Source organism: Anoplopoma fimbria, chromosome 13 (assembly GCF_027596085.1).
Source record: "Anoplopoma fimbria isolate UVic2021 breed Golden Eagle Sablefish chromosome 13, Afim_UVic_2022, whole genome shotgun sequence".
Taxonomy (NCBI): domain Eukaryota; kingdom Metazoa; phylum Chordata; class Actinopteri; order Perciformes; family Anoplopomatidae; genus Anoplopoma; species Anoplopoma fimbria.
In genome coordinates this window covers 5,796,458-5,859,948 of record NC_072461.1, presented here as the reverse complement: position 1 = coordinate 5,859,948, position 63,491 = coordinate 5,796,458, and the positions used below count along the sequence as shown (strand labels likewise).

Below are 63,491 nucleotides of genomic sequence, written 5' to 3'. Positions count from 1 at the left end.
TAATGATTCTAACCCGTGATTTTCTCTTTTCAAATTTGGCTCATGTTGCTCTTATATAACATATAAGATTCCTTGGAGGTGAGCAAGGGGGAAGTTTGTTTTCCTGTGTGGTAAACTCTGCCCCGGAGCCCAAGTCTGCAACTGTTACTGAATGTCTAGACCTGTTCTGTCTCTTCCACTGCCTTTACTCTCTTTCTTTTTTCCTCAGAGTTCAGTCCAAGTTGTTCTTATCCTTGCGTTTTGCACGACGAGCCACCGGGAAAACGTCCAGCGCGGCCTCATTCAGATCAGTGAGAAACGGTGTGTGAACAGCCTCGTCTCCCATCGTGCCCATTGAACAACAGCTACGAGTGCGCTGAGACCCCTGGGTTTGAAGTCTGTAACATTTGATCCATGGGAAACCCTTGTGCACAATGATGCCTGTGAACAATGTGGCCCCAGTTCTATGTGTCCCAAGAGGGCCACTGTAGACCATGGATCTTATAACCTGTCCTGGATAGATCACTCTCCTGGGAGTGGACCACTCCCACTTGAAACAACTGGCCTAATAGAGCAGCCTGGGCCAGCTAGGGTTGCACACACTCAGTGGTGCTGAAATTTAGGTTATGGCATTTGTTTATTTTTGTATAAAATGTCCATGTGTGTGTATGAGAGAGAGAACGTTTGTGCCTTTAAAAGTAAGCCTATAGTAGAATGCTGATCATATAATTTCCTGTAGTGATGGCACAAAAGCAGTTGATGAGGTGATGGAATTGTCAAACCATGAGCTTCATTTTTCTTCATTTTCTAGCAAAGGATAAGTGCCTTAACATCTGTATCCAAATGTTTATGTAATTTGATGATTTATCTGCTTTGATCCCTTTACAGTCAACCCCATTAGAACATGTGACACCGCAAAAGACACATGGCTCCTGTGGCCAACAATGAACAAACAGATTGTAGCATCAGGATGGAAAAACAGAAACCAATTTTGTTCCACATTCCTCCTGTAATCTATTTAACAGAACTGAGACCAGGTTTCTTACTGAAGTCATCTAAACGCTGCGCTCTTGCTAACTCAGATTCTTATGCAAGAGCAGTTAAGTTGTTTGATCCGTGGTATAGGTGGTGGGTGGTGGGTGAGAGAAGGAAGATGAAGCAGTCACATTTGTGAGAAATCTAATAAAAAAAAACTCTCACGTGTATAATCTCTGTGACCGACAACAAAGGCATCAATGAATAGAAAGATTAGGAAGATTGATTTACATTCTTTCCTTGGAGATTTACCTTAACTTTGACCTTAACCGCTACATGCCTAACCCCAACCCTATCTCTTCCTTAAGTCTTTATTAAAAATCCCTGCCAGACACATTTTGCTTTAAATGATAAATTGTATCCAACATTTTTTTTCAACATAACTTAAATTATCCAGTTTAAAATGATTAAAATGATTAAAAGTAGACATATTTTGTTGCCTTTGGACAGAGCCAGGCTAGCTATTTTTGCCTGTTTCCAGTCTTTGTGCTCAGCTAAGTTAGCCGGCTGCTTGCTGTAACTTTATAATCACGCTCAAGAGTGGTAGCAATTTCCTCATCTAACTCTTAGAATAAGAGAAACTCACCCTAAGCAGATGAATGTAAAAACAGTCTTCCAATGTCACACAATAAGCTAAATACATCATTGATTGCATGGGGACTTAAACCTTGTGGGGACTCACTGCCTTTTGTCCACAAATGGGTGGTGGGTCCCCATGATGAACCAATCTTTGTCCCCACAAAGTGACTAAAAGAAGTTTACATGCAAACACAGTCTATAGGCGACACATTTTCTACCCAGCATCCATGGCAATCCGTAACATTCACCTGTTTCTCTGTTGTTTCTGAAGAGGCCGGATTCACTCTTCTTTTCTTCAGTTTACAAGTTCTGCTCTTCAGCTGACCCCATCAGCCGATCCCTTGCTTTGCATGGGGACAGCAAGACAAAGGAGGCTGTTGTTGGTCGTGTTGGGATAGCTGTGCGGCGGATGCCATGTGGGTCGCTGCAGTGAGGAATGACGGGGTGCTTATTTAAAGCTTTCCAGATGAGCTGATGTTCAATCACGGGAGAGCCAGGAATTTGGCCTGTCAGTATTGGTGTCACACACGCAATGTTCAGGGATGCTTTTGCATGATGATGCAGCAGTTGGAAATTATTATAATGGTGTACTCACATATGATTTTGATTGTTTTTTACAGCACCATACAAAGATACGGAAGAGAGACAAAACTTCTTTACTTTTTACTAGAAAGAATAACTGATACTGGTGCAGAGCAAAGAGCTGCAATATCCTCTACAGGTGCTCACCTGTTCACATTTTTCCCAATTTTTTCCCCAAATCTTGGTTAAATCAATGATGTGTCTGCTACCTGTGTTTTGACCCGCTGCCTATTTATAATCTGTCTGCCTGCCTTGCCCCTCTGATTTGTTTGCTTGTCTGGACTGCCTTTGCATTGCCGGACTGTCAGCCTGTTATTTTCAACGCTGGTCCTTTGTTTTCTGACCAGTTCTTCCCTCGTGTCTACATTTGGGTCCTCAATGTCAGTACAAACTGGCCCAAAGTGGTCCCAGCAGGTCTAACATGATTGATGGCATATAGTGCCTTCAAATCTGCTGTCAGAAAACTTCCAGTATAGAGCAGGCGAACGCAGCTCTGTCACTGCCTTGTTGTGCTGAAGATGCACCTTGAACTGGCAGAGAACTTAACCTTAACTTAAACATAAGTGAATGATTTTCCAGATTTAACAGGAGCAACAATAACAGCAGTGAAGCCACTGACAATGATAGCCGGTCTGTGCACTAATAGGCCAGTGACTCAGTCTAGACTCCTCTGAATGACTTGTTGAGTGAAGCTGTTCGGTGTCTCTGAGACCCAAGGGATGACAGAGGAAGATCCAAGCACAGTACATATTATCTCACACTACAATTCAGACAGTAATTGCTTGTTCATTCAAAGCCGATGATGATTATTCATGCATCTCAGAGAAACAGTGATTTCATCAACAACTCTGTGCTTTTCTTTGTTGCTCAACTGTGTTATGAATATCATTACAGACTGATGGTATTTGCTCTCTGATTGCAAACCTCTTTATCTGATTAGTGTGTGCACGCGCTTGCTTTCAGACTCAAAGTGCTAGTTTAAATTTAACATCATTTAACATTTAGACCAAAACTACTTTAAGATCTTTTTCTTTTTTTCTTTGACATTGTCCCTAAATCAAGTTTGTTTCAGGGTAATTTGCTAAAATTTGGCTCAATCAGTGGCAGGTTGCATGTGGACCGAACCTTTTGAACTCTTTAATTGAGAACTTCATTATCTCAAAGTACTGCTACCAACTGTTTATATCTAAAAGGAAAGAAGCAGCCCAAAAAAATGTCTGTGGATTATCCTGAGTAACTGTGTTATTATATGAATTGAAATATTTGGCACTTTGAATAACTCGACTCAAATGTCAAAGTTCCACTGTCTTGAAATGATCTGCAGCAAATCCTGGATGCATACTTACAATTCTGGATTAGAGAAAAAATGCTTCATTGACATTTTCAGTGAACTTATCCTTACAGTCATGCAAGTGCAGCTCTGTTAATATATTCTAAACTATTTTTTGCAGTATAATCTTTGGAAATGATTCTCCTTTTTTGTAAAGTATAAAAGATGCATGCCGAAGTCAGAGGTTATATTATTTTACTGAGGTAATATGGAGCAGGAATTTCAGTGTGTGTGTGTGTGTGTGTGTGTGTGTGTGTGTGTGTGTGTGTGTGTGTGTGTGTGTGTGTGTGTGTGTGTCAGCCAAACATGGATTCCCTTGGTATGAGTCAGAAAGGATGCCTCCAGCTCTCTCATTTACACCCACATTTTTTTCCCAGACACATTCACCAACGTTCCCACATGCATGCACACACACACACACACACACACACACACACACACACACACACACACACACACACACACACACACACACACACACACACACACACACACACACACACACACACATATATTTCAGTAGTCAGTTTGCTGAGAACATCCAGATTTAAAACATGCGTTACTGTTTGCACAGATTGTTTGTTTCAAAGTCAAAAGTTGTGTAGCACCAGTTGCACCACTGGCACTCGGTAAACATTTATCCGCTCTGTTTAGCTTACCGAACTAAACACTCCACTGGTTTACATGAAAAAAGATGACCTTTGCCTAGTGTCGATGTTTAATGAGCTAAAATGCAGAAAAAATAAGTCAGATTGATTGATGAGTGTGTCAGTTGGAGATGTGCCAAAATAAATGTATGAATGGCTAATCCAATTCCATTTTTTTGATGGATGGAGGACTTTTATTTCTCAGTAGACTCACTCGCCACAGGAATCTCCAATCAGGCTGAACTGATCAAGTGTGAAAAAAGATTTGAAAGGACGGCTGAGAGGGACAGAAGAAAACAAGAAGGTCCTTTCTCTTTTTCCTGCTTAGAAAGCTCATTATTCCTCAAGCTCCCCTCTGTTTGAAAAGCACCCCCACCCTTTCGTCTAAATTACTTCACTTTTTTAGTTCCCGCCTCAACTCCCCACAAGCCTACTCTGTGTGGGTGACTAACTCCAGTTTTTCTTCTACTATAGCACCGCCTCCAATTTCTCACTGGCTCTTTATATTTCCTCATCCCCTCCTTTCCTTTCTCCTCCCCTCTCCTCGTTTTCTCCTCTTTCTCTTCATAGCTGGTTACTCACACCAACCAGCTCACAGCCAAAGAGCTCCTCTGTCCCTGCCACGTTGATCGGGCTTTAAACCAGAACTTTTCCCCTGAAAGAACTGAGATTACCAGAGGAAGTCATAGCGCAAGTTTAAAGGTACAGAAACAACTTCTATCTTAGTATTTTACCATTTGATAAGTCTGCAAATTCATATTTACCATTTGACCAGTAGATGTGTCTGTGTGTGTGTGTGTGTTTGCATGTTTGTGAGGCTGTGAATCAGCGATATAACCACACGTGTGTTGTAGTTACTACAGTTTATGTAAGAGGAAGTATGCATGCCCTAACAATTGTGCATTCAACACATGTGTCCTTCATTCATGTTCACAGCAGTTCATTGAGTAACATTATATTACATTTTGTAATGAATTTTCAGGGTGTCGCGTGATAATTATTTTATCCACTTTATATGTGCTGTATAGAGTTTTTGAGTGACAGTTCCTATATATTTCAGCAAAGCCATGATACACTGCACAACCATTTCTAAAATGGTAACGTTACAAACCTTTATCATCTGACTGAACTAAGAGTGTGACAGAGTGGTGACTTCCTTTTCGGCACTTATTTTTGTGCTCCAATATCAAATGTTAACTCTCAAAATATGTTATTCCCTTTCAATCAGGACTCTCATAAGCTTCGAGCCAAAGAAGGGGTGTGAAGGTGAGGAAGAGGAGCAACAGCTTTCATTCAGCAGCATCTTATAGGTGTTTACATCAAAGTTGATTGGCGAATTCAAATTCCTGCAGGTTTATAACAGATCTGGAGATTCCTGAGGCAGCTATGACTCAGAGCAATGCTGAGAACCCACAAAGGAACCGGAATGGTCTCCACCAGATCCGGACAGGGATCCAGTCTCGATCACTTATGGCCAAGAAAAGAATGGAGAACATCACAAAGGATGATGTGAAAGGATTCTTCATGAGAAATGCCTTTGTGATCTTTACCGTCGCTGCTGTAATTATTGGTAAGTGTGAACCTTTTCTCTGTCCCCATAGACACTGTTCAGACACTGCACTCTATTTGTTATTTAGTGGATATTTTGGAGACTTTGTTTGCTCCTCTCCATCACCACTCCTCTATTCAAACTTGTTAAGAAGAGGCAGCAGATTTTCTGCCTCACCCAACCAATCCATCAATTTGGCGTGACCAACACAAGTGTAGCAGTACGGAAGAAGGAAAAGAATAGAAACAAACCCACCGGATGAGAGAATAGAGGGTCCTCAGATGAACTTAGCAGACAGGCCTTTATCTGACCCTGCAGCTGACCCTTGACCTGTTGCCATTAACCTTTGAATGTGACTCAGTAGGAAGTGATCCACCCCCACCCACCGCATGCACATCTGCAGCCTGGCTGGATTTGTATCATGCCATGACAAACACATGTGACTTGTTGAATGTTTGTTGAATTCAGGATATTTTTCACTTCAGGCTGCTGGGTCAGCCACCTGGGCCCTGTTGGTGGGGATAAACTGCCTGTTGAGAGAATAGACTTCACTGAGACTGATTAAAAGAACTTCTGCACCAATTTTCACTAGAAAATCAAGTTTAAAAATGACCACAGCAGAAATAAAGTTTAATGCCTCTCCCCCTCAATATAGCAGCATATTCTACTGCTAATTGAAATTCTTCCCGGCAACACTGATCACGTACACGTGCTTTTACCTTGAACATTATACCCAACCTCTCTTGCATCATTATCGAAACCAAATTCTATCCGAAACCTACTTGGCAATAAACCAGATTTTGATTGTGAAATGTTGCAGCTTCCAGGCGTTGTTTTTGGACTCTGAAACATTTTTTTATGCTATTGATATCCATTCATAAATATGCTACATTTTGCCGTAGTGTGTTTACATCCAACTAAAAGCGTCAAATAGGGGACTTTCTTCAGGGCCTAATCATGTCAACACAGAAATACTTGCAAATTGCTGATAAAGTTTTGACTCTTCCTCCACATCTGATCCACTGTGTAGGCATCATACTTGGATTTGCCCTGCGACCTTATAAAATGTCTTACCGGGAGGTGAAGTTCTTCTCGTTCCCTGGAGAGCTGCTAATGAGAATGCTTCAGATGCTAGTGCTGCCCCTGCTGGTTTCCAGCCTCATCACAGGTATGAACATCGAGTCATTTTATTGCCACCAAGACATCTCCAACCAGAATTGTATTCATTGAATTATTTAATGTAACCGCTTACCCTTCTATTCATTTGAAAAGAAAAGATCTTGAAATAACAGTATTCTTGCTTTTGAAAGACCTAAACCGTTTCTTTTCAGACATTGAAAATCAACGTTAAATATTTCTCATCTGAATTTACTAATTGCATCAATAATGTTAACAAAATAAATGTGACAATGTTGAACACACCCAAGGCTTATACGCAGCACTTCCATGTGGTTGTAACATTTTTAAATAAAAAGCAATGGCTATTTTTAGTTCAAATGTACCTCAGATATCTAAAATAAGCACACATTACTAAGTGCAAACCAGAGTGACACTCTTTTGTTCTAGATTGATATAAAACAACTAAGACACCACACGCAGCCCTCTACTTTATCGCATTATACCACACAAACCAAACATTTTCTTTTATCTGAATCATATCTGTAAGCCTGTGAACTCAGCATGTCTCCACAGCCTTCTGACAGACAGTGTAGAAACAGCCCACTACGAGACAAAACCCAATCCACCTTTGACTACTGTGTCCCCTAATACTGTCTTCTAGTCTGAAGTGAAGGTAGAGCACAGCATCAATTTGCTCATATGTAAAAAGAAGGACCATGCTCTGAATCTGGTTGGTTAAAGATTTTAGTTACAAAGTTCATACAAGTGATAGTAATTTTTGTTGTTGCGTGGCTACATGGACCAACATGTAGCCATGAGTGGCAGAGTAAGCCAACTGTTTGTTCAGTGTACGCTGTTTGTTGGTTTTAGGCCCAGAGCTGGACAGGGTTAAGATAACCTCATGAGAGACAGACATTAAGAGATATGCTTTGAACTTACACTACTAGTCTTCATGGCCTGCCAATGAGACAATGGGCCCCTGGGTACAGACATGCAAAAGGCTCCACCACCACTCCTAATGGAGCAAGACACAATTATTTTTTGTTTGTGGTTGTTATGCCTTTTGTAGTTGTTTTGTGTCCCTTTGTGGTCATCTTGAGTCTCTTTGTAGTTGTTCTGTGTCTCTTTGTAGTCATCTTGAGTCTCCTTGTAGTTGTTTTGTGTCTCTTGGAAGTCTTTTTATGTATCTTTGTAGTTCTTTTTTTCAGTAGTTGTTTTGCCCCTTTTTGTTGTTGCTGTTTTGTGTTTCTTTGTAGTAGGCTGACCCTTTGGCCGCCTAAGCCTGTGCCCCGTAGGCCCATTCAGTGATAAATCCATCAGTCACACGCTTGACCCATGTTGTAATGGTCTTGATCTTGATACAGCATGACGAAAGCCATCCCAATATTGTGTTTTCATTGAATAAGCAATTCAGGATTTGTGGGCTGGATTACTTTGTGGTTTTAGTACATCTTGTACCTGCAGCTCACATGTATTTGAGCATATGTTAGAGAAAAACACAAACATATGACACTGAGGTTTCCAGTCCTAATCCTTGGATATATTGAGTTCAGTCGTCACTGTTGACATGGTTCACACACCCAGTCAGACATGCACGAATGTTTTCTTCTAGAGGCAAAGGCCGGTAGGTTTGTGACTGAGCTGAGCCTCCACTTGTTATGGAAGTAAAAGAATAGACTTTCCAAAAACAAGAGTCAGCAGCACTGACTGACAAAGATAGGCGTGACATACCGAGATTAGATGTCCAATCCTTGAGCAGTGATAGACATGGCAAGAGGTCCATTTCATGAAAGGATGACAGAGACATGTCCGATAATAACCTGCTTTGTGCTGCAAGCGCGGCATAACATCAGCATCCTCTGACATCATGTCACATGACAGCAGCTACAACATGTGGAGACCAACAAAGAGAGCTGTTCTGTTGCCAAGTCATTCAGCACACGGCTCCTTTCTTACGTGCGTGCGTGTGCCCCATCCAACTTATCAGATACAGTGTTATCTGCTATAAAGTCAAAATAACACACTTTACAGAACGTTTTGTTTTTTCTTTGTATCTTTGCACACTTTTATTTGATTATTTTCTCTTATCATTGAATATATCTTGTGATTTACCACCAGCTCGGAATGACACTATCCTGGTAAAGAAATGATAATAATGATAATGAAATATATGATAACACAGTATCTGACTTTGTTTTGTTTGACAAACGAAGCCACTCAATCAAACTATGCAGATCCAAAATAAAGTCAAAACGATTTTTTTCTAAAGAAATTGACTTATGTTGGTTTGGCACAACAAAATCGACGTGTCACAGTTTTTGCATTTGGGTTGAAAGGATCTGGCTCCAGCTTGCAAGAATGTAAGCAGCTCCTACATGATATTCATTTTTTAATTCTTATTATTGCAGCACTAAAATGTACAAATAATAATAATGACAAATCATTTTACAGCTCCAATGGAGATATCATCGGCTAGCTGTCGGGAATTTCGTAGAGTTGAGGTCAGAGGTTTTTGGACACACTTCAGCTGTATTTTTATATGTGTTTCTAACCCCATTGGCTGGAATTACCAACTTTCCTTTAAATACCAATGTCCTTCAACATAAATGTAATTAAGCTCTGTTTCTAGAGCATCCATATAAGAAACAATGTATTGAGGATTATGAGAGACTTCAAACAAACCAATAAACATTTATTTTCCACAAAATTCAAGTTGTCTACCGGCTTTTCATTATGAGAGCTAAAAGTAGTATTAATAAAACCAAAGTGGGCTGGACAGGGAGAGGGGATGCGGGCAGTAAAAAGTGGAAAGGAGGTTGATTACGGAGGAGGTCACAGGAAGGGGAGCTTAAATGTTGGAGGGGGAGGGGGACAAGGGGAATCCCAGGACAAGGAGTAAATACAGGACAAGAATGGAATGGAGGATCAATGCAGGTGTTAAATGACTGAACAGATTCGATGGGACTTTTCTAAATAAAGGCAGCAACCTAATGAAATAATGAAAACGTTATAGGAAAAAAATATCAACTCATGGATTTAAACTATTTTGTCAGAATTTGTAACAGTATGTAAGAAGCTGATAGTAAATTGTAAAGAACAAGTTCTCCTTCTGAATGATCCTTTGTTAAATAACTACGTGGTCCAGGTGTAACTTTATACTTTCAATAACAAAAACCCAATGATATTCTATTATTTTACCATATGTTTTCCATATAAAACATTATTTAAATATGTTTGTGTCTATTATCAAGCATAACCTTTGGAGAGAAATCTTAGCATTAAAGGTGAGGTAAATTCTCATTATTTCCTGAAATGTGTTGGTATAGAAGTATAAAATCTCTTGAAAATGCTGCTTTATTTATTTTTATATATTTTTTCCACCTCTGCACGTTACAAAAAACGGCACAGATATTTTCTGACTGCAAGCCTTCAGGTAAAGTCCTGTTAGAGCTGTGGAGTCAATCTTAGCCCAGTGGCAGTGGATGTTAATTGCCCTCTGGTTAGACCTCTTGCTGTCCCCTACTCCCCCCAACCCTACTTTTGTGTTCGAAGAACATTCCCCATATGAGAAAGAAAGTCATTCGGCTCTCCTTCAATCTTGATTCTTTCGTTCTTTTGAAAGGATGGAATTGGTGAGGCTGCGTCCGTTGTTTCCCGGACAACGGGCCGGGGATCATTGTGTGCGTGCGGGGCTGACTAAGTCAACAAGTTTTCCCAGGGCTGTCAGAAAAGAAAGAGGAGGAGAGCAGGAGAATTGGGGTGGTGGGGGGGTTAATGAAAGGATTGCAGCAATAAGGTCAGCGGGCAAGAAAGAAAAAGAGAGGAGGGAGGCAACGATGTGAGGGTGGGAGAGGAGGAAGAGCAGGGGAGGCCTACTACGGGTGCACCCTGAAACAAGAGGTGGGGTGATTAGGAGGAGGTGAAGAATTTGGGAGAAGGGAATGAGGGAGGGGACGATGAGGAGGGGAGGATGAGGAGGGGAGGAAGAGGATCCAAAGGAGTTGGATAAAAGCCTTAGCCCTGGGCATGTTGAGACAAGAGACACAGAGAGGGCTAAAGCAGGGGCAAAGCAGGGGCAGTACACACACACACACACACACATGCACACACACACACACACACACACACACACACACACACACACACACACACACACACACACACACACACACACACACACACACACACACACACACACACACACACACACACACACTCCCAAACAGTGTCAAAGTGCAACATATGAAAGGAACACATACATCTCCTGTCACACAAAGCCTGCTTTGCCTTGTAAAGCTCTGAATGAAGATAAAGCCATAATAGGACCTGACAACTTGAAAATCCAACACACGGTCGTGCCCATTGAGGCCGCTTGCCTGTTTCCAAATCCAGTTCTCTGGATGGCTGTATTTCTTTTTAGCACCATTATCCTGACAAAGTCTGTTTAATGCTGTTAGTGCTGTGGAAGACGGTTTAGCCTCCAGGCTCCATTCACCGTCAAACTTCTCTGTGGCTTGTATAAAACTTAACTACATTTTTCTACAGCAGTGATTTGTCGAACCAGCTTTGTCAAAACTATTTTCTCATTTGAGCAGGCCCGTAAAATAAAACCCACAACATATTAGAGGTTACATATAACTAGCATCCTGCCTTCCTTACAGGAATGATCACCAGACTTAGCAGGGAGCAAAGTTTTTATTTGTAACTCGACCATCAGCTGTTTCTTCTGAATCATGCTGCAACACATTTTTTTTTTCTTCATAAAACGCAAATATTAAATTTAGGTCAGACTGTTAGTCCCTTTCTAATCTCTGTGTTAACAATAAACTAACGTTACACTTTGGGACCGTACAGCGCTGTTGTATGATCAAATAGAACAGAATAGTTTTATTGACGCTAACTCTACTGTTGGGTGAAACCTTTTGCCCAATGAGCAAAAGCACAAAATCACAATATGAGAACATGATCTCTGGCAAGATTTCACAAGTTTTTGCCTGCAGCTATTTCCTTAAATATATATTATCTGTATATATCGGATGTACAGTATGTAAACAGATTTTGTGATCTGGGTCTGGGTGCTGTACAGTAGGTGTTGTTTTCCCATCGGTAAAGGTCAGAGTCAGATTGTGTTTCCTGCCGCTCTTTGTTATCATAGATAGCAGGGCAGATTACCCAGATAGCTGAATTTCACCTGTAATTACAGCATCTTTTCCCAGGCTGACTGTATGCTCATAGAGATAGTTAGTGACATGTCTATGCAAATTTAAGGTCACAGATCAGCACGACTAAAAGTGAAAGGGATCTTTTTCTATGTACAGTAACATCAGTTGAACTTGATTCTGGGATTGTAACTATACAGTATGGGCAAAAATTCTATTTTTATTCTGTTTAAGCTCATGTGACTGCTATTTGTGTGTAATTGTAAATGAATGACAAGAGAAACTCTTTGGACGATAAACCCTATTGCACTGAATAGATTCATTTAGATGATATGTCTTTTTCAGGTATGGCCGCTCTGGACGGCCGTGCTTCTGGGAAAATGGGGATGAGGGCGGTGATCTACTACACCACCACTACTATCATTGCTGTGTTCATCGGTATCGTCTTGGTTCTCATTATTCACCCTGGAAAAGGCTCAAAGGATGAGTTCAAAAACAGCAGCAGATAGAGCAGATCAACCCAGCTGATGCCTTTCTGGACCTCATCAGGTACCTACACACGCATTTATGCACGTTTGTTATCTGTAAGTAATTTGTCTACCCAAACAAAAATGTACCTCTTTTGTTGTGTTTTTCTAGAAACATGTTTCCACCAAACCTTGTGGAGGCTTGCACCAAACAGGTGAGTCTCCCAACACATCCTCTCTCTGTCTTTGTCCTGCAGTTACATGAAATATTGTATTCCCTCATAGTCCCACTTAAGCATAGAGTGCACATTTCACATTGTTTAAAGCCTCTCCAGAATTTTCTTTTGTATGTTCTTAATGCCATTTCTTAAATTCCTCAGCAATCAAATGTAAATTAGCTTTCCATGCTAACATCTGACTCAGCTGAGTTAACTGAGGCCCTCGTCCCAGTGCCACTTTCATTTCCTTGTTCCAACACATTTTAAGCAGACGGGGGTACTCTGTTGGGATTGTGACATTTTGTTTACCAGATGGCAATATAGGAAGTTGTCAGCACAAACAAATAACTACATCCTCTTCAATTTGTTTAAGAATTGAAATCTAACACGTTAGCCTGGAAGTCTTATAATGGTGAAGACACATTTTCTTTTTATTCGTACAAGCTAGATTTACTTGGTATATCTTCAATGACCCTGACTCAAATATTATTCTTGACTAAAAGTATTCATAAAAATATAATTGCTCCAGGAATGATCGCTATTCAACTCTTATTCTTTACAGTTCAAGACGCAGTATGCCAAGAGAGTAGTCCACGTGACGATGACAGTGAATGACACCATATTCACACTCAATGGGAGCCAGGAGATCACCCGAGAGGAGATGATCCCAGTGCCAGGGTCGGTTAATGGAGTCAATGCTCTCGGCCTTGTGATGTTCTCCATCTGCTTCGGTCTGATCATCGGGAGCATGAAGGAGCAGGGAAAGCCCCTCAAAGACTTCTTCGACTGTCTCAATGAGGCCATCATGAGGCTGGTCGCCATAATCATGTGGTAAGTACCGGCAGGGATGATTTGATGAATGGATGGAGAGAGATAACTTGGAAAGTCGTGGATGATCAGAATTAACAGTAACACTCATCGATCCTCAGGTATGCCCCTATCGGTATCCTGTTCCTGATTGCTGGTAAAATCGTGGAGATGGACGACATCAGCGACATGGGTGGCCAGCTGGGAATGTACACAGTGACAGTCATTTGTGGCCTGCTCATCCACGCCGTGATCGTCCTGCCAACGCTCTACTTCCTCATCACCAGGAAGAACCCCTTCGTTTTCATTGGCGGGCTGTTGCAGGCACTCATCACCGCCCTGGGAACATCATCAAGGTATGTGATTGAATTTTATTTATCCGAAAAAATTATAAAATTGAAATCCAACTCAAAATCTCAGACTGATTAGAAAGGTCAAGGTAGAATGTACTGTCATTCTCTCATATACAATACTCAGTGCACTTCTGTGCACTTTGAAAAAAACACTTTGAGAATGACAAAGTGGTTTTACACTTTGGTAAAGAGTCAGCCTCCCTGATGCAACAGATGATGAGCATTGATGAGCATGATTCAGCATCTTACGGTCATTTCTAGGTGACTGCATTGGTTGATTTTTCCTTATGTTTCTGTTTTTTTTACTCTCCCCCTCCCTCTCTCCTCTGTCAGTTCTGCCACACTGCCCATCACCTTTAAATGCCTGGAGGAAAACAACAAGGTGGACAAGCGTGTGACCCGTTTCGTGCTCCCTGTCGGTGCCACCATAAACATGGATGGCACAGCTTTATATGAAGCCCTGGCTGCCATCTTTATTGCTCAGGTCAATGATTATGACCTTAACTTTGGACAGATTCTCACCATCAGGTATGGGATATACAGTACTTTAAACATACATTAATGTTGTTCAGTCAATGATTTGAAAAAAATATAATTTTTTTGCCTGCTCAAAGAATCGAATCAGTTTTGTATGTACTGGAGAATATTTGTATTACATTTGTTTTTCATTATGGTAATAAATACAGCCTAACCCAAGTGAAGCATCTCCAAGCCTCAAAACTACAGGTTGCTGCTTTGTAAATTACTTTCCCCCAGTTATGCTTTTTGACAAGCAGTAGATGGGAGATAGTATTTCAGCCAAGGGAATTAATTCTAAATGACCCTCTTCAATGCTAGGAATGATCGAGAGGTCAATCGAGGACATGTTTGTCTCAGTTGTACTGCAATGAGTGATATAAGGCAAATAACATATATCTGCATCTGCCTATTTTCTGCACTTTTCCCATCAGTATCACAGCCACAGCAGCCAGTATTGGAGCAGCTGGAATCCCTCAGGCAGGACTGGTCACCATGGTGATAGTGCTAACGTCTGTAGGCCTGCCCACTGATGACATCACACTCATCATTGCAGTTGATTGGTTCCTGTAAGTATTTGATATATGATATCACAGAAAGCTATTCACTGAAAATGTGAAAGTCAACAAAAAAAACACGATATAGTCAACGTGTTTCTGGAAAATGGGGGATGGTAGGATGAAGAAGGTTAAGTCACAAGGAAACATAGTTATAATATAGTAGTATGAATTCAATTACGCTCTTCTCAGGGTGGATTTTAAGGTGTTAAAGGGATCAACCTGGTGTGTACCCTTGAGTGGATTATAGCACAGCTTCCAGAGACACTCCTTTCACATTCCTTGTCCATCCATCTGTTTTTTATTCAGTCGGTCTCTGAAGCCGTGTTTCATGTGGTTTGAAAATTTGTGCAACAATTTAGTAATGATAGTCTTTTATGCAAACACATTTACAGACACTCCATGTGGATTTCCTTTTCAGTGACTTCAACTAAATTGTTTAATATTCATTGTCTTCTTTAGTCTTTATTGTTTTTTCTCGTTTTAATTGTCTTATCTTTTCTTCTCTTTTCTGGTTTTATGCTGTCTTGTCTTGTTTTATCTCACCGGGTCTTGTCTTCCCCATGCCTTCCGTCCTCACCTGTTCTCTGTCTTTCCTCAGGGACCGATTGCGCACCACCACCAATGTCCTTGGAGACTCCATCGGTGCAGGTATAGTGGAGCACCTGTCTCGACACGAGTTGCAGAAGAAGGACCCCGAGGTGGGCAACTCAGTGGTGGAGGAGGCGGACAAGAAGCCGTACCAGCTCATCTGCCAGGAGAATGAGTATGACAGCGAGAGGCCTGCCAACAGCGAGACCAAGATGTAGATTTTTGTCCGAGGTTTCTTACAATCCTAGGAAACCATTGCACTGCATTGAACCATGCTCTCAAACCAAGCTTTTCTTTATTTGAAAACCTTCCTCTCACAAGACCAGAGGGTTCTATATAAATTGATTTACAGCTAGAATATTTTTCAGCCAAGATGTGATATGTAGTGTGGTCTTTCCTGGCACACTGTTGACTTGAATTGGTTCGCTGTTGCATTGTCTCTCTAGGGTTTGTAGTATGATGCTGAGTACTATACCTGCCATAGGGTGGCAGCTGTTTACTATTAAGACTATTAAGACAACTTTAGAGCCTGATAGTTTGTGGCCTGCATGCAACCTCTCTCAGAACTGTGATGACTAATCCCACCCACTAGAGGTCAGTATTGCTGTGAGTCTTAACGCTGCAGCAGATTACAGCCCATATTTGCACAGACCTGACTTTAAAGTTGTTGCTTTTGTTTTGTTTGAACGGTGTTGTATGTGGTGAATGTGAAAAGTGAAATGGTTGTAAAATTCTGTCTGGAAACTGTTATGAAAAGTGTTGGATATCATTCACATACAATAAGGTGACCAGGCCAAGTTCTTTTGGGAAAAAGGGCTACTTATTTTACCAACTTCTGTCCGGACAATAATGGCTTTATTTTCTATGATTTGGAGTATATTCAACTGACTAAGTGAGAGTTGAATTTACGGCACACGTCGCCTTTGTCCCCTAATTGTCCAAACCAGGAAGTGCTGTCAGAATATCTTGGCATACTATCCAGTTTTTTGTATCACACATATTCCTCAAACCAATCATTACAATCACGAAGACTGACAAACCAAAATCACTCAGCCATGTTTTTATCCGTAAATTTGCTCAGCTGAGAAAAACGTAAACGTAATCAAATCAGAATTTTAAGCCATTATATTTCAACCAAAAAAGAACCAAAAATACTTTCCAAATTTCTGTATAGTTTAATTAAATCATACCTGTCCATGCCTAAACATATTGCTAACCCTCTGACATGGTCATGGATTAAACAAAAAATGATTCAGTTGAAACATTCACATGGCAGTATGAAATATTTCTTTTATATTAAATTAGTAAAATGGTAGTCAGTAGGTTTGATATTTAGCTTCAAATTTTCTATTTTCAATTCAGCTTTCTTTAGATAATACAATCTAATGTTTATTTCATTTGATTCAATATGGATGCATGTTGTAAAGTAACACATTTCAGTTAATTCCCCATTTCTTTGGTTTTAGCTAGCTTGTACTTGAGCTAATTCAGTATACATAACAATGTATAAGTTGCTTTGTATAGAAGGTTCTTCTGAATATACTGTACTTGTATGGATAAATGTAGATAAATGTGTACATTAATTGTAGATTCAACATTGTTAAAGGTTATTGAGGATTGCATATGTAAAGATGTTGTAACCATGCGCTAACAAACCTTATGACCAAACTAACAATCTCTCTAGTTTCTTTTATAAATGCAAAACTGGCTGATTTAAAGGACCAAATCGTTTTGTCCTTTACACACTTGAGGAAATGGAATAGTTCCTTTGTTTACAGTTGCGGGTGTCTCTCTTGATATGATTGTTTCTCTCTTGAATTCACATGTGACTGCACACACAGACACACGACTGGACAATATTTGTAGTTTTATCTTGCATGGATTTTTATGAATAAAAAGAATAAACTCAGTGGTTGTGTATTTTATCATTTTACCATGGACATCTGAAAGATCTCAAATGTAATCTGTAAACTCTACGCAAAGCTTCTACGATAGATATGTGTAATAAGTAGATATATCTTAATGTTTTAAATCCTTGTTTAATCCTAATTTGAAATCCTTCTGGATCCATATTCTTCATAAATGTTTAGCTTCAACCTATAACTTTGTCATCCTGATTGTCTATATTTAAGTTTTTATTTATTGGCTAATTCTGTACACCGATCTGTTACCCTGTAAAAGTCACCCTTTAGAGACTTTTTCCTTTTCGGAATCAAGGGTTGGCTGCACGGCGGTGTGGTCTGTAGCCAGTGTCGCCTCACAGCAAGAGGGGCCCGAGTTCAATTCCCGGGCTAGAAGGGCCTTCTGTGTTGAGTTTGCATGTTTTCCCCGCATGGGTTCCCTCAGGGTTCTCCGGCTTCCTCTGACCTCCAAAGCCATGCAACTTAGGTTGATTAATGACTCTTAATAGACCGTAGGTGTGGATGTGAGCGTGAATGTTTATCTGTCTATATGTCAGCCCTGCAATAGTCTGTAGCACGTCTTCACCAAAGTCAGCTGGGATCAGATCCAGCCACCTGTGACCCATATCAGGATAAGCGGTTAAAGATAATGGATGGATGAAACGAGGGTCTAACAGGCAGAGGGTGTCACATGCTGTAAGGATTGTAAATCCTCCTCAGGCAAATTTGTGTTGTTGGGCTCTACGAGCTGCCAAGAGGGCAGAGGAATGTAATGTACAGATACAGAACAGATGAGGGAGTGTTTGGGTGGCAGCATCTGGTGGTTGCTGGGACTGGAGTGGAGAGCTGTTGTGATTTTCCTCCACCAACCCTGATTGTCTTTGCTGGAATTGGTGTCCCAGACCAAGATGCGTTATACAGCATTCTAGCTTCCTTCAGGCCATTGCATCTCTAACAAATACAGCATTGTATTTACAAATATTTTACATTTTTGTACATATATATTTATCATATTTTACAAATGCCAGACACATTGAGGTCAAACAGTGATTTAATCCCCCTCAAAAAATGTATTTAAAATGTATATAATATACATATGTGCTTTATCTGCAAAGGTTTGCACATATGTATGTATATATACATATGTGCTTTATCTGCAAAAGTTTGGTACATTTGAAATACACACACACATATATATATATATATATATATATATGTGTGCTTTATCTGCAAAAGTTTATTTGAAATACTGTGCTTTATCTGCAAAAATTTGGTATATTTGGTACATTTTAAATACATTTTTTGAGGGGGATCAAATCACTGTTTGGCCTCAAGGTGTCAGCACTGGCATTTGTAAAATTTGATAAATATATATATATATATATATATATATATATATATATATATATATGTGTGTGTGTGTGTGTGTGTAAAAATATATATTTAAAATGTACCAAATGTAAGTGTGCCACCTAGCGTATATACTATATATATATAGTGGGTTTTTTTCTTCTTCATTTTATTAAATTTTTCAGTTTATAATATTAGTACGTTCGTGTAGGCAAGAAGAAACGTTGTTGTTGTTGTTCCATGGCCTGTCTCATCTCTAGAACATCTTGATTTGTTTATATATGTAGGATTTATAATATATTTATTGAGCGTCTGTTTAGTGAAAGTCAACGTAGTGTGACAGCGCCCTCTAGCGGCCCAGACGAGCTGCTGCATGGCGTTTTGTTTGGCGCCGATGGAGGGAGTCACTCTTGAGATCTTTGGTCAGTCAGACGGCAGAACTTCCGGTCGGCATTTTGTTCTACGAGAGGAGAGCCTCTCGATGATCGCAACAATCGTCATATTTCTCGTTTACTGTCGAAATTGGCTTCACTCACTGTTTATGTCGGCGCAGACCGACTAAAACTCCGACGAACGAATGTTTCCCCGTGAATGTACGTTGAAACATTCACCCTCGAGTGACGGAAAAAGAGCGAATCAGTCCGACCCGGATTATTGTTGATAGCTAGCAAGCTAGCTAACCAGCTAGCTGGCAAGCCAATCGAGTTCCTCCTGGAGGAGCTGCGAGAGAAGAAAGGGGGAGCTAGAGATACGGACACGGACAGAAACCAAGCTAAAGCCTTCCCCTCCCTTTGAACGCAACACCCCGAGGTAAATATGACCGCCCGTCTATCTTTATGCAACAAAGTTTTTTAAAAAATGCGATTATGAACAATAACGCCAATAAATGTTCTTCTGCACGGCCACCTACGGCGCCGTTGACCGGGAGCTAGCGAGCTAGCAGCGCAGCTAGCTAGGTGTGTTTGTGCTCCGCCGAGGCGCTCGGCCTCGACTGGATGTCACCGTCGAGCCCGGGGATCGGCCCGCCGCCACACAAATACAGCCCGCCCCTCTGCTCGTACAAGTCCTCACCTACTCACACCAGCTCCAGCTAGGCCAGGGGGGCGGTGGACTCGCATGTTTCTGCCCCTACAAGCACGCTTCCTCGGGGTTAATTGAATAGCGAGGAGCAGCGTTGCAGGCTAGCCCACAACAGTTAGAGCTAGTTAGCACAACTAGCTAGCCATTAAAACTAGACTATTGTTGTTAGCGAGTGTTAAGCAGCTAGCGGCAGTGGTCCTGTCTGCTGTCGTACACGGTGACACTGGCCGTGTGGTTGGCTCTCAAGACCCGGACAGTAAACTTCTTGGCGGTGGTGTTGCGTTAGCGCGGAGGGGTTTGTAGCGGGCTAACTGAGATAAACAGTTCAATGAATGCTAACGTCAACTGTACTTTATACTAGTGGCTCATGGTTGGGTTGTCACTATATTGTGTCTTTTCACTTGTTAGCGTTGTGCTTTGGTTTCCCCGTAGCCTTTGACAGGGCTTATGCTGGCTTTGGTTACTATCCTGTTTTGAAGTGTTATGAGTGACTAAGTTGCACTCTACGTTGCCTCAACTAAAGTTAACGTCACTTGGAGTTTGGTGGACACGTGCATGTCTGTGGGGATCCTGCATATTGAGGGTTTTTCTCTCGGCTACAACCAATAGAGTTTGATTGCTTTCTGCAGGTAGACAGTGTGCAGAATGCGCTCGGTGGCTGTCGGCTGCTGGAGGATGCAGCCCCCCCCACTACTGCCGCCACCATCACAGTGCATCTGTTCCTTTGTGCTGCCTCCTGCCTGTCAGTCTCACAGCTGTCAGCCAAGCCCCTGCGTACTGGGGAACAGCACATAGACAGAGCATGCTATCGTTACAGCTAGCCAATGCAATGTTTACAATATCCATCTGTTGATCCTTCCACAGTTATGTCGTGCAGGAGCTGTTGCACGTATTTACTACAGTAGGACCTCAACGATGGGCTTGCACTGAAGTCTTGTTGCAACGTTGTGTTTACAGACTCACCTGGCATCACTATTCAGCAGGAGTTGTTGTCAAAGTGTTGCATTTCCTTAGCAGTCATGGAAAAAGATTTCTCATAACAGTGCTGCTTACTGTTGCATATTAGGTTTGAAGATTGTGTAGTAGTAACTACATGGTTGTTGCAAATATGGTATGCGTGTGTGAGTCAATATTATGATGCTGTATCTGGCATTATTTTTGCTGTTTTGGGTTAGTTTATCAGTTTAACTGCTGTAGATGCAACTTTATGTAAAATTGTCCCCATAGCCTTGTATGTCCCAAAGCCTGATGCAGGTCCATGTTCTCTTTCAGATTGAAGGAGTGGGACTTTTATCTGAAATGTCAGTGAGTCCAACCGAGACTGCACAGAATTCTTCAAAAAGGTATTATTACAATGGTTTGAGCCATTTATAATTTTATTGACTTATCATTATCAACAATAGTAATGCCTGCTTACTCTTAATTGATAAGACAACTGAGAATGTTCAAATGTTTAGGCAGGGTTTGGGGCTTATGTGTCTTTTAGTTTGATGTCCGACACATTCATCATAATTGTGTCATGGGAAGTAAACACAGAAAGCAAGAGAGTTTTGCGGTGGCCTTCTACCCGCTAGTTGTAGCACCCAGGTTTATCCATGAAGCCTGGGTTCATATTCTTAAAATTGCAGCTTGCTTTTCCTTCTGCTTTCTATGACCTCCAGTGCAGTCTTACTTGAGAGGTCAAGGACACCTTGCAAGCAAAGGTATAAGACAAATTAAGTACAACATAGGGTTCTAATTTGTGCACAGCCATCCTTATAAAGTGAGGGTGAAGTGCTCCGTGGTTTGGCATGTGTTAAGGGGAATAGACTGGTATGGTAGTAAAACAAAGATTGACATCAGTTGACTACTAATTCAGTTTCAGTTTTGTACAAGTGATATAAAGTGCAGAAAATAGAGGAACCTTGGTATATACCCACTCATGGTATAGTATCTACTGTATTTCAGGGGAAATTAAATGTCGAGGCTTATTCACTGGAGTACATTATCACTGGGGCTGTATATTATTCAAAAAGTATCTTTACTGGTAGCAGTACGATGCACGACTATGGTCATGCCCCCCCAACAAAGCCCCTTTCTTTCGTTTAACCTAATGAGACAAACAGTTATGTTAATATTGTGCAGTTGTGTTTACAACTTTTTTTTAAATGTATTTTCCCTGCAGAGAATGCATTGGTCTCCACTTCTCTAGAAGTCACCAAGATGTTTGTATAATGCATATTTGCTATTAAGGGAAAGTAAAGTAATCTGACATGACATTTCAATGACTCATAATGAGCATCAGTCAGTAAACTGTGGCTAAACTATGTCTTACTTTACAGATTGTAACAAAAATAGCAAGGATTTTAATATTATATTCATCGGTTGATTGGACTGGGATAATTCAGCGTAGATTTTTTGCTGCGTGTGGAATATGTCTGTATAACAACATAACATGATCGAGCAGCGATGTCTAATATTCATTGGCGTCTGAGACCTGGATTAAATCCTCTGTTCGTTTTTATCTGTTTAACATAGTTGTGTAAGACACCTAACCTGCACTGATGTTAGTGGTATGTCATTTCTGATCCTGTGTCCCTGCTTTAACCCAAGCAGAGATAACTCCCCCCCCCCCCTTAATTAGCATATATAAATAATACTAGATGAACGAGTCAAAAGGGTGAGATCAATCGCAGTTTATCTTGATTGACAAGATCTAATGAGACACGTTTATTTGTGGCTTACAGATGATGCAGCCATTACCATTTATCCCTCCCAAAACATAATCTCAGCATCAGGGCAGACATAGTATTATTTTTGCAGCACATTATTGTTCAATAACTGCATCTGAGTCCATGTTTTTGTTGTATCTGAATAATATGAATTGACTGTTTTATTGTTTACAACTACTTTCTGTCTCTTTTACTCATTTCGTAAATCTTTGCCTTTTTCCCTCCAATTACTCTTGCTCTCTTTCTTCTTCCTTCTCCTGTCTTCACTCACGCTGTTTTTTTAATCTTTCTCTCCCCCTGACCAACCTTCCTCTCTCCTAGGAGTCAGGAGATGTGAGGACGGGTGTCGTTCATCGACCCCCTGATCTACCTGTGTATCAACACACTCCCCCACCCTCACCTTCAGCATGAATGGGGATATGCCTCATGTTCCCATCACCACTCTTGCTGGGATCGCTAGCCTCACAGACTGTGAGTGACACACAGCCATTCTCCAAACTCACTATCCCTGATATTGTTGTGTCTCCTCTTCCTTGTAAATTGCCAATCTGAAATATTAACAGATGTAAGTTTGCAATTGTGATAGCATATTCTGTCTCTTGCCATGTTTTGTTTTCCTACTCTCTACTTTTCTGCAACCATGTGTCCTCTATTGCGGATGACTCACCCTGTCCGTCTCTTTTTCACATCTTTATTTCTTTACCTCCCCGTCTCTATACTTTCCATCATCTATCTCTTCTTGTTTCAGTGTTGAACCAGCTCCCCCTCCCTTCCCCTCTCCCGGCCACCACCACTAAGAGTCTCCTATACAATGGGAGGATCGCAGAGGAAGTTACCTGCCTACTGGGCTGTCGGGATGAGAATCTGGCCTCCCAGCTGGCCCATGGCCTCAACCAGGTCTCCACAGAGCACATGTGAGTTTATTAGTGAAACTGTGTATATGATAACATTGTGGCCTATACAGAGAGTCAGGCCCTACCTGATTTGAGGCAATGCATTTGCCTGAAAATGATTGGTCTTTGAGTGTCAGAGCTGAGGATGTCCCATAACTTGACTTTACAAATGATCAGTAAGAACAGATAACAACAGAAGAGATGCCACTGTTGACCTTAAAATTAAGTGATTTTGCTGCAGGCATATTTTTTAAATGATAAAGTCAAGAACTTTGTATTAATTTGATTATTTTTGAACGGTGCCACATTGGTTTCGTGGAACAAAATTACACAAAATCCAATTTAGTGCCTATTACTTAAGGGTCGAATTTCACCGTTTTCATGATAGTGTGGATGACTGAAAACGTCCGAAAACGATGATGTAGGCACGACGTTCGCTATTTGATTGGTTCTTAGCAGTTATGACGTGTCATTCCCTCATTCGTCACCCCCTTACCACGTGACCCTTTTCCAGAAGAGAACAACAACAACAGCCTTGATACCGATCGACTACCAGGTTAATTCAACATGGAGAATGTGGTATTTGTTACAAATGTTTGTACATAGATGTTCAAACATGTAGGGACTTAGGACCCAGGGGGGCACAGGTCACCCATGGCAACCCGGAGGGGGTTAGTGGTCTTCCTCTTCAGCTGGAATCAGCTGTTTTTGGAGAGATTAGAGCGGTGTCCCGCGGCCTTATCAGCCCTACAGAACAGACTTCTGACGGACTTGTGTTGACCAGATGTATGGACCCATAATCTAGTAAACTTCGTTTAATGACTGTTCATTTATGTGCTGTCTGTGTGGGAGAGATAGAGTTAGACCTGCAGTGTTGTAACTAAGCTTGAAAAATAAAACTTCTAAAAACTTCCACAAAATGTGTCTGTTTGAGTTCATGGAGGAAGATTTTAGAGGAAGTTCTTAAGTATCAAGCACGACGAGTATCAAGAGTAGTGTAATCGTATTACCTGTAACCAAGCAACCAATGTACTTCCTGTTTACACCGGCATGCGCATGCCCAGTGTACGTGAATAGTCACGTGATATTCGTTTTCAGGGGAGCAAGTCTGGACGCACATAATTTCGAAAACGATGCTGAAACGCACGTGTGGACGGAGATCTTAAAACCCCGTTTTCATTTGAAAACGAGTGAAAACGGGTTAATGTGGACATGGCCTTACTCTCACCATTTTATAATGTGACTAAACCTAATTTATTGTGTGTATTTTCAGAGAGCTGAAGGACAACCTGGGAAGCGATGAGCCAGAGGGAGATGCACCACTGCTGCTGCAGACCATGCTGGCCAGGAACCCTGGCATCTTCAGGGAGAAAAGTATGGAGTTAACTACGAAATCATACAATAAGGACCAGCTTCATTTAGATATTTATAAACGATTATACTGTTTTTCTTTTCCGAACAGATGTTATGCAGCAGCCAATGGTACCAACGTACAAGATCCCCCAAAATTCCTTGCATAGCCCCGCCCAGCCTGCAAACTTCCAGCCAGCTGCAATGTCTCCTAATCCACCGAGGTGGGTCAGGCTGCAACCTTTAGCAAACCCTAATGTACCATTACTAAAAACTGTAACCATGTAACTGTTGTGAAAATATATTCTCCTGCTTTTATCTGTAAGTCCCAGTTGCGACACAAAATTTTGTGCTATTTAGTTTCATTGATGATTTTCTGTATGTACGAGTAGTTTCATTGATTAATTAATAGATAATACAATTATATTTTCTTTTAAGTTATGTATTGTTAGTTATTTCGCTGTTCCTTCTATATTCTTGCTCACTTTCTTTCCACCTGCTCTCTCCTCCACTCTGTCCAGTCGGTTTGTGGCTCCCCAGACTGGTTCGAGTAGTCGGTACATGGGCCAGAACAGTCCAGTTCCCAGCCCCTACACTCCCCAAAGCCCTGCTCCTGGTTACATACAGCCGTATCCCCATCAACAACCACCCAGCTATAACCAACACCAACAGATACAACAAGGTGAGAGTGTGTATATATATATATATATATGTGTGTGTGTGTGTGTTGTGTGTTCATGTGCATGAATCAGGGGGCCTTTGTTGAAAAATGTATCAGTGCTTCTTTGCTTATGTGTGTGGCAGCTTGGATCAAGTACATGATCTGTATAATTCATTGAAGGGCATTAGCACAATTCCAGACATGCATGTGAGGTTAACATGGAAGCAGCATGGCATTAGACAATTACAAGTATACTTCAAAAGGTAGAGGTTTTATATCGTCTCCTGAAATGTGTAAATATATAGCCAAAGATCACCGTTCAGCTTGACATGAATTGTAATGGAAAGCACATTTAAATCTGTTGGGTGGTGAAATTACAAGACTCAATTCTTGACTTTTGTCTTTGTACTCGGCGTGCAAATGTTTTGTTGGTTGGCTGTGATTAGCAGCTGAGGATTTTGTGGACAAAATTTCGTTCCTTCCGTCCCAACACTTCCTTTAGTTGCTTCACAGGGGTTGCCTCATTGCTTTTTTTTTTTTTTTTTTTTTGATTTCCAACTGTATTTTGTCTTGAATGATTCAAATGTTTAACCAGGGATTTCCCAAATGTTTTATGAAAGTAACACTATTTAATTTTTTTTCTCTAAATTAAAACATATGACAGAGCAGTGTTCAATACTTTAAAAAAGGATCCTTCTGACAATGAAAAGTCAGAATTTGATAAAACACAAAAAAAATGGTAAAGTTGATATTGAATAATTAGATTTAAATGTCAGTGTGGCAATTTCGTGACCCATGTTTTCGGTATGGCTGGTACTATTAGTCAATTTTGGCTTATCTACATATCGTCATTGTTGTATATGTTGGCATATGTTTTGTAGCAAATGCTTTAAAATGTATACAGTATATATTTTTTTATAGTCATTTTTTCCCATTAAATTTACTGTTGTATAAACAGTAAATAAAGATCATATGTTGTGGATTTACGTAATGGGCGGGGTTTTGGCTAGAAAATTCATGCCCTCCAAACATGAATAGAATTTCATTACTGCTGTGACAGTTGTCGTTCCCTAAAGTGCCTATCAATTCCAAGTCTAACTGGTTGAAATGTTTTCATTTCGAATGCCTCCTCCTCTGATTAAATACTTCTAGTTCACTGGGGAAATATCTGACCAATAACAGGAGGAACAGGGTTGTTTCAACCATGTAGTGATTGACAGGTGTCTGCTTCCCAAATAAGTTTGCTGCTATGAGCCAAAATAAGTTTGTAGTTTACACAGCTGTAAATTCATTACAATTTTCTATCTAAAGTGATTGAAATTTTAGGGATTCGGCTACTACTTTCTGAAACTTTTCTCTGACTCCTGGAAGAACTGAAGCCACATTTATGCATTTAAACCCAAAACATTTCAAATAATATCCATGGTCCACTAAATGCTTATTTACTGTATTTTATCTACAGTTTTTGACACTTGATGTTTTTCTGTCATGATCAACAATGTTATAGTTGTCTTACTCATGGATCATTAAAAACTGACCTCTTTTCTTTTATTTGGCAGTGTCTGTGGCCAGTCCCATGGTTCCAGGTGGCATACGAAATATCCATGAGGGCAAAGTATCGGGGCAGATGGCCAACGCTGCCAACCACCACTCAGACAGACATGGCACTGAGGACTACATGAACATTGTACACCGATTGAGTAGTGAGGTACAACTGACAAAGTCTATAATTAATACATTATCAGTTAACTACCCAAGGCGTACCTTTATGAACAAACAACAAAGTTGGGTTTGGAAAATTGCTATTTTTAGACCATTTCCTTAAGGTTTGGAAAATGTGTAATTTTAGCCAAAAATACATTTTCTCCAATCATCATATTGTGGGCATGCATGAAATGTCACTACTTGAAAGTTTCGTCTGATGCTGCTCAAATATTAAACCGGTAACAGTGAGCGTTCAGATGGAAAACACTGCACAGGCTGATTTATAAGGAATTCAGGCCCAAGATTTTTGCCTAATGCTAAAGAGAAGCCAATTAATTCTAAAATGTTAAAGATTGGCTATGCTAACCAACCAAGCACAATTGTGTCTGAATGAAACCTGTTGAGCCACATATATGTGGTTGTATTTGTGTCTATTTTTAGTTCTGTTGAGGTTTTAACAACTGTTAAAACTAGAAAAGCCATGCCCTCCATCTTGAAGGAGTTCATAGATTTATTTTATTTTGGTATTTTCAATTATCAATTTTTCTAAATCGATATATTTTTTTTTCCTCCGCATTATTATTATTAATATATCTATTACATTAAGTCACATTATGGTTCTGAATTGCCAGAAGAATCTGTGCTGTGTTTTGGTCATCCCAATAGTTTTGAAAATATAATGGACCTGCACACTGGAGTCAGCGCTTCTTCATTAGAGAAGCTTTATTTGCGACATTTCACATAAGTTGGACTTATTTTTGGTTGAATGTTGGGTGTAAAGCTGATACCTGGTAGATTAAATCTGTCTTTTCTGTGTGTTGTCTAGGAGGGTGACTCCGCCATGAGGAATCCTTCTTTCTCTCTGAGGTCTCCACAGTCCGGCTGCTCCCCAGCAGAGAGTGAAGGAACACCCAAACGTAAGAACACTGGGAGAGAAAAGGAGACGCTGGAGTGCCTACTGGTTTTCATTTAGGAAACGGCCTCCCCTGGCTCTCTAAAACTCGTGATACCAATTTCACAGCAACAGAATGGTTAAAGGCCCGTTTTTCTCAAAGTGAAAGACCGGCTATAGTTATAATTTCATTCATTCCAGTCTTTGTTTTTACTTGCCTTCGAAGGGTTAAATTAACTCTTCTTTGGTGTTGCTTCTTTACAGCAGGTTCTCGCCCCCCGCTGATTCTGCAGTCACCACCTCCCTATGCGCCCTCACCGAGGGAAGGAGGACCTGACCAGAAACAGCAGCTCCAGCAAAGGAAGAAGGGACCCGCGGTGAAAGAGGAGAAAGATCTGTACGACATTGTGAGCTCTCCAAACAAGGACTCTACAAAACTCACCCTCAAGTTGTCCAGGGTCAAGTCAAATGAGTCCGATACTCCAGGTGAGGAAGGTTTTGGATCAGCACCATCTTAGCTGGATCCCAATGTTTTTGTTTTGTGGCTTCCTACATCTCCATTTTCAAGCTTTCACAGCATTTGGAAAAAATAGCTGTATCTAAAAGGAGGTATGCTGCACTCACTTGTTGGAGTGGAAACCATTTAAAGCTCTTTTGAATACAACCCTGTAAAGGTGTTTTTGTTAATATCTCAGGTGATTCTCTGCCGGGAATGGACGAGGGCTCTGACAATATGGACACAGAACTGGGCTTTCAGCAGGTGCCTGTTCTCCAGCAAAATCTAGCTCGGCTACAACAACAACAGCAGCAAGCTGGTGGTGCCAGTGGTCTCCAGCCTCCCAGTTCCCCGTACGACGAGGCAGAGCTGGATGCACTCGCTGAAATTGAAAGGATAGAACGAGAGGCGGCTAGTGAGAAGTGCTCCAAGGAGGTTCAAGATAAAGGTATTTGGAATATCTCTAAACATGACTATATGGATAAAAGCTGACCAAATAGTGGTGAAAAACTTTTTTTTCGTTCTTCTTTTATCTTATCTCTCTTTCTCTGTTTAAAGACAAGCCACTGAAGAAGAGGAAACAGGACTCCTTTCCCCTGGAGCCAGGCGCAGGGGGACCAGGTGGCCCAACAGGTGCCCCAGGCAGCGGATCAACAGGAGGGGGCAATGCTGGCAAATTGACCCCGCAAGAGGCCACCGCAGCTGGGAACGGTGCCAGCCGCCCTCCCCTCATGGTGAGCATCGACCTCCAGCAGGCAGGCCGAGTTGATGGCCAGCTCGACCCCTGTCTGGCTGCTCCTATTCCAGCACTTGAGGCCCAACGCTGGCCTGAAGAACCAGCTAGTGGGCCGGCTGCAGTCGAAGGTTCTGACACGGCTTTGCGGTTGAAACCAGACGGACGGCCGGAAGTCATCAAGAACAGGGTCGATAAACATGACAGCAGGAGAGATGGTCGAGAGTCATCGAAGCACCGGCATGATGATAAGTCCTCCGACAGACGGGGAGACATGCCAAAGTCATCAAACCGAGGGGAGCACGGACGAGACAGGGACCGAGATTCTGACAGAGATAGGAGGCATCGGAGCGAGACAGGTGGTCGAGACCGACGCTCACCTGACTCGCGCTGTCGAAGTGACAGGGATAGGTACCGGGCTTCTTCTACTGGGGAGCCTGGTCGGAGTGGCCATAGGCAGGATGGTTCAAAACCGGCATCATCTGCCTCTGGTGCTAAGCTTCCAGATTCTTTCCCTGCTCAGCTCCTTGGAGGGCATAGTGGCGCACTGAAGAACTTCCAGATCCCTAAGGTGATCTGGGCTGACCCAAACCAAATGTCTACCCACCTACCAATCATTCAACTTTCACTGCCTGCAATCTCACAAAAACAAATCACACCACTGTTCACCGTTTTTTTACGTCTTTGTTTTCCCATTTGTTAGCCTTTTGTTTATTCCTGGGTTAAAATTATGTAAATACATTGACCCACACGTAACCATCTGCCCAAAGTAGAAGAGTTCATTAATTAGTTAGTCCTGTATGTAAACAAAAGCAAGAACCTTTAAAAAAATGCTCCAATCCTGTTTCTCAGATGTTTCATGTGGGTAAATGTCTGCTTAAAGCATTCACTGTCGGTATCATGCAGGCATAAAAATCTGGACGGAGAAAACGCAAATTTTCTCTTTAAGCTTCTATCTGTTTCATCCTTTCTTACATCTATTGTCAATGCAGTGTTGAGAGATGTAACCCCCAGCCAAATGCCAATATTTAAATATGGTAGTTTTTGGGTGTTTGTTTACAAAAACACAAGCACAGTGTTGCATTCAATGGCTTCTTTTGTGCTCCTAGAAAGGATCAGTTGAATCAAGGAACAAACGACCTTAGTTGCTCTAGCGTCCACCGTATGGTAGCCATGTTCAGAACCCAAGCAAACAAGATGACGCTGCCAGTAATTTACTGTTGCAATCAAGGTCGGTTGGTAATCACCCACACAGCATACCAGCAATGACTCTCATGTCTACTGAGAATGTGGCTGTTTACTGGGTTTTGTCATTGAAATGGTTAAGAGTCGTCCTGGCAGGACTAAACCAGCTATACAGCTGCTGAAGGCCAGAAACGTAGTTCAGACTGATGTGTAACGAGGCCACTGGCATAGGTCAGAAAGAATGAAATGGGATCATTGGATCAATCTTTATCGTCTTGTTAGAGCTGCACTCTATTCTTCTCAATAGGGCTAAGCAATGCTTTGATTTAGTTGTCATTTATGATGTATGTCAGTCACTGGTAGCGTTTGCAATCTGAAGCAGTGTTTCGCATTGGTTTATGAGTTATGAGTCCCCTGTGATGGGATTGGTTGGATTAAATCAGTCTGAGAGATATATCCACAACTGTAAGATTTTTTTTTTATTTATGATGGTAAATCGCTTTGGCTGATGTTCGCCATTTACAAATTAATATCCTTCAACCAGGTAGGAATGATTGGATATTGTACATCACTGTTTTTATTAGTCAGAATCTCAATTTGAAAAATGTTGACGATTGGAAACATTCACAAACAAAGTCTGTGCTGGGGGGAGCTGCTGCCTTGGCACTGCATTGTTGACAATGTACCATGTATTGATTGACCATTGCTCATACAATTTAAGACATGGAGATAATGATGGGAAAACGTTGGATTGCTCCTTGGTATCAAACATATACTGGAAACTAACATCAAAATCCCTTATCTCATGTCAGTCACTTTGATGTATTTTTACATTTTATTGTCTGTTTATTTATTTTTTCTTTAAACAAAGCTCATGGTTTCTGTCCAAATCTTTTAAGTGTGATGTTTCTTTTTTTTTTAACCTCAAACTTTACAAATGCAGAGGGCTTTTCTCACTCCTTTCTGTCTTTTGTTTCTTTTCTTTACAGATCAAACGTGATAAGGATGGCAGTGGGTCAAATGAAAGTCAAATGTGGGGACAGCCCAAGGTTAAACTGGAGAGGCTCGGTTTGGTGCAGGACTTTGAGAAGAGGCCCAAGCCTGTTGTGGTTCTGAAAAAGCTCTCTGTTGACCAGATCCAGAGGATCATCCGACACAGCAAATCTGGAAAGAACAGGATTTCTTCAGGAAGGTCCAGCAAAAGTAAGAACAAGTTAATTAACTGCAAGTCGTTTTGCTCTAACTTGACAGCATTTTTTTTCGCTCTCTATGCACATATTTATTTTTCCATTCACTTAAATAAGAAAACAGAATTTCTTATTTGTTAATAACTTGAAAATGCGATGTGTCAAATTTTCAGGTGGTATGGACCCGGCAGTTCTGAAGGAGCTGCCACCGGAGCTGCTGGCAGAGATCGAGTCAACCATGCCCCTGTGTGAAAGAGTAAAGGTGAACAAGAGGAAACGAAGCACTGTAAATGAGAAGCCCAAATATGCTGAGGTCAGCTCAGATGACGAATACGACGCAAATGGAGAGTGTGAGTACATTTTTTTGATTCTCTTCAGTTCTCGCTGCTAGTGTTTACTCAGTGTTTGGTCGTTTGCTTTGAGAAAAAATCTTAAATAAAAAAAAAAATCAACATTTTGTACATATAAATAATTTTATATATTTTATACCGATAAATTGTAAAGGGTTAGTGTACTTTGGTATACCTTTTTTGGATTTTAGAGCCTAATTTCTTTATGCCTAATCTCTACAGCTGCAAGGAAGCGCCAGCGCAGAGACAAAGACCGGTCCTGGGATGTGGAAGAAAGAGATGAACCCCGCCGGGGTTCAGGGGAAAATCGGAAAAGTGGGAACCGAGAAGGCAGACGAGGCTCAGGGAGCCGCTACCGAGACTCCTCCGAAGAACATTCGCCGCCACCAAGCATCAGTGAAAGTCTGTATTCAAGTCATCTGTCACCCCATTTCCAATTATGGTCTTTTTACTTGTGTGTGACATTGATTTAAAATAATGAACTTGTGGAGATAGTGTTTGGTATCAGTCACATACAATAAAAACAAAACAAGAAGCAAAAAAATTGAGACGAAATTTCTCTCGCTCAGTTGCCAGAAAAATGAAGATCAAGGAGAAGCAGAAGAAACGGAAAGCATATGAACCCAAGCTCACCCATGAAGAGTTGATGGACTCGTCCACATTCAAGAGGTTCTTAAACAGCATTGACAACATACTGGAGAATCTGGAGGATGTGGATTTCACTGCCATCGGTAAATATCAGTGCTGACTATCTTTTTGAAAATCCAAATGCAGCAACCTCACAGTATTTTATTTTGCTTTTGTTTTGTATTTTCCAGCAGCGGCAGACGATGATGAGATACCTCAAGAATTTCTGCTTGGTAAACACCAGTTGGGTGAACTGGGCAGCGAGTCTGCCAAGATAAAGGCCATGGGCATCTCCAGCAGGGTACTCTACGTAGTATTTTGCAGTATAAGACAGTTGGACTGTTGATGATGTGTGGTGCTGTTTCAGTTGTAGGTCTAAATAATATCTTTGTTGTCGTAGATCCCATCAGACAAGCTGGTGAAACTGCTGAACATACTGGAAAAGAATATCCTGGATGGGTCCAGGCTCTCCACCATGATGAGCCATGTGAGCTCCCTTCCTCCCTCTCTCTGTGTTGAATTTACTTTGTATATAATATTGTGATATTCTATACTAAAGTAATCCATACACTATTTATGTTGAAAAACACCCACTGACTGCAAACATTTAAAATGAATTGTTAAAATGCTGCAAAATATTTATTTGCTAGAATATACAAAGACCTTCCTTTCCTTTCTAACCTCAGGACCACGATGCTGAAGATGAGGAGAAACTTTGGAGAGACCTGATAATGGAGAGGGTCACAAAGTCAGCAGACGCCTGTCTGACAGCTCTTAACATCATGACCTCAGTGCACATGCCGAAGGCTGTCTACATAGAAGACGTCATAGAACGGGTGCTACAATACACCAAGTTCCATCTTCAGAACTCACTGTATCCACAATACGACCCAGTCTACAGGGTGGACCCTCATGGAGGTGAGGATAAGGGAAAAAGTGCTTTGTTTCATTTGATTTTCATATCTGCCCGTGCCTTTGGGATCTGAGTGAAACAAAATTGAGGAGTTTTGGGATGTGGCTGATTAATATGTTTGAACCTTCCATCAGTTTTGTTCATAAAACTATCAAAGAACTGCTACTAAACTCAAGTATATACCTTAAGCACAAGGGGTATGACCTGTAGCAGAAATGACAGATGTCTCAATCTCTAGCATCTCATCTCAAGCAACCAGAGTGACCTAAATAACTCCCTGAATTGCATTTAGCTAATGTCATTCAAGGACAGTTTTATTCAGTGACAAAGTATTACATAACATTTATTTTTTCATTAGTTTAGCCTGTAAAATCATGCTTCATGGTCATAAACACTGTAAAAATGATTTACAAGGGTTTATCCTGTCCGTCTAGGTGGCCTGTTAAGCTCCAAGGCAAAGCGTGCAAAATGCTCCACACACAAGCAACGTGTGATTGTCATGTTGTACAACAAAGTGTGCGACATTGTCAGCAACATCTCTGAGCTCCTAGAGATCCAGCTTCTTACAGACACCACCATCCTGCAGGTAAAAGGCACTTGAAAAAACAATGTCAGACTGCAGTCAGCTGTTTATGAAGTCAAACATTTTTATTGCAAACCAGATGATTCATGTCATTCTCTTTTTTTTTTTTTTCTTTTCCCCCAGGTTTCTTCTATGGGAATCACTCCGTTCTTTGTGGAGAATGTCAGTGAGCTGCAGCTGTGTGCCATTAAACTAGTTACAGCAGTAAGTTTGTTTTTCTACATACTCCGTAGAACTACGTTGTAGTTTAAAAACCATCTGACTTTGAAATGCATGTTTTCACTGATCTACAAAACTCTTAAGGTAGAGACTAACCACCTTTTTATTATTTTCTGTCTCCAGGTGTTCTCACGTTATGAGAAGCATCGACAGCTGATCTTGGAGGAGATTTTTACCTCTCTGGCCAGACTGCCCACCAGCAAACGCTCCCTCAGGAATTTCAGGTAATCTGTTTTATATGAATTTACATTGATTTATGCCCACAAGGTTTTTCAGGGATAAGACATTTAATAATAAGCTTTATTATTGTCCGGCCATTAATGTAGCAAAATAATCATTGAGGAAGAAGCGAAGTTTCCCAATGTAAAAGTGTGTTTCCTACACCAGAATAATCCTTGAATAATATACAGGATAGTAACTTACCATGTATCTTTGCCTCTTTGTGTCCTTAGGCTGAACAGCTCAGACCAGGATGGAGAGCCGTTGTACATCCAAATGGTGACGGCTCTGGTGCTGCAGCTGATCCAGTGCGTGGTCCACCTCCCCAACGACAAAGACATGTTCGACGAGTACGAGAGCAAGGTAGGACAGCAAGCAGACACACAAAACTACCACCAAAGCAAATGTACCATTTAAAAAAAAACAGGCACATATTCAGACATATAATTTGCTCAGAAGTCCTATTTGTGTCCTTTTTTTTTAGGTGGATCAAGATGTGTTGATAACCAACTCGTACGAGACGGCAATGAGAACAGCACAAAATTTCCTCTCAGTCTTCCTCAAAAAGTAATTACCTCTCAAGTCTGTACTGCCTTATAAATTATTGTTTATTAACATGTGCAGAGTAATGCAGGATGAAGGCTGAAGAATCGCTACCTTTTCCTTTTTCGAGCATCACTCTGTATCATATGCATTACCGCCACAGTTTGTTATGCCCTCTGTAGACACTAGAAATATGTATCAAACCACCACCACTCCCATGGTGTGAATGTTTCCCTCTGTGCATGCTGGGTAGTGCACGGGATGCAAACAATTCAGGGAGCTACTTGCTCTAAGCCTGTCAAGTACTCTAACACTTCACTATGTTTGGTGGATTTAGTCTGCAGGCTAGTTTGGCCTAACATATCATTGTACAGTTTTAATTTTGTGCTGGCTTTATATTCTGACCTTCAGCCCCTAATAATTGTTTTGCTACTATTAATTATTTCTTATTTTGCCTTCTTCTGCCTGTTTTCCCCCTTTTCCTCTTGTCTTTACTCGTCCTCAAGATGTGGCAGCAAGCAGGGAGAAGAAGATTACCGGCCATTGTTTGAGAACTTTGTCCAGGACCTGCTCTCGACAGTAAACAAACCAGAGTGGCCTGCTGCAGAGCTGCTGCTCAGTCTGCTTGGTCGACTACTGGTTAGTATGACGGAGCTCTTTCTTTAAACTGGAAATGCAACTATTTGTACTTAAGTACAAGTCTTGATTGATAGCAGGGGATAGCTTTACCTTCCTTTTGACAAAAAGGGAAACCCTTTTAACACTGAGACAAAGACTTAAGAGGTTGCAACTCCTTATTTGGAAAATACATCCTCTTGTTGTATGTATTTTATCATTTTAATAACCATTTTGTAGTTTTTTATAACATTAGTTTTAGATGTCAGCCATAAATAGAATAACCTTTTGATTTGTGGCCGTCAAGTATTTAAATACTTAAGGATGCACTAAAGTAGGAAGTTATTAAATCTGAAATCCAATGATAAAAGGGATTCCTTATTTGTTTCTTTTAGCGTTCAAGCTAAAGTAAATCTTGGTCTGAAGTGTAAAATGCTTTCTTTCCCGCTCTGTCTTTCCCCCCCATCAGGTCCACCAGTTCAGTAATAAGCAGACAGAGATGGCTCTGAGAGTAGCGTCTCTGGACTACCTGGGCACAGTGGCTGCCCGCTTGAGGAAGGACGCTGTCACCAGCAAGATGGACCAGAGATCAATTGATCGAATCCTGAAAGAGGTAGAAGAACAACTTCACATTTTATAACCTCACTAACTCTTCAATGTAGATATTATATTTAGTGACAAAAATAAGTTAAACGGAACAAGCAGAAAATGTTTTATGTGATCTCTCGCTCTCTTATTATATAGTCTCAAGGTACTGATGAGACCCAGCAGCTGCAGAAGGCTCTACTGGACTACTTGGAGAACAATTCTGAGACAGATGCCTCACTGGTGGTGAGTTTACATTAGAACGGCTGTACTAGTGGGGACTCAAAACACTGTTTGAGCTTTAGATTAATGACCTCTTAGTGTTGTGTTGACTGTTAATATATTACATTAACTGGGCTATTTTGCCACATAAAAAAATCACTTTATCTAACCACAACACTGATGAACTATACATTTAAAATGTTGCCATAAATTCATCTGCTTAAATATGTTCTTCAGAAATAAATGTCTACATTAAAGACTTGCATACCAAAACTGGCTTATAATAACACTTACATGTGTTAATGGGATTTTTTTTTTACTGATTAATTACACTAAATAAGTGATATTTTTTTAATCTGCTAAATCTGATACTGAGACCTTCTTTGTCCTCCAGTTTGCCAGAAAGTTCTACGTTGCCCAGTGGTTTCGTGACGCCACCACAGAAGCTGAGAAGTCCATGAGGAACCAGAACTCAAAGGATGAGGACTCATCGGACGGACCTCAACATGCCAAGGAGATGGAGACCACTGGTGATATCATGCAGCGTGCTGAGAAGCGCAAGAAGTTCCTGCGCAACATCATCAAGGCAACGCCGGCTCACTTCGCCACACTGAAGTAAAGATTTATGAAGATCTTAATGAAGCACTCCAGATCACTCAAACTTTTTGACCCTTTTTAACCTATTTCTCAGTTTCTTTAATGTTGTGCTACCTGCATTTCGGTTACAGTTTTTCCATCAGTTGACTGTATGATGACTGTATAATCCTCTAACATTTCTCCTCTTTTCTGTTCTCCCCAGAATGAACTCTGACACTGTGGATTATGAGGACTCCTGTCTGATTGTGCGTTATTTGGCCTCCATGAGGCCGTTCGCCCAGAGCTTTGATATTTATTTAACACAGGTAAGATTTGAGTATTACTTTAAGTATCTTTGTCTTTTTAATGAATCACAGCAGCTACGTAAAATAGTCTATAAATCGTTCACACAGGTGTTATTTGGGTTCACTGGTTTGTCTGTTTTGTCAACTGTTAAACTGAAAAAGATCAGTTTGTGTAATCAGGCTGGTGCATTGTTTATTCATTTTATAGATCTTGAGAGTCCTTGGGGAAAGTGCCATCGCTGTAAGAACTAAAGCCATGAAATGTCTGTCTGAGGTTGTGGCTGTGGACCCCAGCATACTGGCAAGGGTATGTTAGGATCTGTGTTCACAAAATACTATTTCTTTTAATGCCCGAATTGCACATATATTGTGTGCTGTCTTAACCAATTTTCTAATCACATTTTTTCTTTCGAGCTGTACTCTCTTACCTATATTATTTTGATGTTATCTTGTAGTCTCTCACTATACACTGACACACTCTTCTCCACCTCTGCAGTCCGACATGCAGCGTGGAGTCCATGGTCGTTTGATGGACAACTCTACCAGTGTGAGAGAGGCAGCTGTGGAGCTGCTCGGCAAATTTGTGCTCAGCAGACCCCAACTCACTGAGCAGTACTATGACATGCTCATAGAGAGGATACTGGTGAGTTGCCTATTCAGCAATATTGTGTTGTGAGGTCTTATAATCCCTGTATGAACTGAACACATGATAGTTGTCTTTTTTTTCTGATAACTGCTTCAATTGATGAGCCTTGTTTACAATAACGTCATGGTATGCCATGCCATCAAAACATTGATCTACAGGTAGAGGTACAGGTCAATGCAACGCTTCAATGATCCCCCAATCAACCTGCACGGTTGTTTGCATGTGCAAATACATTTTGGGCACACATCCTGATTCTGACATTTTGCAGTTGAAACCATGATTTATCAGAACAGACCATCCTCAGGGCGTTCCAGTCCATCGATATGGGCGTATCCGGCTGACAATAACGTGACATACTGCATTGACATTGTCTTTGCACTCCGGAATTGTATTGTGATCTTAAACATCATCCTTTTTTTGTTATGGCCCAATCCACCCAGCTTCTGTTACTTTACTATATGAAAAATATTGATTTATTAATTATATTATACACATTTTAATCATGTGCATTACTCTGTAGTCTTAGTTGTGCGTGTTTTTGCTTAAAGTTATTGGTGTTGGGCTCAGGCTGAAAAATGGCAGACTTTGTTGTTCCAGGTTCAGGGCTGGGGGTTTGTCCCATTTAGGGCTCTTAAAGAGCGGGGCAACTTCTTCTACAGTTGCAGGAAGGCTATTTTTTCCCATCAATGAGTTAACATGAAAGCACTTGTAGGATTGAGTTTGAGGAAATCTTTGCTTAAAAAGGCTCATTTAGTTTCAAGTTTGTGTTGATATTGAAATGAAATACAACACACAAACTTTGGGTTTTTTTGTACTCAGCATCTGAGAAGTGAACGCATTGAAATTGTTTCGGGTGTTGTCATGGAAATGCTCAAGAGGGTTCATGAGAAGTTCACTCTTCATTACGGTCTTATACTGCCACCTATTGTCAGAAAAGTGCGATCACACCCCATGCAGATGTTTCTTTCACATGTAATGAAAACAAAGGCCTTGTTCATTCTTGCAAATCAAAATCTAAGCACTTATGAATTCATTTTTTTTGGTCCACAGGACACTGGTATCAGTGTAAGAAAACGGGTGATCAAGATCCTCAGAGACATCTGTCTGGAGCAGCCAACCTTCAGTAAGGTTACTGAGATGTGTGTGAGGATGATCCGCAGGGTCAATGATGAGGAAGGTATCAAGGTAAGGATCACATGCACCTTCGTATCTCCACAACTTTCATTGTTTTGAGATATGACTTCCATTCTTTTATCATTAGTATTCTCTTTATTTATCATGCCTCTTTTTAGTTAAATGTCTCTGGTGCAATAAATTCATCACAAACCCCTTGAACGTTTTGTACGAAGTATATGTATATCAAAACTAATGACATGTAAACTTGCGCTGTTTATAGAAACTGGTGAATGAGACATTCCAGAAGTTGTGGTTTACTCCGACTCCAAATCATGACAAGGAGACCATGACCAGAAAGATCTTGAACATCACTGATGTGGTAAGTGCAACTGTGAATTTGTTGTATCCAATAATAACAAAAAATGAAAAAGGTAACCTCTTTCCGTTATTCTGTATTAATGTGATGCCTCCGCAACAGCAGTGGCCGGAGGCATTATGTTTTTTGGTTTATGTTTCCGTTAGTCCCCTCTGTATGTCTGTCCCAGTTTCAGGAAGGCCTGAGAAAATGTTGTCAAATTTGTCAGGAAAGAACACTATGGCTCAAGGTTGAATTGGTCAGAATTTGTTGGTCAAAGGTCAATGTTCCCTCAAAAAACATACCTTTGGTCATATCTCAGGAATTCATATGCTAATTATGACAATTTTGCACAAGTGTCTAATAAGATAAAATGATGAAGTGATAACATAAAATGAAGACATGGTTCTAAACTGAAACTTGACTGGTTAGCGGAGGCAAACAACCACAACGCGGTTATTCTAGTTGCCTGATGGTAAAGTTTGGCCAGAGTCATTTTAATTCTCTTGTCTCTTCTTCAGGTTGCAGCGTGTCGAGACACCGGCTATGACTGGTTTGAGCAGCTTCTTCAGAATGTAAGTATTTGATTTTGTGTCGGGGCTTCGCCGGGTGGGGGAATATGTCAATGTTTAAACCTTTTTTAAAACGATTATCTCTCCTGCTTTAGCTTCTCAAGTCTGAAGAGGACGCAGCGTATAAGCCAGCCAAGAAGGCCTGTGTTCAACTGGTCGACAATCTGGTAGAACACATACTCAAATACGAGGAGTCTCTTTCAGGTTTGCAATTTTATCATTTGACACAAACTTTCTGTTAAACCACTGTCTATACTTCTAGTTGAGTTAATCCATGTTCTATAATAAGTTTGATTTTATTTTTAAATATAATTAATGAATGTCCTCTTTCCTCTGTAGATAGCAAAGGTGTAAACTCAACGCGGCTAGTGGCGTGTATCACCACCTTGTACTTATTCAGCAAGATCAGGGCCCAGCTCATGGTCAAACATGCCATGACCATGCAACCCTACCTGACCACAAAGTGTAACGTAAGTTGTCTATACCTAATCCATTGAGTTATTGCTTAATTATTTAGAAAATACTCTTCTGTAATTAAGGATCCTTTATATCTGATGGTTAAATTAACATGAAGCATTCACTCCTTAAACACAGATTGGATTAAGCAGTGTAAACACTATTTTGCAATGATTTTTTTGGGGGTGAATTTAAGGACCCCCGATATAGTCATTATTGCTGCCTCATTTATCAGAGCTTCCCAAGTACTAACTGTTACGCAATTTCCCTTTCAGACTGCCAATGACTTCATGGTCATCTGTAACGTGGCAAAGATCTTGGAGCTTGTGGTTCCTCTGATGGAGCACCCTAGTGAAACTTTCCTTGCCACCATCGAAGAAGACCTCATGAAGCTCATCATCAAATACGGCATGACGGTGCGTGGCAGTAACTTTTTAGAAAAATACTTGTTGGGTCCAACGTGGTAGAACCAGGTTTGCTCTGTGAAATGTAATCAGTGGTGTAATAGTATGATGTCCCCCTTTCTTTACTCTAGGTGGTCCAGCACTGTGTGAGCTGTCTTGGAGCTGTTGTCAACAAAGTCACGCGCAACTATAAGTTTGTGTGGGCCTGCTTCAACAGATTCTATGGTGAGATATACAGTCAGCAACTCTGATCTCATGTGCCTCGTTTTGAAGTGTGCAGTGTTGAGCTTTAACGTGTCCCTTTTACCACATTCCAAGATAAGAAAATATAGATTGCATTTCAACTATCTGTCAATTTAAAAAAGAGGAGACAATAGTTTGACCGAGCCACCAGTGTTGGAGAAAAAACATACATACGGAAAATAGGACACACCGATAATCTAGGTCTTCTTAAAAGTAACATTAAAGGTATAATCTCTTTCTTTAGGTGCACTTAACAAGCTGAAGGTTCAGCATCATGAGGATCCCAACAGCACGACGTTGGTAGCAAACAAGCCTTTCCTGCTGCGATCGCTCTTCACTGTGGGTGCCCTGGCCCGGCACTTTGATTTTGATCTGGAGGAGTTCAAGGGCACGAACAAGGTAGGATTGCAGCCGATGTTTCATACAATATCAAATCTAATATCAAAAGCTGGGGAAAGCTATGGATTGCAGCTGTAAATTCAATTATTAGTTTTGGGCTTTGCTGCTAGAGAAAATGTTAGAAGTAAAGTTAAGTTGAGGACATTTTCTTAGATGTGAAACCAGAGCCATTGCTCTTCCACCTTTTTATAAGAAATAATTAAGTGTACACTATCTCACAACTATGTGTTTTGGGTGTTTACAGGTTGTTATCAAGGAGAAAGTTCTCGAGCTGCTGATATACTTCACCAAACATGAAGACGAGGAGGTCAAGACCAAAGCCATCATCGGCTTAGGCAAGAACACCATTTTTTTTACATTATTGTATTTGACAAATGTAAAGGTGCAATATATCCAGTGTGCAAATATTAGTGTTTAGAAAGACTGACAGCACAGGATGTTGCGTGTCTGAGTCTCTGACCTACACTGTCAATATTGCAGGATGTCAATAGTGAGGCCAAATTTCTTTGCTCTGGCAGGTGGAGATGAGGTAGACGGAGATGCGTTGTTTACTCATTCTCACATGTCTTTTCCGTTTGTTGTTTCTCCCCTCAGGCTTCCTTGTGATCATGCATCCCAGCCAGATGTTTATGCCTGAGGTGAAGACCTTGTACAACGGCATCCTGGCTGACAGTGCCTCCTCCATCAACCTCAAAATCCAGATCCTAAAAAACCTCCAGACATACCTGCAGGAGGAAGACTCGCGGATGCAGGAAGCCGACAGAGAATGTAAATGAAACTGTTGTTGTTGCTGTACTTTAACAGCTTTTTGAACCAGCACTCCAGTGTTACCTCCTTGAGGTCATACAGATTTGTAGTGTACATAGTGATTAGTAAGTTGTTGTTTTTCCTTTAACGTTTTGCCTTTAAAAGTTTGTGCAACTCATCCTATTTTGTGTCCTTGCAGGGAAGAAACTGTCCAAACAGGAGGATCTGAAGGAGATGGGTGACATCTCTTCAGGGATGAGCAGCTCCATCATGCAGCTTTATCTGAAGCAGGTGTTGGAGGCGTTCTTCCACACCCAGTCCAGTGTACGGCACTTTGCTCTCAACGTCATAGCTCTCACACTCAACCAGGGTCTCATCCATCCTGTACAGGTAAGACGTGAGAACCAGAAGCTGTCAAACCAATCCACCTCTAGGAATTGATAAATAATGAAATCCCAGTTTAACAAGACATATTTTTCATAGAATTTTGCTCATAGAATAAGGCATAATTTTAATATAATATCAATCAATTCTTTTTTTCTGTTTAGTCATCATATCCACTCTTTTATTCTGATGCATTAGTTTGTGATAATGTTTGAGTGTGTAAGCGTTTTAAATCCTAACAAATAACCAAGATCCATGTTTCATGTACTGTATTAAAGATAAACCCTCATTTACTTCAATTTAAATTGTTTGATAAACAGAAATATGAACATATGCATGTGAGCGTCACATCTTTTTTTGTCCCGTCTGTGCAGTGTGTACCCTACCTCATCGCTATGGGAACAGACCCGGAGCCCAGCATGAGGAACAAGTCTGACCAGCAGCTAGTGGAGATCGACAAGAAGTACACAGGATTCATCCATGTGAGTTTCTGCTCAATGCAAGCTAGTAAAGCCAATAGTACCTCGATAAAAATCTCTCCTCTTCAGTACAAAATGATCAACAGACGATCACTCAATCATCCAGCCACATCTTAGCACCATCGGTAGAATGTTAAGTGATCTGAGAGAATATCCATGAATAAGAATAATATAAAATATAGGCAAACAGCTGCAGATCACTTCAGCAACCGTTATGTTCCACAGCTGCTTTACTGCATGAAATGGTTTGTGGTGGAACTTTATTCCTCCATTAGTGATCTGTAGACAAACCTCCGGGAACACACATGTTAAATGCAATACAGCCAGATTCTTTATACAATTGTTTTTTTTTTTCTTTTTTAACAGTGTAGATGGAGCTTTTATTAGTTCTGGAGAAATACTGTAACACACATTTGAGTGTTATTATTTTATTGGCATATATTGTCATAGTGCCAGATGTCTCAACTGTTACCTGAAATGCTGACTTGTCCTTTCAACATATTCTTTCACAGATGAAGGCAGTGGCTGGGATGAAGATGTCGTACAACTTGCAGCAGGCCATCGAGTCCTCTCGTAGGACCATCATAAGAGGTTACAGACATGACGAGACGCACACCGCACTCTGCGCCCACCTCTTCTCTATGATCCGGGGGAACCGGCAGCACCGGAGGGCTTTCCTCATCTCACTGCTCAACCTCTTTGATGACAGTTCTGTAAGTAAACCCGCACTCATCTTAACACATCTTGGCACTGCTAATTGTTAAGTGGTATTTCATCATTAACAACATGCCATTAACAAGTGAAAATCTATTTTTGTTTTGCAACAGTTTTGCATGCAATATGTTGGCAAGAAATGTAATAAAAGCTCTTGGGGATATAAACAACACAACTAGTAGTACATTTAATAAAGAGATGAAAAAACACTATTGTGTAGAAAGATATTAAGTCCCATTATTTTACTGTCTTGCAAATTTAAGAAGTCTCGGTTATTTTGACCATGTATTAGTAGTTCACATTGAAATAAAAAAAATACTGTAGTGTGTTTGTGTCAGCCACTGACTCTCGATCATTCTTTTCCTCTGATTTCTCTTTCTTTCTGCAGAAGATGGATGTAAACATGCTGCTGTTTGTAGCAGACAACCTGGCATGTTTCCCATACCAGAGCCAGGAGGAGCCTCTTTTCATTATGCACCACATAGACATCACCCTGTCCGTCTCTGGCAGCAACTTGTTGCAAACCTTCAAAGAGGTAGGATAGCATGTTTAAAAGTAGGTTGCATGTATTGGGGGTATGTGTCTGCATCATAGGGCTGAACAAATCTTGAAATGCATTTATATTCATTCTTTATAGGTATAAGCATTTATATGGAGTTGTATTTATTTCTCCTGTCCAGCTTCTGCTAAAGGAGCCGAGGCGAAAGGAGAAGAAGGTAAAGGAGTGGAAGCACACGTCTGATGGAGAGAATGAAGAGGAGAGGATGAACTGCGGTTCTCCTAGGAGTGATGGGGAACAAAACAGTGACAATGAAGATGTGGTACGGCGGCCTAAAAAGGCCAGAAAACCTGTTGCTGGCCCGGAGAGCTCAGAGTCCGGATCTGATCTGGAAGATTTGGATCTGGAGGATGTGGAGAAAGTAATGAGGCTCATCCCTGACAATCCCACTGGTCTCTTGGACTTTGCTAATGCTGTTCAAGGCATCCTGTTGCTGCTGGTGCTCAAACAGCATCTGAAGAACCAGTATGGATTCTCCGATGGGTAAGATATAAATATGTCTACAATTTTAATTGTGGATTAGTTTGACCAGTTCAAACATTCAGCCACTTTGGGAATTCCATGACCTCTGTAACTCTTTATGTCTTCCACAGTAAAATTCAGAAGTACTCTCCGACAGAGTCAGCCAAGGTGTACGATAAAGCAGTTAACAGAAAAAGCAACGTTCTCTTCCACCCACGACAAACCATCGACTTCATCGCCAACAACATCGCTCGCGCCACACTGACAACAGATGTCAAGAAGCGGATTGTTAGACAGTACCTCGATGTAAGTAATAAAGCTATATCATGCTTTCATTGCCAAAATGTTATGTTGGCCGAATTCATTGATTGCCAGGTTATTGTTTTTTGGGGGTCTTCTCACCAGTTACTTACATCGGCATTTAAATTTAAAGTGATTTCTAATTACCTGAAAAAAGTTAACAGTACACAGTAAAATGTGAAAGAAACTAAGGGTAGCATTCAAGGAAGTCCAGCATTCATGTTAAATGATGTTTTAACCGATTGCTATCCCCGGCACTGGGTATAAGGCTGTCTTATTAATTAAAAAATTAAAAATAAATGATAAATGTTTTCCAGTAGATGTTTTTTTTAATTACCATTCCTTTCATTTATTTAATATTAATTTTGTTTTTTGATTATTTATTCATTATCGACTGACCGACTAATTGAATGTGAAATTGTCGATCACATTCACTTTTGTTTTGCAATCATTTTTTTGTCACTTTTATTGTAAGTCAGGTCTTACTTACTTGTCTTTTCTTTGAGAGGAGGCTGCCATCTTTCATTAGTGTCCAACCGCAACACGTATAACCTGTCTTTGGTGCTTCACTTCTTACACTGTCTCCAAGCTTTTTCTCTGGTTGGTTGGAAAAAATGACACTTCTCAAAGTCAGTTTCTTGTCTTTTCACTCCACACAGTTCAAGGTTCTGATGGAACATCTGGACCCAGATGAGGAGGATGAGGAGGGAGAGGCGTCTGCCAGCGCTAACATCCGAAACAAAGCCATAAGCGCCCTACTGGGAGGCTCTGGCCCCATGTCAGGACCCAGTCCGCGCAATCAGGCAGGTCCAGAAACCGACGACGATTACAGTGATGGCGACGAAAGGACACCAGGGGTGAGAGAAATTGAAACGCACACTATTTATAAAATACAATTTAAAGATGTGGCGGGGAAAAAAACGCAACATTTTTTTCTGTCCTCCCTGCAGTCCTCTCGACGGTCAAGGCGAGCGGGTGACTCCATGAATGAGACGGTGGACGCTATGGATGTGATCGCCCTTTCCTGCCCCAAATACAAGGACCGGCCGCAAATAGCTCGAGTCATCCAGAAGATCTCCAATGGATACAGCATCCACTGGATGGCCGGCTCCTACTCGGGGCCATGGGCAGAGGCCAAGAAACGCGATGGCCGCAAACTGGTGCCTTGGGTGGACACTATTAAGGAATCGGACATCATTTACAAGAAGATTGCCTTGACCAGCAACCACAAACTGAGCAACAAAGTAGTACAGACTTTACGCTCACTGTATGCAGCGCGAGAAGGAGGGGCTAGCTAATGGCTCCCGTGTGGTGTTTTTTTTTTTTTTTCTTTTCTTTTTTTTTCGTTTTTTTCTGGTCCCCCTTCTCCATTTCTACTTTATCAAAATCCTTCTCTTCCCTGCTCCTACTCCTCCTCCTCAACCTGCCACTTCCAACAACACAGCCAAACTTCACTGGATTCCTACCCTGCTCCTCTCCTTCCTCATTTTTGTAAGAAAACACAAGAGGGCAAGAATATTTGACACTACATACTTTTACATGAGTTATTCTTGCAAAAATGACACAAAACATAAGACTTATTATATTAGAGGGACTGCTCACGTTTTGTTTGTGTACAAGTGCAGAGGATAGAATCCGGAAGGCATTAAAGGAATAATTCACCCAAATTATCCCTTAAAAAGGCTATCAGAAAAGAGACCTGGAGGGAAATGTTTTGTCAACATTGTTGTGGGAGCTCCTTCGCTGTTGTGCAGCAGATTCTAGTCGCTCATTTCTACTCCCACTGTATCATAGTTTAACACAACAAAAACCTAAAATGTTTATATCTCTGAAGACAAAAAAGCTGTAAAAAAAGAATAAAACCTTAAGTGAATGTTGGAAATTAGTCTTTTTGATGTTCTTATTAAAGTGTTTTTGGAGTTTATTATATACTAGCACCCTGATGGTTTTTTCCTTTTAGCTTTTAGATATTTGAAGGAAAAAGAAGAAAAAAGAAAAAAACAAGAATTTTTATTTTTGTTCACTTTTATTTGTCCATGCTGTACAATGGCAGAGTCCTCTGAACATAATTTATTCTATTTCGAACTACGCATGCAGTATATGTGGCCTATTGCAGGAGGATATTTTGTAAATGTAGATTTTGTTGTATTAGGTCACCCTAGTAATAAGAGGAAAGGGGATTCATACCCTTTTGGTGGAACAAATACTGCAATAAATTTTCTACTTCTCTTTGTCAATTGTCTGCTCAAAGTGTTAATCTGATCTTTCATTATATAAATGAAGAAAAGTTTAGGACCTGGATACTAAAACACAGACAGGCCTGAAAAGAGCCAACTCTTTTTTTAGTATTTTTGTAAATATATTTCAAAACAAAGAAAAGTATTGTCATAATAAGTGTTCTTAATTATTTATATAGTATTTGAATGTACCATGATTTAATTCTGTACATGTTTTTTGGGTGCGGGATACTAAATTTGCCCTTCGGAGAATCATGCATCACCACTATGGAAGTCAGTAACTGACTGTCTTACTTTATTGTTTTATTTTATATTTTTATAGCTGCATTTATTAAGTAGAACAATGTGATCACTGAAGTCAAATCAATCAAGACTTTTAGGATCATTAGTCATTCGTACAACAATCCCCAAAAAATGAGGTCTTACCCAACATTTTGAATATTCTATTTATGCAAGGTGTAAATAACCAGTTTTCCTCTGATAACTTTTTAGATCATATCCAGAAGTTAAATATTAAACTGCTCTTCTAACAGATTTTCTTCAATGGGACGATAACATAGACTGAATGGTTGATAATTTGTGTGCGTGTGACACTGTGGACAAAGTCGTATTTGTAAAGCGCATTACGAAGCCTTCCTGGACCAAATGGCTCTCCGTACTCTGGTGACGTCACCGCCTTCCAGTATTTGTAGTATTTTTGGCGGGGTTCGTTTGAAAACTACGTCCCTTCAGATGTCCGATTCATTTAGTAAACATTAACTCTTCAACGTGACAACATGGAGCGGTACGTTTTTAAATTAGCTAAGATAAACTCTTTAAGTCATTATGTTATTCTTTTAGCTTGCCTAAGATTGTTCCAGCCGCTGTTGTTGTTTCTTGGCTTTAGCTACAGTTAGCTGACGTTACCGTTTATTTAACGATGGTACCAAACGTAAACACGAAGTCACGAAGGCTGTAGCTACTTCTTAACAACTCTTATTAGATTTAGTTACAAAACAACTAATCCAGCTTGTTGTGTTCGGTCTGGTTAACCTGAACGAGGAACGTTAGCTCGCTAGTTAGCTAAGCTACACACTGAGATACTGACCTAAGTTAAGCCAGCCAGCTGTGGCCGCATCTGTCTAACGTCCCTAGCATTCATTTCAAAATGTGGCCGACATTAGCACCCTAATATGCAGCTGTACGTATTTTGGCGGACTTTTGTTTAACTATAGAAAAGCGTAATAAAGGGCATCTGTTTGTCTTTGTATTATTTGTGCCCAGTGGAAGGATGAGTCGAGCAACAAGCGGCAGACCGTCGGAGCTGCCTATGCGAGTACAAGACACCAACAGGATGAGCATGGTGTATACGACACCAAAGAGGTGGGTTTAAGTCATTAACAAGAAAAAAGGAATATGTTTAAGTTGTATAGTAAGCAAAGATGATGCTTTCATGTAAATGTGTGGTTGTTTTACCCGGATGTTGGTCACACCCACTTAACAACATACACTTTACTCTTTGACTTCGTCTCATTAAAATTGTTGTATCCAGAATATAACATTGAGATACAGTACCAGACAAAAGTTTGGACACACCTTCTCATTCAACTACTTTGAAGAATCTAAAATATAAAACATATTCTGGTTTGTTGAGCATTTGTTTGTTTACCACATCATTCCATATGTGTTCCTTCATAGTTTGGATGTCTTCAATATTAATCTACAATGTAGAAAAAAATAAAGAAAAACCATTGAATGAGAAGATGTGTCCAAACCTTTGACTGGTACTGTATCTCAGTTTGAAATGCACTGCAGACATATGTTAGGATTACATTTCATGATATTTAATGTACCTGACTAACTGAGACACAAACACTAACTAGGTTATTATTGAATGAGAGGGCTCATTGTTTAGACTTGTACTTATTTTTGGCATGGGGTGATATTGACACATTTTTGTGAACATGTGATGAATCATTGAAGAATCTTTTGTTATGTTTCAAGGCAATGTGATTACAGCTATATCTTTTTATACATATCTCGGATTCTTAATTGTTGATTCTCTCTTTTAAGCCTCACATTCAGCCACACGTGAAGAAGCTGAGGCTGTGTTTTTATTCCTGAAATAATTCTTACGTGTCTTTTGATGCAAAAAGCACACCCGTTGCTGCTACTTTTGTCTGTAATTGACATTGGTGATGTTTTATATATGCATTTAATATATTGTATACCGAGCATTTAGGTTAATTACAAATCTTAGACCCTCACTCACCATTGCTCACTGTGTGCTAGGGTTGGTTGGATAGTTTATCAGACCTAATCACAGGCATGTCCTTATTCATAGAGCAGTACTTAACTTGCTTTCTTCATATCTATGTAAATGAATCCTTCTGAAAAATGCTGGAAGCTACCGTCTCTACTGCTCTGTAACATATTTGCAAGACGGATACCGTTTGGAGGGGGAAAAGGGCTTTAGGTACGCTGCTCCTACAGCTTGGAATTTGTTGCACATTAATTTGTGGAGCTGGTCTTTTTTAAGTGTTTTCCAAAAAAATTATTGAATTATGGTCCACCAGGATGTAGATACTTTGACAGCTATTTGTCCCTATGTGATCTAATGAGTCTTATTTTGGTATACTCATGCTGTGATTGGAATTTAATGTTGTTCGTAACTGTTATATGTTGTATGTCTGAAACTGCTGCTGTCTGTCTTGTGATTTAATTTCAATGAGGAGTCTCCCAGTTTAATACATTTAAAAAATATATATTGAAAAATGGAGCAGTTGCAGCATATGCAAATGTGAGTCAGCAAGTGATGTACATTCATTTGTTCATTATTTTGTTTCTTTACAGTAAACAGCCTTCCTTTGGGAAGCTGAACATACCCAAACCGCAGTCTGTGACCTCTGAAAGGCGGACCAGCTTCTTTGGTGCCCGGTATGTAAATAATGTTTCAGATGTATACACATTTTGATTACCATGTACTTCCCACACACCAATAAAATCACAGACTGTACCAGTACTATTACAACAAGATAAAAAAATTTAAATTAAATAAAGTGGTCAAAATGTATAGTCTTTACCTTACACAGTGTAGAAAGAAAGCTCTCTACACTTGTAAAAATGATCTCAAAGAGAGTAATACCTCTTTTAATACTACAGCTGACTGAGCCTTTAGTTATTTACTAGATTTAAACTAGTGTCACAAACTCAAATTAGAAAATTAACAGAATAAATGTGGTAAAAGGTTATGTAATGAGCAAATTAAAGAAGGCTTCGATATCCTACTGCTAAGGTAATATCAGTCAGAATCATTGTTTGTGATGATAAATACTAATAGATATTGTGGTGGTGTATTACTATTTTGCCAGCAGGAGTGTAGGAGCCAGCATGCCTCGCAACAGCACCATGTCAGGGTTTGGAGGAACTGAGAAGATCAAAGACACGAGACCTCTGCACGATAAATCCTTTGTTCAGCAATGTATCAGACAGCTGCATGAGGTAAATACACTCTATTTCTCAGCCCACGTAATGTATACACACAGAAATAGGTCAGTTGGTCATAACATTGCTACACTATTTATGTTCATTACAAAAAATCCAGTGTGGTATATAAAAGTAAAGCCATGGATGCCCCTTAGTAGTTGTGTTCACAACAATCACCTTGGCAACCAGCAACATGCATTTGATTTTTGCTATTAGGTTTGTGTTTTATTTATTTCTATGACTTTATTCGTACTGAAAATTATTGCTGAAGATATGAGTGTGAAATCGAACTGTAGCTCAACTTTTTTTGTACCCGCAATTGCAGCAAAAACTAGTAAGGTGTTGCTCAATATGAGTGAGAATTTATACTGTTGCTCGTTCCCACCTGACATTCTCTCTCATGTCTTTCCAGTTCTTGACAGAGCAGGGTTACCCAGGCACTTTGTCAGCCAAGACCCTCCAGTCTCCCTCTACCAAGGAGTTTGTGAAGGTGTTTGAGTTTGTCTACCGTCAGCTAGACCCGACCTTTGAGATGCCAAACTCAAAAGTTGAGGAGGAGGTTCCAGCTATCCTGAAAGCCCTGAGGTAATTTTCATCATAAAAAGCACTTGGTTGCCTGGCTATGTGTGAAGGTTTAGGGCCACTGGAATTTAAGGATGGGGCTGGATTTAAAAAATGATAGAAAAACGAAAGAGAGAAATTCTCAAAAACGGATGCAGCATATAACAAAACCATGGTACAACATGTCTGTACATGCAAGTACCTTACCATTTGTTGTGGGCCTTGATGTCGGCTCCTTTTCTATAGTTTAAGAAAAATTGCTGACTGTCTCTATTTCTCTCCCTGTTTCCACTTTAAGGTATCCATTTGTTCTCTCCAAGTCTTCGATGTATTCTGTTGGAGCTCCCCACACCTGGCCTCAGGCACTTGGGGCTCTCATGTGGCTTATTGACCAAGTCAAGGTGAGAAGCAAACATCAGTTTCAAATATCAATTTCAATGGAATAAGACCCAGTTCTTTTGCATAGCATGCCGCATAAATGAAACTTGTGTAATTTTTGTTTCATGAAACTAGTTAAAACTAGTGTTGTGTTTATTCTGTCTGTCAGATCAACTGGAGTTTGAGTAAGCAGGAGCTGCTGTTCAGTGACTTCTGTGAAGACAGCGACAATATCGAGGAGGGGGCCGAGTATAACAAGGTATTCTAAATTCCGTACCAGGAATAAACAATCCACCACCAAAACCTCCTTGTTACATGGATGTGTTTTCCGGTGTTTTCTCTCCTCAACAGAACTGAACATTATATGGCTACTCCTATATTGTCAGTCTTAATCTAAAACATGTGTGGTTTTGTTTATCATTTATACATATCTTCTCTTTCACGTTCTTCTGTGCAGCTCCTCTTAGACTATACAGCTGAGGCATACTCCAAGTTCATGCAGGGTGAAGACTCATTCGATGATGTGGATGAATTCTTCCTCAATAAACTAAGTAAGCACAGCATCTCTCTTGTGAATTTCGTCTTTGTGTAAGATTCTGAGTCCCATTGAAAATGTTTATCTGGAAAATTCAACAAAGTGTGTGTCTTTTACAGAGAAACTGTACAACGTTGATGAGACTCTGCTGGCTTCAATGGAGGAGAAATACAGAATACTCACAGATGAGGTTGAACGACTGGAGAAGGATAGCCAGACGGTAAGAAGACCTTTATATTGACACATCCCCATGTGCACAGATTAGATTATGATTTTAAAATGTCGATATTACCATTTCTTAAATACATTGAAAGAAAGTGTATATGGCAATGGTGAAAACCTGTGCATCATCAACAAAAAAAATACTGCCAAAAGAAAAGGAAATGGGGATATTCTAATTATTGGAGGTGCAAAAGTTTTAAAGTTGTAGCCAGAATACTTTGTGTTTTATTGGTTGTACACTCAATTTGTCATTAAATCAATGTAATGAAACCTCTTTAGTGTGAGTAAAAAGAAATCGGACATAAAATGTTCTCTCTCCTGCTTCACAGGACCGTCTAATGACCAAGAGAATGGAAAGGGTGAAGCTGCAGGCAGACCTCAAGAAACTCCAGAGTTATCGAAGCAACCTGGAGTCCTTCAAAGCCAACCTGGAGAACAGAGCTTCAGAACTGAGTGATGAGCTGGAGACTACTGGTAAATATAACCCTGTCACTTGGCCAGTTCTTTCCTAGGACTCACTGGGTCTTGTAGGCAACTGATATGTCTGGATCTCAGTATTAAGTCACCATGAAGACATCTGAATTACTACTATGCATTAAGTAACTGGACTAACACATTTCCACGTTCTTTATAGGCCTGTGCACACTTGGCACAAACATAATAAGGATGCTACATTTTGGTTAACTGGATTCGTGTCTTGGCTGAGATCCTTTCCTATAAGAGAGTGCAAATGATTAATTCAGTGCAAAGAAAGCTCCCACCAAGTAACATAATTATTAAGGAGTAACTTGGTTACGCCTCTTTCGTTTTTATCTTTGCAGGCAGTCACCTGGAGTCTCTAAAACATGAGCAAAATGAACTGCAAGTCCGCTTGCAGAACCAGAAGTTCACTCCAGCTGATGTCGAGAGGATCAACAGAGAGAAGAGAGAACTCCAACAGACCATCAACAGTCTCAGCAAGTCTCTGGAAGATGCTGAACAGCACAAGTGGAACGAGGAGATCGCTCTGGCCAAAGTGAAAGAGAAGGTATTATATGCACATCTACTGTAGTATGTATGCACACATAATGGCAGATGTTTTTCATCCAGTGGCACACATGTTGACCTTTGAATTAACTTGTTTCCTTGCCCTTCCTCTCCTGTTATTTTCCTCAAACCCAGACGGAGTTGAAGGTCACTGAGTACCACAAGCTGGCACGTAAACTGAAGCTGATACCACTGTCTGCAGAGAATGCCTGTGGTCATGACTTTGAGATCAGGCCATTTGAATGTGGACCCGGCAGCATGGTTCAACATAAAATGCAGATACAGGTACTTCCAGCAAATTATCTTGCATTTGAATCTGTATAAGACCAGAATTTCATATATTGATGGATCTTCATTCATTTCAGTATGAAAACGTCTTACCATCCCAATGCTTCGGTTATTTCCAGATATTTGTTGCTTTGGATGTCTTGTTTTCTATTTAAATGGTTTAAAATTAGATATCTTTTTTAATTGTGTGTGATGATGACTTTTTTTTAAATCTATGCTGTGTGTTGTAGATGCTCCTTAGAAAGCTGGTCAGTGACGTGGAGGAAGAAAACAGTCGATTAGCCAACATGAAACTCAGTCTGGAGGAGTCTAGTGAGCAGGTAACAAAATCAGTACTGACACACAATATACCAAAGTGTTTTTTTTTTTGTTTTTTTTAAATCACATTTGTTCTTTTTAATCTTGTGTGTGTCTTTAAGGTGAATTCTAACATCTTGGACAAGTCCAATGACCTAAAGCAGCTGAGAGAGCAGATTCGCAAGCTGGATGAACGATTGGATTCTGACATGCAGGTATAGTTCATTCTGCTTTATGTTGGTAGAGATGCCAAACTGCATTCACCAGATGGCACACTTCAGGCAGACCTAACCAACTTCACAGGAGATGACTTTTGTTTGTTTTCAGCACTTAACTGTTTGTCTTCTAAGCTAGAAAAAAAACGGGTATGAGGAAACATTTTAACATGCTGATAACACACGGTGTGCACAGGTGCATCATTCATGTAGTAACGATACGTTCCTGTGTGTTTGTGTCTTTTAAAGGAGCTTGCCCAAGAGGAACAGGACTGGGCAACAGAGGTGGATTCAGTGGAGAACCATCGTACACTTCTTGAGAAGAAGGTTAATTATGGTTACGACGAGTCCGTGCAACAACTGAAGACAGCGCAACAACAGTGAGTGAATGTTATCTATTTATCAACAATATCTATGACTGCTGGAGCCGATGGCCACGACAGAACAAAGCGTCGTCGAATGGCCCTGTTCACGTTTTCATCTTGATGCTGCTGCCTCATTTATTCTCATTTTTATGAAGCAGGGCTTGATGTGTGAGCTTTAATATTCTAGAGGTTTTTGCTTCCGTCAGTCTAACTGAAGAGTCTTTTTGTTTTGGGGAAAAAAACACTTGTGGTCGTCTCTTCTTCAGGTACCACCTGGTGCTTCAGGAGACCAACGAGGAGAGACGAACAGTAGCCAACAACCTTGCATCTGTATTCACCACAGCTGCCAACCACTTGTCAATCACAGAGGTAACTTTCTTGCGACTCTGCATTTGTATCTGTATTTGTATTATTTTAATACATTAATGAGTGTAATATAACCCATTGACTCCTGTGGTTCTTTTAAAACAGAAGTGCCTGGAGGATCTGCACGGCAGAGTTCAACGTGTCTGCTCTAAGGCTGTGGAAGAGGATGACGCTGCTGTACAGAAGCTGAGGGAAACTTTGAAGAGCTTCACGTCCAAGGCAAACAGTCTGTGAAGTGAGATGAGAGGATAGAGGCATTTCAGAGATTAGGGATGTGTGGGGGACTTCTCCCTGTCGTTTGTGTTTTTAGTTTGGTTCCATCTTGGAAAAAAGAAACTTACTTTATTAGTCCTGAACAAGTTCTTGTAATGTATCATATGACTTATTACCTTAGATTAACAAAAAATGTCGCCGTCAGTTTTCTTGTATAAATTATTCTGTTTCAATTACAACAGCAGTGTGTTTTTGCAACACAGATTTCAAACAAAGTGGTTGCATTGAGATGAAGGTTTTGATACATGGCCTTTTAGTTCTAGTATTTACAGACTCTGCTTTTTAAATGTCTGTGTTTCTTGTCATTTAAGTCAACACTTTTCAGTTTATGTTATTAATGAACATTCAAATGCAAAATAAAAATGACCTTTAAACCCTCCAATTTTTATAAAATAGTTTCTGTGCCACACAAAATAATTAAATATTTTTCACCGTTTAACACTGAAATACATTTTAATCAATTATTGTTATACAGAAAAATGAAAATATTGCAGAACACACTTTTTTTTTTAAAGGTTGAGTCAATATAAATTTGTTTGTTAATTTCCTTACTGTGTTCATACTGCACCTCGTCAAATAGTTGTGTTGTACTGAAGCCACTAGAAGGCAGCATATGCCTCTGGTTGCTATATATTTACACATTTTACTGTGAAACTATTGGTTAATGTTAATGTTGCAGTTAATTTGATATCAACTTGGTTTATTGAAGTATTCAAATATTAAAAGCTTTGTAACAACTCTCTTGGTCGGAGTAAGAACCTTATATAATTCCCTTTAGTTGTTTTTGTAGGTTGAATCTCCTGCTTGCATTCTTGATTGGAGTTAATCCAGCATTCCTGCAGCACCACCATCAGAACAAATTTTAGCCAACTTTATACTTATGGGTATCCAAACCCAATAATCTGTGAATTCATGAATTTGACATCTGATTTGTTCAACACTGGTTGCCAATGAAATAGCAGGCATAGTTTCCATTTGTGTCGGTCTCATTTCTCCTAGTTATTCTGAACACAGAGCATTTAAGTTCCACATGACAGCCAAAACCCATAAAACTGACTGGCTCGTTAGTAAATGAAACGTTTATTTAAGAAGTTTTGTGTACTTCTGGCAGGATCATTTATTGCAAATATTTGGCAGTGAGGACTTTGTTTGATTAAAGTTTTCAAAATAATATTTAGTGTTTGTTGGACTGTCTTATGAAGCTTTAGGTTTCACGGCCTTTTCACTTCACCGTTTAAAAAAAATATGTCAATGTTTTCTGATTCAGCTGCTCTTGTTGGACACGTTGGAGTTGATTTATGAATTTGCAGAAGTGCATCTTTCTCCAATTCACTCATTCCACTTTAAAGGGAGAATCCGTCCTGCAACCGAACTCTGTTAAAATGATCCAACTTTCAACTACCTAAACTCTTCCGGGTTAATTACTTTTTTTGGTTGTGCTTTTTTTTCTTCTATTTTCTATCAAAAAATTGAAACGTGAACATGACCATATACATCAACATGAAGTGATCCTTTTGTTGCAGCAACATGTTAAAGGCAGACCTCAGTAGGCGTCAATGTGTACTTGAAGTCTTAATTTGAAGCTAAGAGTTGCACTAAACTGCTTTGATTCATCACTTTACAACCATAGTTTTCCTCAGCCAATAGTTTTTTGTTGCTCCTTCCATTTGTTAAAAAGCACTGTGGGAAATATAGTAGGAGATCACTGTCCAAAATAGAATCTATAATGAAGTTTATAAGTTAGAATCAAGTGAGGTAGAATAATGAAGTTTATATAGAACAGTTATGAGAATAAATCAGTTGTTTGAGTTGTTTTCAGCATTCACTTGTCCCAGTCTTTCAAATGAGATAATTATCTGCTTGTCTGTGTACAAATCTCATAACGGACAGTTTCTATATTTTTTGACACTCTTTTACAAAACTGCAAATAAAACTGATGATGAAAATAATCATTAACTGCAATCCTAAAATACAACTCAACATGCCTGACTTATATCTACCAATGGAGTATTTTCTCTCCAAAAGTGTTGCAAACAAGGCAGAAGCATCATCCTGGGATTTGGGGCGATGGCCTGACCCTCAAAGTCCACATTGTGTCAATACAGTAAAGGGGAAGGAGTTTTTTTTACGGGGGGGGAACGTTTTGAAAACCGTCAATACTGTGAGCGTGAGAGAAATGTTTTGGCAGATGTGATGAGGAGAGATGAGGTGATTGTGAGGGGCTCCATGGAGAGACGGAATGAAAAATGTGATGGATAACTTCCACCACGAGCAGAGACAACCCCTGTGTGTGCGTCTGTGTGTGTGTGTGTGTGTGTGTGTGTTGTGTTGGAGGTCAAAGCAAAAGGGAAAGACTGGTGCCGTGTGTTACTACATACTTAATTCAACTAAACAGGACAGTCCTTTGTGTGTTTATCAGATCCCATGTGGACAGGTGGCATCCATAAATGCCATTTTAAAAGACTTTCGAGTGCGTGTTTGCCTCTTTACATGTGTGAGAAAATGAATACCATGATTTGTGCATCTTTGCACCCCCAGAGGCATGTACATGCCCCGCCTGGATGTGTGTGCGTGTGACTCCTCGTGAAGGAATTTGCGTGCTTATTTCTGCATAAACCTGTGTTTGTTTTTGACTTTTTGCCTCTTTCCATGCTGCTTCACATGTTTTGTGCGTGTGTGTGTGTGTTTCCTGTGGTCCTCAGCCTGCGTGGACCTATTCTATCATGGATCATTGCATTCAAAGACATGCACCATGGATTCTTAATACACTGTATGTTCCTGCTCTCACACAGGGGAAGTCAATGTAACCCGGCTGAGGGGCAAAGACCCAACTCTTCTAGCGATGTGTGTGTGTGTGTGTGTCTAGTTCTCTAAGGGCCTCTAATAGAAGGGGGATGTAAGGAGGAGGGGCTGTGATGGTGTGGACGGGTGGTGTGCACCACAGACAGAGATGTAGATGTAAAAGCAAAGTCAAATCAAAGGTTATCTGGTTCCCTGCTCCGTGACCTGGTGAAGGTGTGTGTCGTTGCTCTACCGTATACCACGAGGCTTTCAGCAGCTAATCTGTCATAATGTAGACATCCAGACACACTCGCGGGGAAGGTGTTAATGTGGAGTCTTATTAGGGGTTAATCTCACCCATCCGCCACCAGAATAATCTGTTCTACAGATGTGGGAAATGGGGGCAGAGAGAACGGGGAAGATAAAGAGAGAAAACGCGAGCTCTGTTTTATAATTCCATGCTCTACTGTCTCCCAGCTCCCTGTCAAAACACCATTGTGGAGCTGAAATCCGTCTTCCTTAAACCTACATTATGACTAGCTCTGGCATTTTGTATTTCTGCTCCAGCAGGTAATTGTCTCCAGATTTAGAAGACAAATCAACTTCTGCTCTAGCTGTGGCACAGACACACAGAAATGACGCAGGCGTTGTAACAAGATTCAGATTTGAGAAACGTTACTGTCAGACAAATGTTGACATCTCGGCTTCAGTGCAGCCATTAATAACAATAACACAACACTGACAGAAATAATAGTACATCCTTTTGTGACTGTTAGATATATGGTGTACTGTGTTTGCTCTCAGCCGATTGCTTGTTTGAACTGATGTGTAATGAGTTGCTGATGTTAAAGTAAAATTGTGTGCAGGTTTCCAGCGGCAGAGTCTCGGTTATGGTTAGTTTATTCTTTGTTTGCTGGAGAATCGTTAACGTGTGCTTGTCTTCATGAATTAAAGATGAGTACTCACAGACAGACGTAGAAATGTTGTAGATACTCCTGACTTGGTCAAAATCATGTCAGCTCAAAAACTGTTACATTAGAGTGTCTGCTTCTTTAACACAGTGATCATCCGATTGTATTGTGCAGTGAACTACAGATATTATTATTAATTATATTATTTGACTGTGGTTTTCACAGGTTATTTATGTGGAAGTGCTTTTTATGCTCAGAACATATCAACGTTTTCCTGTCCTCCAAACGAAATGAAGTGCTAAGTAAGAAGTCCAGAGTAAGTTTGAAAGGTTAGCTTACTGCTTCGGCGTTGACCGGACTCTGGAGCTTTGGAGCACCGCTGAGACTCGATGCTTCCCGTTTTTACTTCCATGTCCATGCTCGTTTTGTTGGACTGTATAGAACAGAGGCCCCTGTTGCCCACATCCACTGGCTACTGATTCTTCACTCTCCTCTTCAAGCTCTCACAAGAATCAAAACTGCCCATTCATCCACTAACTTCACATGTGGCGATCAGTTTAGTCATCATGGGGAGTATTACTCGACTTGGGAAAAAAGTTGCATGATACTATGTTGCTTTAGAGGAGCTTTGTAAAAACTGAGAGAATTACGCTGATGATATAATCAGGGTTGTCTTGTTTGGGCTTAGAGACTATAAATGTATTATAGACAACCTTAATTACAAACACTGGCGTGTACCAGTCAGGAAAGGTCTGATGAAAAGATTGATCGATCATATTGCATAATGGGAATTATCGAATCCAATTATAGGGACTAAAAGTCAGAACATCCCAGTCTCTGCTGCTTTGATTTTGATTTTCTTCTTCTCAAACTGTCTCTTGTGAGTCCCCTAACTTTATGTAAGTGCAATACTAAATCGCTACAATAGCCCTTTAAAAAAGTGAAGTATTCAGACAGTCCTCAGTTTGTTCTACAGCAATGATTAAACGTCATATATGCAGCTGGTTAGTGATATGAGAGGAGAATGATACTGAAAAAAAGGTCTCACAATATAGCTGGACAGAGTCGGTGAGTAGGTTTAAGTGTTTACTTCTCTCATCACGTGTGTGTGTGTGTGTGTGTGTGTGTGTGTGTGTGTGTGTGTGTGTGTGTGTGTGTGTGTGTGTGTGTGTGTGTGTGTGTGTGTGTGTGGCAGCGTTTTCCACTGCTCCTGATGCTTGTGTGAGGCCTTCTTGTTATGATTCCTTTGATCACGGTGTGCTGCTTTGACATTATGGCAGCCTCCTGTGTGACTTGTGTGTTCAGCCTCAGTGTGAAGTGCTGTAATCAGGGTATCTATTGTTGAATAATAGATTCAGTGAGTGACCGCTTCACAGTACCCAGCAGGTTTTTCCGTTTTAGCCCGCTCATAATTCAGCTAAGCCATGAAACATAACAGTTTCCTCAATGTTATTCTTTTGTGTCAGTACAATTTATCCACCAAATCCACAGATTTAGCCAGAAAACAAGACAGGAAGTGTGTCCTACAGTGATGCCACAGTCACGTAGAGTTCCACAAGAAATGAAGAAAAAACAGCTGGAAACATACTCAGACTTTACAGATGGTTCTTTTCTGGGGGTTCAGAACATGTTTTGTTGTTTACAACGTGCAGCTCATTTTAATATAGAGAAAAATTACTGCATGGCCATGTTTCTCCTTATTTGTCCCTGAATATAAATGTATGTTGTCAAGTTAATCATGCACACAGGCTTGAACATAAACTATATAAACCATAATAAAATGCTTAACCATATGGTATAAATATCTAAAACATTCCCTGAAAAGTTTAACTCTCCTATTCTTCATCATGTAGCAACTCTTAAACAGCGGAGAGTCGTTTTTCTGCTTTCTACTGTATGTATTAAAAACAAGCATTTAGAGAAATTCAAAACACAAACTGGGCTTCAGTCGTTTTCAACATGTATTACACTTCTATAGAATTGGGGATCATTAACGACGGACTAGAAAAACATTGTCAAAATCAAAGCTTCTGCGGCTGATAGCGCCTCATACGGGTCAACCTTCAAAAAACACTGGATCACTTCCCATAACGCAACTCAACGACATTTTCTCTCTGGCTTACTGTTTCCCCCAGTTTCCAGTCTTTATGCTAAGCTAAGCTAACTAGCTGCTGTCTGTTGTTTAATATTAATGTACGGGACAATAAAGTGGTATCCATCTTCTCATCAAACTCTCAGCAAGCAAACAAATCAGTGCATTTCCCAAAATGTTGACCTAGTGCATTAAAATAAATAATAATTAATAATCATGTTTCTCAAGTGTTGCAAATCTTATAATAAGCTATAAGGTTAAATGTGTTTTGGAGAGTGCAGGAAAACTGGTTGAAAAAAGCCTGTATGAATTAAAGTTATTAACTCGGCTTGTACCCAAAGTAGCCTGCGGTAGGGATTTAGTTTTTCCACCCAGTGTGGAATGGAGCTGTTTTTTTAGACCATTGCTGTTGTTCTGTGTACCTCAAAGGTTAGAGCACGGCAGAAACATTACAGAGGTCAATGTTTTATTTCCCGTTGTGGTAATCTCTGTTAAAAATGCGTCCACTTCACAGTGGCGAAGGGCACTTTCCACCATATGGCATAACTTAAATTAATCAAAGGGCAAATAAACATGACATGTTATTATCCAACTTCTGCTTTCCAATTTTTCCAAGATCACAGTAACAAGTAGCCTTAAAACAGTTAGACATCAGTCACTGTGTGTGTGTTCATATGTATGTAATGTCTCTGTTAACTGTTGAACGTACCTGCTTGCAATCTAGCTCTGGATTTCTGTCAGAACTAGATGATGATGTGTGTTACAGGGCAACTGAGTATGAGATATCAGATTTCCATCAGTTCTGTCTCTGCTCACTCAGGCCTGGATGGGGCTTATTAAGGCGCTATGAGGGGTCACAAGAAGGTCAGTCTAGACTATGAGAGGTTATAGAGGGGTTATTAAGGGGCTGTGAGTCAGAGGTTTGAACTGTTTGCTCCCTGCTTTTGCTCTGTGAGTCATTTTCTGGCTTAGTAGGATCCATTTCAGGGTCCGTTCACCTCAGGGGGGGAACAGATGTCTGTAGAGGATCAGAGGATTGTAAATACTCGTGTAGGTATTTTTTGAGATCTTACACACGTCTGTTTGGGGTTTGATCAGGAGCTAATAACTGCAAGATTTGGTCGAAATCTTGTTTTTCCACCGTATTCAACTTCAAGTGGACTACTAAGGTGTTCACTTGTTGTTTATGTGTATCTGATGTGTTTTTATGCATTTCTTCAGCCTTTTCAGTTCCTAGCACCCTTCTGGATCAGTGGGCTGATCTGGATGTGTGATCACGATGTTGTGAGTCTGAAGTTGGCACTTTTAAGCCCTCATACTCTGCCACGTCTCTCCTGTTTCTTTCCTCTGCATGCTATTGAGTAAAGCAAAAACAATAGCAACACGGTCATAAACAGTGAAATTCAAATATTTAGATTTCATTGAGGTGTAGATCTGTTTTCCAGCTTAAAACTATCCTTACATTTTGGTTATTGTGCTGTGAAAAGGACAAAAAAAGAGGAAAGTTATCAATGCTTGTTTGTTGAGAAGCCCATATTGTTTCAGTGCCCTTATGAGCTGTAGATCTACGTCTACACATATGGTTTGGTGGCATGTCAGTTTTTGGCATACTGCAGTGTTGTGTTTTTTTCATTTGGCACAAGTTTAGATTACGGATGTGGTTTGTGTTAGATGATAAGAATAGAGTACTTATGTTGTTAGTTACATTCTTAAGCCAACCTGCGTAATATTTTAATCAGATTTATGATCTTTTCAAGAGTCAAACACACAAGCACAGTGCTGCGTCTCTGAGCAAAGACAGAAGTTTAGAAGGAAGTTAATAAAACTTTGATTTAGTTGCTGATGAATTACAATGATGAATTACATGCAGGAAACAAAGCATAATTAAGGCCACAGTTTCAATTTAGTGCTGATGAGGAAAGACAGAAATTAAAATACAGTCCAAACATTAGTTTGAAGGTTAACTTAACAGGTAGCCTCACCTGATATTTAACTAAAACGTTAGAGTATGTATCTTATATCAAAATGCTCATGCTAAAGAAACAATGGTTGATGTGTGATGGGAAATGTCGAATTCAAAAAAGAAAATAGATTACCAAAGTCTTGATAACTTTGTGTCAAAGTTTATTTTTAACTCTCAGGTGTTGAGTGAAACCAGCATGGAGTGCCTTTAAGGTTGGTGAAATTTGAATTTGGTTCTTTATTGATCCCATATACAATTCAGCACGCTGAATGCTTGCTTTTACAGGGTTTAC

General features: G+C 40.3%; 3 protein-coding genes across 5 annotated transcripts; all 3 read left to right on the top strand.

Moving 5' to 3' along the window:
* The first annotated feature begins 4,738 nt into the window (after positions 1 to 4,738).
* On the top strand, positions 4,739 to 17,391 carry slc1a3a (solute carrier family 1 member 3a). Its single transcript, XM_054610684.1, is given in 12 exon segments — positions 4,739 to 4,854; positions 5,381 to 5,418; positions 5,505 to 5,722; positions 6,732 to 6,869; positions 12,325 to 12,480; positions 12,483 to 12,528; positions 12,619 to 12,661; positions 13,227 to 13,495; positions 13,594 to 13,827; positions 14,158 to 14,352; positions 14,775 to 14,909; positions 15,499 to 17,391. Coding segments are annotated over 10 exon segments (1,608 nt in total). The 5' UTR covers positions 4,739 to 4,854; positions 5,381 to 5,418; positions 5,505 to 5,538; the 3' UTR covers positions 15,707 to 17,391.
* Positions 17,392 to 19,182: 1,791 nt separating this feature from the next.
* Positions 19,183 to 47,432, top strand: nipbla (NIPBL cohesin loading factor a). Of its 2 annotated transcripts, none has more exons than XM_054610521.1 (49): positions 19,183 to 19,549; positions 21,092 to 21,162; positions 22,852 to 23,001; positions 23,279 to 23,444; positions 24,697 to 24,797; positions 24,886 to 24,997; positions 25,295 to 25,455; positions 26,994 to 27,142; positions 27,965 to 28,055; positions 28,295 to 28,516; positions 28,726 to 28,974; positions 29,085 to 29,260; positions 31,434 to 31,647; positions 31,805 to 31,981; positions 32,204 to 32,383; positions 32,551 to 32,712; positions 32,800 to 32,909; positions 33,009 to 33,095; positions 33,295 to 33,526; positions 33,956 to 34,107; positions 34,228 to 34,308; positions 34,447 to 34,547; positions 34,776 to 34,905; positions 35,027 to 35,109; positions 35,592 to 35,724; positions 36,170 to 36,313; positions 36,445 to 36,531; positions 36,902 to 37,122; positions 37,307 to 37,409; positions 37,597 to 37,695; positions 37,885 to 38,031; positions 39,085 to 39,219; positions 39,431 to 39,529; positions 40,027 to 40,080; positions 40,173 to 40,281; positions 40,417 to 40,547; positions 40,809 to 40,949; positions 41,069 to 41,162; positions 41,425 to 41,579; positions 41,824 to 41,914; positions 42,174 to 42,347; positions 42,526 to 42,716; positions 43,085 to 43,192; positions 43,702 to 43,902; positions 44,292 to 44,438; positions 44,584 to 44,945; positions 45,056 to 45,230; positions 45,884 to 46,081; positions 46,175 to 47,432. In XM_054610521.1, exons 3-49 carry the CDS (start codon positions 22,938 to 22,940, stop codon positions 46,520 to 46,522), a joined length of 7,047 nt encoding a protein of 2,348 aa, XP_054466496.1. In that variant the 5' UTR covers positions 19,183 to 19,549; positions 21,092 to 21,162; positions 22,852 to 22,937; the 3' UTR covers positions 46,523 to 47,432. The 2 variants fall into 2 exon arrangements, with proteins under 2 accessions (XP_054466496.1, XP_054466495.1); XM_054610520.1 differs by having other exon boundaries at positions 29,085 to 29,830.
* Positions 47,433 to 48,118: 686 nt separating this feature from the next.
* On the top strand, positions 48,119 to 56,503 carry ndc80 (NDC80 kinetochore complex component). 2 transcript variants are annotated; one of them, XM_054611159.1, is made up of 17 exons: positions 48,119 to 48,245; positions 48,725 to 48,823; positions 50,294 to 50,377; positions 50,815 to 50,941; positions 51,339 to 51,511; positions 51,786 to 51,888; positions 52,035 to 52,124; positions 52,323 to 52,416; positions 52,520 to 52,620; positions 52,952 to 53,096; positions 53,444 to 53,649; positions 53,784 to 53,933; positions 54,167 to 54,256; positions 54,356 to 54,448; positions 54,698 to 54,828; positions 55,080 to 55,182; positions 55,285 to 56,503. In XM_054611159.1, the coding sequence occupies exons 1-17, from the start codon at positions 48,238 to 48,240 to the stop codon at positions 55,411 to 55,413; spliced, it is 1,926 nt and encodes a 641-aa protein (XP_054467134.1). In that variant the 5' UTR covers positions 48,119 to 48,237; the 3' UTR covers positions 55,414 to 56,503. The 2 variants fall into 2 exon arrangements, with proteins under 2 accessions (XP_054467134.1, XP_054467133.1); XM_054611158.1 differs by having other exon boundaries at positions 50,812 to 50,941.
* Positions 56,504 to 63,491: the final 6,988 nt, after the last annotated feature.

Bases quoted from the DNA above. Each gene is read 5' to 3' on its own strand.
- nipbla (XM_054610520.1), top strand. From the start codon at position 22,938: ATGAATGGGGATATGCCTCATGTTCCCATCACCACTCTTGCTGGGATC. The intron at 34,906-35,026 runs GTAGGACAGCAA...CTTTTTTTTTAG, and splicing joins TCGACGAGTACGAGAGCAAG to GTGGATCAAGATGTGTTGAT. The intron at 35,725-36,169 runs GTTAGTATGACG...CCCCCCCATCAG, and splicing joins GTCTGCTTGGTCGACTACTG to GTCCACCAGTTCAGTAATAA.
- ndc80 (XM_054611158.1), top strand. The intron at 48,824-50,293 runs GTGGGTTTAAGT...GTTTCTTTACAG, and splicing joins GTGTATACGACACCAAAGAG to TAAACAGCCTTCCTTTGGGA. The intron at 55,183-55,284 runs GTAACTTTCTTG...CTTTTAAAACAG, and splicing joins ACCACTTGTCAATCACAGAG to AAGTGCCTGGAGGATCTGCA.